At 43.2% G+C, this 71294-nt stretch overlaps 2 protein-coding genes across 4 annotated transcripts; one reads left to right on the plus strand and one right to left on the minus strand.

Moving 5' to 3' along the window:
• Positions 1 to 1613: 1613 nt before the first annotated feature.
• Positions 1614 to 22809, minus strand: TAF5L (TATA-box binding protein associated factor 5 like). Of its 2 annotated transcripts, XM_032683590.1 has the most exons (5): positions 22722 to 22809; positions 17763 to 17907; positions 12944 to 13048; positions 9437 to 10161; positions 1614 to 3565 (listed from the first exon to the last, which is right to left on the minus strand). In XM_032683590.1, exons 2-5 carry the CDS (start codon positions 17902 to 17904, stop codon positions 2768 to 2770), a joined length of 1770 nt encoding a protein of 589 aa, XP_032539481.1. In that variant the 5' UTR covers positions 17905 to 17907; positions 22722 to 22809; the 3' UTR covers positions 1614 to 2767. The 2 variants fall into 2 exon arrangements, with proteins under 2 accessions (XP_032539481.1, XP_032539480.1); XM_032683589.1 differs by lacking the exon at positions 22722 to 22809 and having other exon boundaries at positions 17763 to 22281.
• A 251-nt stretch (positions 22810 to 23060) lies between these two features.
• Positions 23061 to 42360, plus strand: URB2 (URB2 ribosome biogenesis homolog). 2 transcript variants are annotated; one of them, XM_032683586.1, is made up of 10 exons: positions 23061 to 23125; positions 23315 to 23480; positions 24663 to 24839; positions 26531 to 29915; positions 31734 to 31894; positions 33093 to 33203; positions 34266 to 34508; positions 36100 to 36190; positions 37805 to 37944; positions 41624 to 42360. In XM_032683586.1, exons 2-10 carry the CDS (start codon positions 23355 to 23357, stop codon positions 41819 to 41821), a joined length of 4632 nt encoding a protein of 1543 aa, XP_032539477.1. In that variant the 5' UTR covers positions 23061 to 23125; positions 23315 to 23354; the 3' UTR covers positions 41822 to 42360. The 2 variants fall into 2 exon arrangements, with proteins under 2 accessions (XP_032539477.1, XP_032539478.1); XM_032683587.1 differs by lacking the exon at positions 33093 to 33203.
• The last annotated feature ends 28934 nt before the right edge of the window (positions 42361 to 71294 follow it).

A 71294-nucleotide genomic window follows, 5' to 3' on the forward strand; every position in this document is an offset into this window, starting at 1 on the left:
TGATATACATTTAAAATAGAATAAGGAAGTGTTCCACACAATTGCGCTTACTACATAGTTAATAGAGGCTACAGTCTAAATTTTGCTAGACTTAATGGTATTCTTCCCAGTCATACTTTTCTCCCAGTTCTGCCTTAAAATTCAGCTTGTCAATCAATTGCAAACATTTCTTAATAGTCTAGATTATTTCCTGGCTTCCTTCCTTCAAACATTTATGTTTCACGAGCACCAAAAAACTCTCCACACTGTACACAGCAATTTACAGGCTTGAAGCTCATAATTAGTGATTTTTTTCCAACACCTCAGAAATTACTTTTACATCTTTCAGCTTATGTACATATAACAGGATTTTCTTCCCAAGTATCTTTACTCTTGTCATTTCTGTATGCAAAATACTTCACAGTAATCCAAGTAATAAAAAGCCCAATTCTACTGTAAAAGTAAGATGTTAAAGGGAAACTGTTCTCTGCCCATCTCACTCTTATTTCCGTCTCTTTCCACCCCTTCTCCCCTCCTTTTTACTCTACTACAGGTTTCTGTTTGCTCTACTTCAGGACTGAAAGTCTAGCTGCTCTAAATCTAAACACTGCTCGGGACATATGGCAACAAACAGCAAAATGACTTCCAGAGAGCATTCGTGAGCCACATCCTTCCTAGGTATTCACATGGGCATTCAACCAAGAGTAATTTCACAATAAAACCCTTTGGGATACAAAGTAAAACCACTCAAAACAACTGGAAAGATTACTGCAGGTTGAAGAATACCATGTGTCTGGTCTGGAGAGTAGTATTGGCTCAACAGAGCTGAAGATGAAGGTCTCTCTGGAGACGTGCATAGCACAAAGAACCAGAAATACAACCATGACCATTTTTTTTTTCTCAAAACTCCTGATCCTGGTCTGGGATTGTTAAGATGCTTGACACTTTTGATGTGCAGCTGTCAGGAGATTAGCAGTGCCATTTATCTCCAAGTGTACAGAGGGGTTTCTAGTACTCCCAGAGCTGTGCCACAGCCCATGCTGTTATTAATCTCAGAAAGGTCAAACACTTTTCGGATAAAATATTTTGGATTACCAATGTGTAAGTACACAATAAAAAGGCAACTGTGAGTTGTAGTCCAAACTCTTAGATTGTTTAGGTGTTCTCAAGAGAATTTTCTCATGAAAATCCAGAAGATCTGAGGGAAGCTGAAGGGAATTCTCATTTAATACTAAAAGCCTGTCTAGAAGACATTTGCTCAAAAGAGGCACTTGAAAACATCAAACCACAAAGTAAAGGTCATGCAGCACTACTGGTGCACAGTGTCAATCTCAGGGGGTACCTGGATCCTCCATGTGGATTTCAGCCAACCTACAACACTCTACTCTGTGATCTGTCACATCAGCTCTGTGGAAAGCCAGTAGGGGGACATCAAAACAACATGCACCAAGTGAGCGAGACCACCAGATTCAGCCTCCAAGTGCCAACTGGGTTCTGGCTCAAGCAGTGTAGAAACATGCTGCTGCCTTCTTCCCATGCAAGTTGGAGTGAACTTCCCAGAAAGGGACCAAACCATTTTTATTTTTCTTTTTAAACTAAATGCTTTTAATAGAAAACAAAATACAAAATAACTCTTTCCAGAAAGCAGAAATATTTAATCTCTCCAAATGACAAACTAGAACGTGCTTTTTCCGCAGATCCTTGTTGTAAATGCTGATGATTTATCTCACAAAGTGTTCATGAAACCGGTATTGCAACATTTGAGAAGAATCCAACACTGGCAGAGCTGCCTCTGTGTACACACAATAATTTAGTAATACTATTTTTTCCCATGTCACTTTGTGTGTCTGTCTTCATCCCCCTCTCCCTAGACTGCCAACTTCCATTTAAGGAAATATTTCTGTGAGGTGCAGTGGTGGATTGACATGCCCTGTTTCCAATGAGTCCAAACTTAGCCACTTTATTTCTACTGTGCCCTCCCTCCAGACAAGGCAAGTTGTTTATTACCCTTAAAGCCACCGCTCTGCCCCCACTGTCCTCCCATCCTCAAAACACAGTGCAACCAGAGTCAGAAAATTTCCTAATTAATGGAACATAAATACAAATATCACAGCTAGTATCAGGAATCAAACCCAAATGACAATGCAGAGATGGGCCCCAACTGAGGTCAGATTTTCATCCCCTTACAAAAAAGAACAATCGTATTTTCTACTTACTTAGTCCAAAATATTCCAGAAGTGCTATAAGGAGCTGTACTATTTAGGACCACTATCACTGTAGAATATACGCAATGTTCTTTTAATAAAAGGGTCTTAAAAATGCTGGTCCTCTGCAATACCAGGAAAACAAAAGCAAAACAAAACAAAAAACACTGGGCCAGTAGTTCTCCACACACTTGAGCCTCAGTTAACAGTAGGTAACGTGTGCCCATCAATCAATGCAGGATATTTAAGTGCAGGTCAGCAGCTTATCTGGTTGGCAGTTTCACTTGTCTGGACCAAGCTTTTGGTTTCCCCAAGCTACTGGATTTACTCCCCTTTTTCCCGTTCCTACAAGTACAAGATAAGAACGTATATGTATTTTCATCACTTCTCCTCTTTTCCTTATTCTGTTCAACAGCACAGGCCTTTTTGTGACATCTTAAAGCATCTGCATTACTCTGAACATGCCTTTCAAGGGGCAAAGGAAGAAAAGTGTTTCACAGTCAGTAATCTCAGCTTGCAATGGACTCTGACATTCAATACACCCACCCACTTCCCTAAAAAAAAAAAAAAAAAAAAAAAAAAAATTAATGTTCCTGATTTTCTTGTGCAATTCCAGTCACTAGAAGAAGATTACAGGCCATAAACTGTACGCTCAGTACATTATTCATTTGTCCGGTATATACACCAACCAGTTCACTGGAAGACCCATCCGCAGGGGCATTGCAATACGTGTTCCGAATGTCCCAGACCCGAACTGAATTGTCCATCGACGCTGAAGCAATCAAACTACTGTCAGGGCTAAAAGTAAGGCTGGTTATGTTGTCCGTGTGCCCCCTCAGTTCTTTGTAAAGAGTTCCTGACGCCAAATCCCACAGCTTTAGCCGCTGGTCTTCGCCTGCTGATGCCAGATACTTACCGTTGGGAGAGAACGCAAGCGCCAGCACAGGGCCGCGGTGCCCGGTGAAAAGACGCACTGAATTGCCCTGCTGAGTGCTCCACAAGCGCACAGTTTTGTCCGTGGAGCCCGTCGCCAAGTAGTTGGAATTGGGGTGGAACTTGACGCAGTCTACGTCTGCCAAATGGCCTGCATATATTCGCAGTGGGTACGTCCGATCAAACGACCAGAGCCTCGCAGTGCGATCGTGGGAACCGCTGGCAAAGTACAGGCTGCAGGGGCTAATATCCAAATCCCAGACAGGATAGGCATGCCCTTGGTACAACACAGTGTTTGTAAAACTCCCGAGGTCCCAGTATCTGATGGACATGTCCTCAGAACAAGATAAGAGTCCTGAACTGTCTGAAAGGAACCTCGTGCTATACACAGGTCCACAATGTCCTCTCAGGATCTTCATTTCTGTGCCTGTGCTGTCATCCTCTTCCTCCTGGTCATGGAGGAGAAAAAGGAACAAGAAAGGAAAGCATGTTTATCTGTTCAACAACTACAGGAATCACCATCAGGAAAACAGGTGGGTGTTAATACAGAAGGAGTTATTTTAGACATGGTACACACTGTTTGTGCAACTCTGAGACACAAACATTTCTGGTGCATTTGCTGTATCTAAGTGAAAGCTGGAAGAGATGGTGAGACAAGACTTTCTATAATGGCATTATCTTCATTTTGGGTGGTCTCATGCTCAATCCAGAAGGCATCTCACCTGGGACTGTATGCAAATAGGGAAAAAATAAATATATAATGACATTTTTCCTTTTGCTAAAAACATATGCATAGTCCCTATTCATGCTATACTAAACATTTGGCTAAGATGTTGAAACAGATCTTGGCATCTACTCTTTTGGTGCAGTCATTATTGGAAGTGAATCTCAGAGCAGAGGGAAATAATCACAGATGTCTTAAACAAAAGGCAGGATATGGCAACACAAAGCGTATTTGACAAGTTTGACATTCTTTTTTAAACCCACATGTGAATAGAAACCCAGCAAGGCTGTAACATTTATTTCCCCGTGCAAGCTCCATCAGGATACTTTCACATCCTCACCATTCAAGAACACCCTTCAAGAACTGCAAATGTGTGCAGCTTATTTAGGTCAACGTATCGATTTTGGGTTAGGAAAAGATGAATAATCACAAAAATGATGGCACTGGAAACCTTTTTATCCTGTTATTCTCTAATTCAAGTACCAGGGCAGGTAAGTAAAGGCTTTCATGCTTAAAGACTGTTCAGTGAGCTATGCTAAAAGAACCTCCACATGATGGGTAAGAGCCTCTGAAAGCCTACTCAGGTAGCACCTCTTGACACTCAAAGGCTACAGACTACAAAAGTTTCAACAAATCTCAAGAGAGTGTCCTTGCCTGACAGGCTGTGGTCTCACTGACAGTGCAAGATAACCATGGCTTGGGGTGTACCTGTGTGTAGTAGGTTGAGACCACCTTTCCTCAGGGCTGTCAGGCAGGCACTTTTTCTCAGTACTGAACCAGTAACCCTCATTCACAGACAATCTCTGCACATCAAATTCAACACAATGCCCTTTTGTTTGTGAGCAGCCCCTTTAAGTTTATCAGAGTGAACTGGCCTGTTTCCTGCAGAAGGAGCACTTCCTGCCCCAAGAGGAAACTCAATTCCCCAGGGCTGCTGGACTGCAGTTGACCAGCAGAAGTCAACATGTTGTGAGCAGCTCTCTCAGCCGACACGCCAGCTCCCATCCTTCTGACCTCAGGACCCACAGACAGTTTTGGCTTCAGACTTCACGTAAAAAGTGAACAAACTCTGACTGAGCTACCTCCTTGTCTTTCTCCATCTCAATGGCATGTTACATGGTAGGCAGCAAGCAGCATTTAGCAATACTAATTCTCTTCAGAGCAGTCAGTGCCCATGGGAGTTTTATGAGGTGGCTTGAAGCCAACTTCATCTCTGCTATGGAGGTGAGGTAGAGATAAACTGCAGGCTCTGGCATGCAAAGCCCCATTCATATTCAAAATGCTTTTTCTACCTCAGATAGAGCATTGCTTGCTGGAATCTACAGCATCTCTAGGCTATTAAAGGAGAACATTAAAGAAGAAAGTATAAAATGCTGCAGGTATCAGCCTATTTAATTATGACCATAAGATTCCGGACAAGTTACCGGTGGAAGCCCATTACCTATACTGCACTACAGTTTCTGTAAATTTTGCAAGTCCAGGTACTTAATTTTATGCATTTGAAGTAATACAAGGCTACTCAGGCTGTCTGCAAGCATATACTCTTTCTCTTACTTGCACTTCCTCTTCTTTCCTTGTATTACAGTAGCAGCTGATTTGACAACGCCTCCTGCAGCATTCAAACCCACATTCCTATATGGTCACAGGCAGCAAATCTTATCTTTGACTTCTGTTTGACACCCACTTAGCACAACAACTGCACACTGCTCACTGAAGACAGTACACCTATAGTGCTTCTGAGTCACTACATTTTTCTGTTTCCTCCCTATCCAAGTTAATCTGCTGACCCTATTAACAAAAGCAGCTGCAAGTGCAGCCACTAATTTACTTCCTTGCAAAACCAAGCTACATTTCCTTGTCAGATCAATCACGCTTGCATCCCACAGCTACTACCACCATTGTGGTGTGCATTTGCAGCAGCTATAGAAAGATTCCAATCTGTGTTATAAATCAACAGGGAGGTAGGGAATCCCTCTTCATAATATTTTTTCAGGATTTCAATTTCACACCTTGAATGTGTTTCCTGGATATAACATACAACTGGGCATACCCAGATCCCATCAGCTCCTTCTGAAGTGGTTGCTGCTGCAGGTTAGCATGAACTATTTGTATTTCCTTGGAATGGACAAGAAATTAAATTAAATGAGTCTATGTTAATCAATAACCTACACACACACACACACACACACACACACACACAAACAGCTACATTTTATTAGTTGAACTACCTATTTTGAAAAGAACTATCAAAACAGATTTTAAGGATATAACTGGAAAGCCTACCCACACTACTAAAGTGAGCTAAAAAATTTACTGTTTAAACACTGAACAGAAAACATTCCTGAGCAAGTACAAGACTCCAAAAAATTATATTAATAAGAAACTGAAAAGAGAAAAAATGTTGGCATGTTTTGTTACACAGGACACCTTCTAAATGACATACCTATGGACAGACTGCCCAAATCCTCAGCTATTGCTTAAATCAGTAATGGATTTTGCATGATAGTCACTTGGACCTAGAAAAATTTATAGTTAATACATTTAACCATGTAAGTAGCAAACATTATCTAGCTGACAAAAATTATCTTGGTCTTTCACCCAGCATAAGCCTCCAAGGAATGAGTAAGCCTCAAAAAGCAACAGTGACATCCTCAAAAAAAACCCAAACCAAAATCTCACACCCCTCCCTTTTTTTTTTTTTTAAGTAACTAGGAACAGGTTTCCCTGGGTGTCATCATCTTTCTCATCCTGCAGTGCTCTTAAGATGTCAAAAGGGAAGATTTCTTACCTGCCTACAGTGGAGATCTCCTAGCAGAGAAAGATGGCTCTCATTGCAAGACATTTCTTACTCCTCTACTCTTCCAGAATTCCCTCCCATCTGCCATTGAACAAGGTGTCAGCATCATCCCCGCTCATTACCACTTGAAGGACCACTGCCACTTAAAAGCAGAGCTAAAAAGGGTCAAGTCTTAAATATTCACAGGATTTAAAGGATGACACTCTTGCAGCTTGGAACCATGCATTATTTTCTGCTGTTGATTTATGTAGTACCAGCAATGAGCATGGCAAAACAGCAGACAGACAATAAATCCATTTGGACAGCTGCAAAACTACATTTTTATACTGGACCTTAAGTCAGAGACTAAAAAGTGCCATTTGTGAGATGCTACTATAAAGAAAACAGAATTACTGTATCCCAAAATAGTAAGCCTCACTTGTTTCCAAGAGGAAAGACCACACTGGTGAAGTACACTGCAGCATCACACTGAGCAAAATTCACTAAAACTATGCCTAGAAGATGATTTTGACCTCAGTGACACAAAGGCTCTACATGGACTAGGAAAAAATGTTGTTCTCTTAACACTTTTGCCAAGTCTCGACCTCACATATGCGTGTGTGTGTGTATACACACATACAGAAAAAGAGTTAATAAACTAAACCCAATGGTATAACTTTAGTGCCACCCTGAACAAGATCCACTGAAACTACCATAATTTTAGACCTTTATAATTTCATAAACAAAAGGACCTATTTCTTTGCAGCAAATCAGAAACCAAGATGAAGACTAATTATTTCATGCATTACTATTTAAATACAATATCCAAAGCTAATTACACAACACAGAAGTCAACCAAACCAAATTTTAACATCCTCACAAGTTGTTCTACGGAACTCACTGAAGTAATGTCAAAGCACATTCAAGATTTTTGTTCTTTGTCAAAGTTTTGATCAGATTTATCCCTCTCAATTGCTGCTAATCAGACTGCAGTGACAGTCCGAAACACAGCCCCTGCTCACACTGAGCTGCATGACTGATAACTGCAACCCAGTGGAGGTGGTCTGGTTTGGTCTTAGTATCTGTGTCTTGCACTCCCATGGCACCCAAGCAAGTGCTGGTCTGTCCCCACCTGCAATCCTATGGGTGCCTCTGTATTTTCATTTAGGGCTCCCAGACAATGGAATTTATTTCCTTTGTAGTCAAAGGGGTTTCATTTGCATTTGGTAACCAGCAGTGTGTTCAGGCTGGTATCCTTCCTTAACTTTCAACTCCTGCTCAGGTCACTATTTGTTTTGTTAGTGGTGGAAGTTATTCAGGGCAATGATGACTTTGACCCATGCTGGTCTTCGACCAGTTTTTGATTTTAGATCTGTGCACAAAAACTGCAGGATACACAAAATATCAAATAGCCAACAAAAGCCATTTGCACTCAAGCTTCCATGGCTGTTTCATAACACAGGTACAATACCCAAGTATGTGCCTACATGCCAAAAAAACCTAATACACACACTACTGATAACCTGGCATTATCTCACTTTTCTGTAGTCCAGAGCCAAAGAAGGTGACCCACTGATTTATCAGACAAATTCTCCTCTGTTGCAGGCTATTGACATTTGGCTTCCAAGATAGACAATAGCCACATGTCCTACGAACTCTTGGAGGTTATAATGAAAACAAATCCATAGTTCCACCTTGGTTTAGTCTGACCCACTTACCTGCTCACTCTGCAGAAAGGGTTAACCCGGGAAGCAGCAAACATGCTGCTGTGCTGTCTCACCTCAGTACCTGCCTCTTGTTCTCAAGCTGACTAACAAAGCCATCCCTAATCACATATCTCTGCATACAGGCATACACCAAGCTCTCTGCACTCTTCCAAAATAAACAGAACCCTGACACTAAGTATTTTTAGGAGAAGAAAAAACAGTGGAAAAAAAGCTGTTTCTACTGCTAAATGCTCAACACAAGAACAAATGAGGCTTTTCTTTTTTTCAAGAGGGGAGTGATTAAAAAACAGAAGAGTCACAAATTTTGATCTCTAACCAGATATAAGATGCTACTTAGGCAACTGTGTCAAGAGGGGAGGAAGGGCGTGACTAGAAGGCAAAAAAAAAAAGAAAACTAGAAGATGCTATCTGGCCTTGAAAGTGAAGGTATACACATCCCTGACCTTGTCTCCAGCACTCCAGAGTAGAAAGCCTCTCAAGTTTCTACACTTTGGATTCCTTAACAGAGACATTCTGCAAACTTTTTCCATGATAACTCTTCACCTCTGGTTAAGGTGATGCCTCAAATGCAGTTTTGCACTTAGGCATTGAAGCAGACTTTTGGCTCTTTCCTTACTTTGTCTTTATTTTCCTCTTTCCGTGTCTCCACCCTTCTGCCTGGTTGTTCTGAGCTATTTTCCTTCTAGTTTTCATTCAGTGCTGTGTTTTTATTGTCCATATCTCCTTGACTCGTCTTCCCACCCCTAAGAAGGCTCCATGCTCCTAATGAAAGGGAGCCTTCTCTAGTCACCTGTCCTTACTTAGGTGCTTGTCTACTGTCATCTGTTCAAGGACAGCTGGAGGAGGGAGATCAGCACCTAGGACTAGCAAACTATGACCCATGCACAAACTCACTGTACCTCAGTGCAGCATTTACAACCACTCCAGGAAAGAAGAGGGACAAGACTAGGCTATCAAATTTGTGCATCAGCAAGGCAGACAGGTTGTAGAACAGCCTCATAGTCCTCTAAGACATTACTAGATACTTCACAATGCACGTCCAAAATAGCCCAGCAAAAGGGGTAGAAGGGGAAAAAGAAAAGGGCATCCAGACCTCCTCATCCAGGATGTCACAAGCCAGACGGATGCGGGACACATCAACAAGGTGGGGCTCAGATTTTAACTTCCTGGAACGCAGGCTCCACAGCTTCACACATGAATTATCAAACCCAGCAGCAAGCAGCTTGCTGTTTGGTGAAATCTCTGCAGTGTTCAGCAACTGCTCTGTGTTATAGAAGGCGTAGAAGCAGATGGTCGTTAAGGAAGGGGGCCCGTCCTTGACACGTTTAATGCTGTCCTGCAATAAATCCAGCGCTGCCTCATTCTGCAGAATGGAAGCTGGCACATCGCTGGGTTCCAGGCCGTTGCTCTCACCGCGCGAGGAGCTCCCACCAGCATAGAGCTGGTAGTCAGTCCTCTTGGCAGGCTGCACATCCAGGTGAATGTGCAAGGTCAGAACTTTGCACAGGGCATTGTTGTTGTCACTTTGGAGGTAGCGAAGAAGGTAGTTGTAGCTGTCCTCTTGAAGGCGGATGACATACTTGTTGTCCAGAAAAGCCCGGAGCTTCAAGTTGGACAGGATATCTTGAATAGTCATGGTAGTCTGCAACTGTTCAATGATATCCTTCTGGCTGGCATTCTGCAAGAACATGCCATGGAAGCGGCTGTAAAAACTGTCCACTGTGCTTTTTAGGCCATTCTGGACCATGTTCAGATGGAGGTAGACGAAGAGGGGATATAGAAGAGGCATCACTTCATGGCTGTGCTGAGAATCTGAATCTATATAAAAAAACAGCAACAAACTTTGAATGATTTCTCAATCCTCTTTCTACTGGGAATAAAACATAGCAAGGATGATTACTGAGAAAGCCTTGAAAGTGGCATCAGAGAGCAAACAAAAGGAGACTTTTGTTGGCACATCTAAGTGAACCTTTTCTGTCACCTAAAGGCGGTACAGTACCTATTACAGACCTCAATAGAGATTGTCAAGTCAGTGAGGTACCTTGTCAGAACAAAATGCAGAGATTTCATAACTCTTTTTAGGTGTGGGATACTTAATAATATACCACCTCATAAAACACATGACAGTAGAATTTCCCCCATTTATTTAAGAGGAAAAACCATGCCCTTTGTTTATTGCGATAAAGGAACTGGAAAATTTATTCATTATATTTAAAATAGTATTTAAGTGTTTAAGTCAAAATTATTTACCTAGCTTGTTTAGGCCTCAGCTTTGTTGGCTTTTTTTCTCTTAGCTTCAATAAAACTTGCATGTGGTACTTTGGATGGAACTAATTTGTCCCCAGGGGAAAAGAAGCTACAGTTTCCAAAATGTACTGCAATATGCTATGCTCTTGTTTTATTTCTGTGTCTGCCCATGTACACGCTTTCTCTCTCTCTGCCAAGGCAAATCCCAGCAGTAATTCCCAGTACACAGCATAACAAACCCCTGACTAGGCTGTGCTGTACCTTGCAGAGATTGATCTGTGCAACAGCTCCACCCTTCCTTCACCAGCTTCTTGGGGCTGTTTGCCAGCTACAGGAAGCTGTGAGGAAGCAGAGCCGTGCTGCAGAACACCATGGCAACACACAGGGCCGCAATGAGTTACTACCAGAGGACCAAATGGTCCAAATTACTGGAAAACAAATAGGCACTGCTGATCCTTAAAACGGAAAAAGCATTGCTGCTTTTCAGCTTTTTCGTCTTTCCTGCCACTCACCAATGCATACCCTTTCTCCCCCGTTTCCATTAGGTTATTTTTCCTCTGTGCTGAGCACTCTTCCAGACTTACTCTGGTCCATACTGTGCCTCTCTCTCTCTCATTTCTATGAGTAAATATAGAGTAGATCTGGCATGCTTGTATACTTAAGCATCATTCTCCTTCCTGTCCCACTGAAACTGGGACAAAGCCAGTGAAAACAGTGGTCTGCATGTAGAAAAACCTCTAAGCAGCCAGCAGGTGGTCTTTTCTCTCTAGGTGCACTAGTCCAAAAATGCAAAAAGAGGAAGGACCTTATTCTGCAGTGGGGACAAAAGGGAAAAGATGGGAAGTTGGCAGAAAAAGGAATGAAGAAAACATTCCCTAGGAACATATGAAGAGATGTTACAGGAGCTGGGTCTGTCTAGCCTGGAGAAGACCAAGGGGGTATCCAACTGCTGCCTTCAGTACAGAATGGGACACTACACAGGAAAAGGAGCCTGCCTCTCCTCGGAGGTGCTCAGTGGAAGGACATTAGGCAAGTTGCTGCAAGGGAAATTCTCATCAAACTGCTCAGCCCTGCAGCCGGGTCCCAGAGGTGCAGAGCAATATGTACCTTCTTTTGATATTCTAAACCTGACTGGAAAAGGCTCTGAGCAACCTGATCAAACTCTTATCCTGCCCTTCTTTGAGCAGCTGGTTGATCTAGAGACTAGTTAGTTTAGTTCTTCAATGACCCTAATCCCCTGCCCACTCCTCGGTGGCGCAGGCATCACAGAAATGGGAAGTGTCCTGCTCTGCCTTGTGGCTGGCTGGCAAGTTACTCCCCTGAAGAAAGAAGTAGCTCATACATGTTAGATATCAAAACAGAGCAAGAGGAACAACAAAAAAGATGAAAACAGCCAACCTGAACACCAAAACCATGCCTAGCACTTCCTCAAGCAATTAAGTGACTGAACAGAGCCACCATACTTCTCAAAAAAATCTATTAAACCACAGGGATTTACCTCAAATATTCAAGTGTAAAGGTGTGTAACTGCTGCAGGCGGCAAGGCTCTAAGACTTCATTATTTTCTGCCTCTGCCTTCCTGCCTGCGTGCTTCTTTTCCCTTCAACAACTATCAGAAATATTAATCCTGATGTTATGCACAATGGGATCAAATCCCTACACTGGACAAATGTTGATGTGCCCAAAGGCAGGAGGAGTGACAACCTCACTTTCCTTGGTATTATTCTCCAAAAATTCTGTCTACTTTCTTCTTCCCACATTGGAGACTTGTAGAAGAATAAGGAGATTCCCAAGAGAACCTTTTCAAAAAAAAGAGTGAGTAATAATAAAAAATAAAAATTATTATTGTTTTGGGCATCACCACAGTGAGAATTTTTTTACTTTGTCATATCCCTCCAGTCTCAAAGCCAGTACAAATTGAAGGGAACAAATTCTCCCTTAAAAATCCAGACCACCATAAAAATAAGCTAATTATGGATAAAATTAAAACTTCTAAACTAGGAGACAGCAGAGAACTACACTCCTTTCTAAGTTACCTGCCTTTCACATAAAACACTAATCTTCCTTCTTGTCCTGTGTATGTATGCTGTTGTCTAGAAGATCTAAAAGACCAAATGCTTGAACAAGAAAGAGCAGACATCTACAAAATTCAAGGCTACTCAGCACACAGACAACAGCCAAAATAAGAAAAAAAATCAAATATTTCTATTTGTAGTAACTGAAATATCAAAACTAGAAGTCAGAACATTGTTAGAGACATGATTTTGAATTTTATTATATTGTGCTTTACTCATTGAAATGACAAAAAAAAAAAAGTCAGCTATTGTCCTCTTCCTTGCTTCCTGATATTTACCTGTGAGAAAATTGCGCAATCGTCCAAATTGTACTTCATATTGCTGTGGCTCTGCCAGGCAGGGAGCTGCAGACACAACGTTGGCACAACCAGACTCAGATTGGACTGTGAAATAAAATAAGTAAAAATTAAATGGGGATTTAAGGAGTTTTGTATGTGTGTCTGGAAACAAAGCTTCTCATAAAATTCAAGATATGCAGCCACTCAGATGACATTTTGTATTTGAAACCACCCAGGTATGACATAGTCCAAAGTATCTAAATGTGTTATTAACAACCTAGACAGATCATGAATGAGAAAGTATAATGAAAGCTAAATCCCACCTCCCAAAAATCTCAGCAACTCATGTGTTCCACCCAGAATACCTTGTAAACTTTTCAAATACAACCTTAAGTTCCCACAAAATTCAGACTAACACCATCACATCCTTTAACAGTTTTACAACTCAGTGGTTTTACTACTTTGCACTCAAAAAAGATGAGGAAAGCAATCTACAATCTATGTTTCTCCAAAACATAGTTTCTTAATCAGTGGGTCCCACCAACTGTCCTAAACAGAAGGTTTGCAGTGACACTACCTCAGATTCTCAAATTCCTTGTCCCAGTCATTATAGTTTACAACAAATTATAATCAGTATAATTTATTAAGTCTCATGGATATGGTTGTAAAAATGCACTGAATTTTTAAGCAAACACTTAGTAGTTTTTAATCAAAACCCTAAGGTTTTGATTAAATCCCTGAGGATTTTAGGTTAAAGGGTAGCTGGCTACTGACCACAAACCCAGTTGGTATGGTCTCCTGAGATGGTGCTAAACTGTTTTTCAGAACCAGTATTGACTCTGGTAAAAGTGGTTCTGAACTATTTAGAAATGGAATTGGCTTCTCCTTCTCTGGCAGTAAACCTTTGCTGTTCTGCTAACTGCCTGGAATCCAACAGGGGACTTTGTGCAAGTCTACAGACATGCACGAACATACCCCAAGCATATGGAAATACCGGTGATTAGAAACACAAGTTCCTCCCTTCTAGAGCACGAGAGGGTAAGCAGTTTCACTATTTTCCTTTCATATTTTTTTTTCAATTCATAACTGTTTTTCACTCCACAAACTATTTTTATTACTTTCACTTCAATTTCTTTCAGTTTCCCCTGGCCTGCACCACTTTCCATCCTCTCTTTGTCATTCTACTTCTGAGTGATTAGGTTTTTTTTTTGTTCCAGCATTTAGCTCATGCACACAGGCACAGCTCTGACATCTCTGGAAGTCTATAAACAACATAATCAAATGTTCACATGCTAAAGAGAGATAGGCCAGCCTCCAGCTCATCTCAATGCTTCTAATTAGAAAGACATCAGCACATGGTATACAGGGGCAGCCTGTTGCTATTCCCTTCCCCCTCTCTCTCTGGTAAGACACAGGTCTATCTTCCTTCAGCTTATGTAAATATAGGAAGTGTGTTTACCAACTCTCCAGGGCAAGTGGAGTTCAGCTTTTGAAACAGAGAGCTGGGTTGTACTCATCGTTCCCTCTTGGGAAAAAACTCCAAACAGATTCCAGCACCAATACTCTACTGTATCTTAAATTAGTTTGGAAATAAATAAATATAACTTGCTGAAAGATACAGCTACACTGAGCTTTCAACAGCCTGTCTGCTTCTGAAACTCAAAGTTGGTAAGAACTCCAGCCTCACATATTGGTAGTACTTAACAGCTAAAGTAAAAAGCTCTGTTATTTGGACTTAAAATTTAATGTAATTAATATTCAGCGTGAAAAAGTAAACAGTATGCACATGTAGTAACTCAAGAATGCTTAGTGTCAATTTTCAATTTCACCCATGCTATTCACTATAAAAGCAAAGAAAAACAGAAATATGACAGCCTGTCTTTTATGCTGTGTCACAGGATTATATACAAGGGTCAACTCCTCATAGAGTTCTAGTGGTCTCATTTCAGCAGGAATGGGAATGACTTGACACCCTGCTCACTCCATGAAAGCACAATTCATTGGCCTTGGCTTTATGAAGTGCTCCCTCCATGCCACAACTTTCTCTGCATAAGTAACTTCATTCCAAAATGAAGGGGTACTTGATGCTTCAGAAAGCAAAATATCATCTTTGGCTACCTATCCTGAAATACTCTGACTGGACAATCATTATGCCCTATTCTTTCAGTAACAATGCTAGAGTTCATTTCCATCCAGCAAATGGTAACTGAAGCCCTACATACCAGACAGTTGTAACAAGTTACATTCCAAGTCTTTGCCTTCCCAAAACTTTGCACCAACCAGAATTGCAAAAAGGATCAAGAGCTCAATTGATTCCAAAACAAGAGCATATTTTCTTCCTGGTAGAAATAAAACACTGGCTATATCCCTCTCATACATTAATAAACCTACCATAGCTTCTTTTTCATCTTCTCCAGTGGTCACAGGAACATCTGTTGGAAACATCTGCTCCTTCACTTCCAGTAAGTGGAGCCAGCTATGTGACCTGATAGCAGATTGAAAGGAACTCACTCCTAACTCAGGGATATGGACAGTACCCTCCTGGTTTTGTGTGTTTGCTACCAGATTTGCTTTCAGCTAACAAATGTGTGGCTACTGTAAATGCAGTTTAACACCAACTGATTCGTCTTTTGAGTGAGTGTGATGATGTATAATTTTATATTATTTCAGACAGTCCTATGGGCAATATTAGAGGAACCTGTTCCTTGTCACTCATTCTGTCCTCAAATATTATTCTACTTTTCTACAGAAATACAGGATAGTCACAAGGAAGCTCTGTGCTGCAGATGTGATTGGGCAGGGTCCTAGATAATCTCTTCTGGGCTACCTCTCCCACAAAAAAAGCTTGGGACAGATGATCTTCTGAGGTCCCTTCCGACCTGGGCTGCTCTGTGATTCTGTGAAAACAGCTGTACAGATATAGCAAACATATGAAGAACTGAAGAAGGGCTGAACTGAAGAGACTGTGGAAGAAATGTGGAAGTAAAATTGAAAAACAAAGCTACTTCAAAAACTGAGGACACTTTATACTGTGAAAGAGAAGTCACAGAACTGAAGCCTGAAGTGAGCAACTCTCCCATTTACACAGGTTAGTTAATTTAAAAGTCAAACAAAAGACCTGAACACAAAAAGCAAGGCGAGTTTTCTTATGGAAAAACCAAAAACATTTTCAGAAAAACATATTTGATCGCTCTCCCCAAAATAAAGCAGTGCAGGCTTTACAGTCTGCTCAGTTTTTAGTCAGTTTGCAAAACTAAGATGACTGCAGCAAAAAGTATTTTCAGCCTCTGTTGTCAGAATAAGAAGCTGGGTTTTGCTTTTTCAACAGTCATTCATGGAACTGCAGCATGCTCGCTGACAGCTAATTACGAGCATGTTTGACAAGAAGGAGTAAGCAGCTGAATACATGAGAGCAGACCATTTTCAGTTCTATTGAAAACTGATGACTAAATTCTGAATCACCATCCACAAAACCCGCACCCTGGCTAGAGGATACCGACTAATATGAAATCTAGTAATAACATTTGGTGGAAGATAGTAAAAAGACAAAACCCAAACACACACTCATTCACACTCTTTACGGAAACTTTTTTTCTGCATGATGCCACCTGGTATGGTTGGTATCACATTCTAAGCCCATTTCAACACTGACCTTTCTACCCACTTCTCACTTAAAATCTCCCACTAAAAAAACAATTCAGCATTTTACTTAGGTTTCATTCCTTCCCCATTTCCCCCAGTACTTTTTCATGGAGTTGCAACAAACTTCTGACAGGTACACTGAAAAAAGCGAGGAAATGAAAAGTATTAGTAAGACCTAAGTCACTTCTAAATAAGGAAATACTACCAAATTTCCTTCAGGTCCCTGAGAGAGTCAGCCTGAACGTTTACCCACAAGTCACTTATCTTTGGATTGTTAACTATGGTAAAATAGTCTAGAGGTGGGAAAAGCTATTTTGGCATCCAATCTTACGTAGCCACAAGAAGAGAGCTATACAGCAACTTATGTTTTGTCAAAACAAGTTGTACCACAAGTAACTAAGGTCTCCACCACTCTGTTTAGCCTAGGATACTGTCACAATCTAAGCAGTTTCATTAACAGAAAACATTTTCACTCAAAGGTTATCCCAGCATTTTCTATTACTTTTACTAGTAAATTTAATTTCTATAACCTCCACATTGCTTGCATCCTTCTGGTACTTGTACGTCCTCAAGCAGCAGAATTTCTTATAACAAAAATAATAACTACAACACAGACTGCCAGACACAATTTGAAAAGCAGGTAGTGTGGCAGGATTCAAAAGCCTTTAAGAAAGAGGAGAAAGGGCATGCAGGGAAATAAACTGTCTCTCCACTGAAGGTTTTAGATTTTTTTACCCCAAGTGACAGAGTAGTGCTTTCACCACTACAAAGCTGACTAGTTCAGAAAAAGACACAGCCTTATCTCTTCCACTTCACATGATATAACAAAGGTACAACAGATTTTCCTGCTTCTACTTAATTCTTCATCTAGGTTCTTCTCACCTCTGTCCCAAAGCACCACTACTCACCAGACTTCATGTTCTTTGGGACACAACATGTGTATTTTCCACTACCCTAACCTGATATTTCAGCCTGCTCTTTCACTGACTATGAATGTCACCTTGTTACACTTTCATCCACATTTTCATTATTCAAAAGTTCATAACTCAGGCCAACTTCACACTGAGAAATTTCTTTATTTCAAAAGGAGAGCTGTCCATATGTGCAGACAAATTCACACAGCTGCCAATATACATACAACTCCGCCAAGTACTCATGGAAGATTTGACAGAATTACCTGTGAGATTAGCTGCCATCTCTTCAGCAGTCTGACACAGCCTCAGCCCTTGTTTTAGGGGACCTTCTGAGTCCACATACTGACGGCGCTTGAGGTAGCAGGACACTGCCATCTGAATCTGTTCTGTGCGTACGCGTTTCATGACCTCAAAAGAAAAGGAAGAGATGATGAGGTTCTTACTGTGCAAGCATAAGCTAAGATCAACTTACACCACAGTTGTATTAATACTGAGAGAAAACAAACAGCTCAGTATTTTCATTGCTGAAGTCAAACAACTTCATTGCTGAAGTATGAAACAGAACCTTCGGGCATTTGCCTCTCAGTACTAAGGCGTACCTAGAGACTTTGTATCAGATCCCTGAAGATATTTTGCTGCCTAATTCTGCTAATATCACTGAGGAATCAAAAACGGGATTCTGGACTAAAACTGCAGTGGTGAGCTGAAGCATTTGTTTTTGTTAAAAACAGCTCATAAAAAGGGAATGTTTTTCCTCCTTGTGTTTTTATAGTAGCAGTTTAAGTATTCCTCAATCATTTTCTGGTTCCTTTGCTTGACCAATCAACAAAACAACTCCAGAAGATAGAGGGGAATGAGAAATTAATATATAAAGAAGGAAATTTCATAAACATAATGCTTTTAATACCAAACCTATTTGTGTAGTCCAGGAAGCAATAGCTTATCATCTGAACTTAAAGGTTACGGCCAGACTTTTGGCACTTTGCTCAGGTTAAGTCCCCAGAAAAAAACCCAGGGAAATAACAACAAAAGCAGAACCTTCTGCCTTTGTCACCTGGCTCCATCTATCTAGGCTTACCTCCTACAAAGGTTAAAAAGAAAAAAGAATCTTTTGAAGGTTTATCTTATATATATATTTTGAAAGCCATCCTCACAAACACCACTTTTAGTATTTGAAAAGTAAAAGGAGTTCACTGCTGGCTTTTAGCCCCTGGCTTGTAATAAAGGAACCTCAGTAAGATGAATGCAAGAGCTCCCTTGCCATTTGAGTAGTCCCTGACTGCCACCAATCCTTCACAACAGCCATCGATTTTACACAGAAGTTCAGATAACCTAAAAGGCTTCAAATAAAGCAGAACTAAGCAACAGGGATTTTTTTCTGTCACAATACTAGGTAAAGCCTGCCTTGAGAGAGTTCAACACCTTACAGTCTCGCTACCAATGACCTGCATGTGTTTCACAAGTGCACATGCTTTCTGGTTTAGGCAGCTAAATCTGATGAAACACAACCTTCTGAGAGAGATAGACAAAGATGCCCTTCCCTCCTTGTAAGAACCATATTCCTAACAAGAGGACAGCTTTAAAAATATGATCATAAATGAGGCTTTGCTAATACCCATGCACACTTTAGTGCTTATCCCAGTTGTTAGAACAATAAGCCTTCTGTGAAGTTAGTTCCAAGTGGATGGGGATGCAAGGTTTCAGCAAAAGTTACTTTCAACAGATACATGGAATTGCAAACCCATATGCTTTGGTGAAAACCTTAAAAAGGTTCCCATTTGTTCTCACAGGTTAAGTAACTGTTGAGGGTGGAGTCATCAACAAGTGTGGAGCTTTCAAAGCATTTCCAGATAGACCCAATAAAATAGAGTTTCAACCACACCTTTTTCCACTCCAAAAATAAATTTTGTTTTCATCTTCCCTGAAATTAAAGAAATTATATCTGAGACTTACACTGTCTCAAATATAACACCTTTTCTGCTGCACAAAACTATGACAAAGACAGAATTCTAATGAAGGCCACAAAGAAAGATGGAGACAAGGATGGACCATCTAAACTCACTCTTAACTAAAGTTCACAATGTATTATGTTACCATCCTGCATTTCAGCCAGCAGCACCAACTCAGTGCAAATGACTTGCCCAGGTGCAAGCAAATGCTTCCACATGCACTCTGGCATTCAGTTTAGAATTGGGTAGCAACTTAATTGTATTTGAGATGCTCTCCTAAACGTTTATTTTAAGTCTAGAAACTGTTTTGGAAAGTTTGCAACTAGACTGTTGTATTTAGCTTATAATCCAAAGGAAAATGGCACAGGGCAGAATCAACTTAATGTTTCTGAAGCAGTTTTGGCCAGTCAGAACTGTGCAAATAGCCTCAGGCCAGTGATTCAAATGCAAAGAGGGAGCATTTAGAAATATCCTTGCCCATACTTTTTTTGCTTCAGTTACAGGATCGATTTTACCCTAGGTTAGATTTGGTAAGAAAACCCTTATTCGTTATGGCACAGCATACGTGTACAGGTGATACCCCAAACTCATAATGGATTGGAGAAACCAAAAACTGGTGAAAGATGCAGAACTCCAGAAGACCCTTTGAAATGACAGTGACAAACAAAAAGAGCACCACGATCAGCATTTTCAAGCTGCTGAACGAGCAGATGACCAACAGAGAAAATGGTAGGCAAAAAAGCAGTAGGTTACCCAGTAGTCTCAAATTCTAACATCAGGATCAGACATTTTAGCAGCAACAGAGAAGAGCCTGGGAAAGGAGCAGCTGCTGGCAGCTGATTCAAATCCAAGCTTCTTCGGAGCTTTGGGAAAAACAGGGAAGCCCCAGTTTCCTCAGTCAAGACTAGCAAGGTGGTGTTTGCTACTGATTTATGCAATCTGTATAGTTTCTTGCCCTGCAGTCACGGTAGTGCATGTTACCAGCAGTATCTCATGGAGATCTCTTTCCCTATTCTCAGATGATAGCACAGGAACTACTTTACAAGAAATGCATCTTCACCAAGAAACACCCGTTGGCATCAGACACACTATCACCTCTAGTTTAATTTCAGTCTTGGCTTCTTCATTCACTTTGCCTTTATACCGCACCCTCAGCGTTACAAAGAACAATGTCACCCAAGCAGAAAAAGTATTAATGAAAAGTGCAAGAGCAAAATCAACATTCCTGCAAATATTCTTTATCAAGCCCTTCATCAAAAGTAGAATATATGATGAAGTAAATATATGCATGGCTTGCCAAAATGCCTTCAGCTGGGTTCAAGCTGAGCCAATTCACAACAGGTCAATGATGCAGAATTTATAGGCATAAAAGGACAAGCCTGCTGTTTTAACTTCCCATCAATTTTAAGATTCTTCCTCTCATCACTGAAGATAATCTCCAAAATACGAAAAGCACATGAAAATCGAAACTGTATAGAGTTCCATGTCCATGAAATGCAGAAAGCTTGAAACAACTGTTCGAAAGTCTCAGCTGCCTCATTTCTCTCAAACAGCCAGAGAGAACAACAAATACTAATCACATTAACTATTTTTACTGATAAGCAAAATACACAGGGAGAGAGAGGAAAGATCACATTGTGACTTTGCACAGCTACAAGGCAGCATCTTCTGCAATACTGCAAATTGGAGCGCAGAAAAAAAGGATATTAAGGTAATTTTTTTTGAGGAACCAAAACCACTGAAGCAGAGCAGAGGCTAATGATACAAAACACATCACAAGTTCCTCCTTCCTAAAAAAGCTGGAAATGAACTAAACATCGGGCCAAGGAAATTAACTTCCTGCCTATGCTACATTTCAGGTACACGTTTAGGCAGATTCCACGGCCTTGGAAAAATCCCAGTACGGACTCTACAAAAAGAGCTTGAAAAATAGCATTGGAAATGCTGCTTTTAAAGACTCTGTACTCCTGTTGTGAGTCTGGGACAGCAGTTTCTTTCTTCCAACAGACTGTGGAAAGACCTGTGAGCATCAGAGAGCCAAGGACAAGCAATCTTAAAAAAACCCAAACAAAACCCACAAAAAACCCCATCAAAACCCAAACGATAAAAAATAAAACAACAGAAGCAGCTTTTGAATATTCTTCAGTGAGAACTGTGTCTCAGGCCTCAGTTGTGGATGGAGAAGTACAATCTTTTATCCTTTATTGCTACAGGTGAAATTTGGGGCCTACCAACAATACTAACTCCAAATTTCTAACTTCGTGACATTAGGGTAAGCTGAGATTTACAAAATTTTCAGAATAAACACAATAAGGATAAACTAATATGAAGATAACCACAAACTTAGAGCCAAGGGATGTCGCACATGCAGTGGCTGCAATTCAGAAAAAACGGGCAAGTAAACATGACAAGTTAATTTGGAGACACAGCATAGGAATGGTGCAAAATAGGAAAACAGGATAGCAGGAACTACGGAGAAAGCTTTTGCCTGAGCAGTGGCACTGGTGAAGAGGCAGAGAAGGAATAGCTGTGATTTTAGAAGAATCCATTTGCATTTAGACGTAGATGTAGCTCGCCGTCCATGAATTTAGCTTTGCCCATTCCACTATTTTCCCCCCGCTTCAAAGACGGTGCCAAAGAACGCCTGGCTTCACCGGTCCGATCTCCTCTGCGCGACCTGGGCAGGGCGCTTTACTCCAGCCCACTTCACACCACCTTGGGCTCAGCTCCACCACCCAGCCCTTCCCCGGCCGAGCGGAGCTGCCGGACATGTGGGCCCCGCGGGCGGACACCGGGGCCGGGAGCCTGCCGGGCCCCTCGCCCGGTCCCGGGGCTGCTCCGCCGGCCGAAGTGCGCTCGCTGGAGGGACGCGAAAGTGAAAGCCTTCCCCTGTCAGGATGAAAAGAAAAAGAAAAAAAAAAAAGAGGAAAAAAAGAAAAGGGAAGAGAGACGGCGCGATAAGAAGCTGCTCATTAAACCCACGCACTCTCCAAGGGAAAGAAGAGCATGAGGAGCAGAGCCCCCCCAGCGACCTCCGGGCGCAGGGCAGGCGCCCGGCCCCGTCCGCACCGGGGACTGCCCCCAGGGCCGCGCCCGTGCCCGGGGTGCCCCCGTCGGCTTCCCGGGAGCCGCCGGCCGGGCCGGGCCGGGCCTGCGGGGCCTCCACCACGAGGCGGCCGCGGGACGCCCGGGCCCCGCTCCCGCCGTCGGCACCGCCTCCCGCGACCCCCCGCGCGGGCCCCGGGCCGCGGCCTCGGGCCGGTCCCCACTCACTGAGCATCGCAGGCGGCGGGAGGCGGCGGGAGGGAGGCGGGGGCCGGCGCGGCCGGGAGGGCGCTGTCACTGCGCCCAGCGGCGCCAGGCGCTGCCGATGGGCGCGCCGCCGCTGCCGCCTCCCCTGCGGGCCGGTGCCGGTGGCGCGGCCGGTGCTGCCCGGGGCCCGGCGGGCGGCGGCGGCCGCTCCATGGCCCGGCTGACACACGCCGGGGCGGGCGGGACCGGGGCCGGGGCCGCGCAGGCGCCCTCGAGCCGCCAATGGGCGCGGGCTCCCCCAGGACCGCCTCCCGCGCTCGGCGCTCGGCTGGCGCGGCTTGGCGGGAGCGGGGGGCGGCGGGACGGACCGGCCGGACCGGGAGGGCGCAGAGCGGCCGGCGAGGGCCCTGCGAGGAGAGGGAAAGGCGAGTGCCCCCGGGGGACTGGTGCGGGTGAAGTGGGCGCGGGGGAGCCGTGGCGGGCGGCGGGCTGGTGGTTGTGGCGGCGGCTGGGCCCCGAGCGGCGCCACGTGTGTGGGTGCGTGGGTGGGTGCCGGGGTGCGGGGCCGCCTCTGCCCGCCTTACCGCCTTCTCCTGGCTCCGCGTTTCTTCCAGTGGTGTGTCTGTCTGTCCGTCTGTCCCACGTGCCCCCGCCATGGCCGCGATCTATTCCGGGATTTACTTGAAGCTGAAAAGCGCCAAGACTTCTTGGGAAGACAAACTCAAGCTGGCTCGTTTCGCGTGGATTTCTCACCAGTGCTTCCTGCCTAATAAGGAGCAAGTGAGTACTTTTTAATGGTAGACAGTGAAAGAAGAAAACCCCGATAGCAAATCAATTCATAAAACCCAGATCTAGCTTTTGACCCTAGACAGTAGTGCAAATATAGCTCTGATTTGCGATTGTGTCAGCTCTTGATTTCTCTGTAGTTATATGAAATGTGTTTTATAACATCATCTTTCAAGAAGCCTCAGCAAAAAGACCTACATTAGTGCAGGATGAAAGAGGCTTTCGCATAGAGAGGGTGGTCTGTGTGTTCTGTCTCCCGGAAAGATAAGAAATCGTTGTGTTCAGAACTGTCATTGCCACTGGTTATTACATCCAGTACAGGACACTCCAAGGTCAGATGCTTCTGATCATAGTTAAGAACAAGAAGTTCAGAGTGGGAGAACTGACTGTAGTTAGATGTGTGGTCTCTGGTACTCTGAACTTGTGCGTGAGCAAAGAGCACACAGTGGATTCTTGGGGTTCACCTTGTAAGGTAATTTGTTGTTCTCTTCATGGAACCCACCCTCTCCCCTTAAGCCTTTTGTTTTGACTCTGTTTACCGAAGGTCTGTGCCATGTTTCCTCAAGTGAAGGATATCTTGTCCTGCTCTTCCAGCCCTGGTAGTATTGTGGGGTCTAGGGTTTGCACTGTCTGAGACCTGCGTTTTGGGTTCTTGTTATTTCAGTTACATAGAGTATTAAACCTAGCCACATACTATCCTTTTGTTTTTAAATCAGTAATTTAAATTAGTAGGTTTCAACCTTTTTCAGTTTGCACACATCTAAATTCCTAGGCCTGAATTTCTAGATGGTGAATTCAGACATATGAAGAGGAGGATGTGAACAGAATAGCAATTGTCAGGAAGTGAAAACCATCTGATTCTCTAAGCTTTGATTGAAAAGACTACGCTTGCTAACTGGTATCACTTGTCAGTATAATGCCCTGATGAAAGGACTGTAGGATGTTGACTCCTGAAAGTTATTTTGGAGTGGTGCAGGGGAGCACAGGATCAACATTAGGTTTAGAATGAAAGCTCTCAGGAATTGAAAGCTACAGGGGTAGTCTTCTCTGCTGGTTCAGAGCCTGTTCTGCTTGGAAGTAGCACAGTTCTCAAGACACAAACACTGTAGCTGTGAAAAGGTACTACTTTTGTTTTTGTATGGGGGTTATTAAAGGTTACTTCCCTTCTGTTAACAGGTATTACTCGATTGGGTAAGCCATACATTGGTTTCAAATTACAACAAAAAACTGGAACTGGACGATGAAGTTGTTGAGAAACTCTGGACATACCTAGACAATGTTATCCATAGTAGAAGACTACAGGATCTCCTAAAGAGTGGGAAAACAATTGGTCTCAGTTTTTCAATTGCACAGGTAACTAAAACTGTGGATATTTGGTAATATACTGGGTAACAGTGTGTATCTTCTACAGTACATGACTCTTCCTCACAGTTTCAGGTGTTACTTCAAATATATAATAGTTAATCTGATGGCTTGCAGGACCTCTACTAAAAGTTCCTCTATTTCTGTCCTACAGTACAGTTTTATATTAGTGCAGCACTAAGGCTAAAAATGGCAGAGCGTCCTAATGATAATCTTCCTCTCTGTCTTAACTTCTTCAGACTAGCAGAGTGAACTGCTTTAAGTATTTAAATAGATAAATAAAGGCTCAGTTTCATATGTTGTTCTCCTGTATTACTTACTGCTTGTAATACCATTTTGCTTGGGAGTTTAGGGAGAGACAGATTTTCTCTCACTGTAGGGCTCATCATGTGTTTGGCTTGAGTATTTGTGCACTATGATGTGTTGTTCAGCAGACCCTGCGCTTCTTATGATGACTCTGAATGGTGGTGGCACTAAATCATTATGCATCTTAATCATATAATTATTTTAGCCTCAGCTGAAAGTGAATGGGGGTGGCTTCAGTTACAGTTTAGAACTGAACCAAACACTTTCTTCTTTTTTGGCTTTTTGGTTAAAGAAATAGCAGAATTAGTGCTGCAAAAGCAGTGAAAACAACTGGAAAAGGACCCTTTTAATTATGATCAGGTTGAAATGAAACAAGAGAAGATTGTCTTTACCTGCAGAAATTGAATTGTGAAGTACAGAGAAATGGTTGGATGAAATCTCTGCTTCAGAGATGTTATGCAGAAAGTGTGCCAAATTTAAACATGGTCTGGGTATGAAAACCTGGTTTCTGGTTGAAGATTAGATCAGAGGTACAGGACAGGGTTCCCTAAAGACCAAAGACAGAGATGTTAGAGGGTCCAGTGGAAAGAATTTATTGATCTGTTCTAGTCCAGTGGAGTTTCAGCTGAGGAGATGAACCATCCACAATAAGGTCTAAGGAGGCAGGTGAGTTTTTTAACTGAAATAGACATAGATTTGTAAATTGCTACTGAATTGGTTCACAGACAAGATTATCTGGAGGTGAGGAAAGGGAGCAAATAAAAAGGGGATCAAAGGAGAAAACAATAGGGAAATCAACACAAACTTTGAAAAAAGGAAGAGAAATGCAAGTTTAAGTAAACATTATTTCTTTAGAACTCTGTATCCCTCAAAGGGAAAAGAGAACAGTCCTTTGCATTCCAGATATCAGGACAGGAAATTCTCTTTTTAAAATATAAAGATGATATTTAGTCATGGACATTCTTACTGAATAAGCTACCTGGATCAGAGGGGGGACCTGTATTGTGTGTGGGTTTGTTGTTTGTTTGGAGCATAATTTTCAGCACCATTCAAGGCGGCCAGAAATTTATCCTTACTCCATTTCTGCAGGATCAACTGTAAGAACCAGTATGGATAGTCTTATGCTGTTGCCAGTAGCAGACATACCGAGTGAGGGCTTCCTCCCTCATCTGGTGCTGCAAATAAATGCAGGGACAGCAGAGCTTCTGTTTTGGAACTTGTGATGTGAGAAGCACAGGAGCAGCTTGTGGCAAGTCCCTGGTGCTTCTTTGTTGCAGCCAGAGCTCATGGAAGGTGTTGTTGGTTCATTATGATCTTTGTATGCAAAATTGACTGGTTTTTTGGTTTTGTTTTTGTCTCTTTTTTCCCAACTTCAGGTCATAAACGAAAGGTTATCAGAGGCTTGTTCTCAAAAAACACAGCAGAACATTGGCACAGTGCTGAACTGCTCCAGTGGCATCCTTTCTACTCCTTCACTGTGCATCATTTACACAGCAAAGTGTGAGCTTTTGGTTGATCTCCTCAGCAAGCTGTGCAAGCTGGCATGTCAGCAGCTGTCTTCTGACGACGCTGTGGGCTGTCAGTTGTTCAGCGTCCTCCAGCTTACCTTTGCTCAGTACCTCCTGATACAGAGGCAGCAAACCAACCCAAATCGTGTGTTTGGGCAAGTGACAGGTCACTTACTCCAGCCATGTCTGCTCCTGAGGCACTTGCTGACTGTGAGGAGTTGGACACAAGCAGATGATAACCATGTGCGTCAGCACCTGAGCAGGGAAATCCGAAACCAAATAGAAACTTTGCTGCAGGCTGGGTTGTTCCAGGCTGAGCTTTTCTCATCCTACAAAGAGGAGCTGCTGCCAGAACAGGAAGTCCAGGAGAAGAAGAAAGGAGCTTTTAAAAGCCTTTTGCTACCAGTCAACACAGTGCAGACCAATCTGGGCAGTGACTTTTGTGAACCTGCTCTCCATGGAGCGGTTGTGGCTGGTTCTGTGTCCCTGCTATATAAACTCTTTCTGGACTCGTACTGTAAGGCAGAAAACCACCTTGTGTGTTTCCACATGTTCAGCAGGCTTTTTGGTTGTCTCAGGCTCTCTGACCTACAACAGGGAGGGAGGGAAGATATGCTCTCACCTGTGGACTGGAGCACAGAGCTGCTTGCTTTGGAGCAGCTTCTGAGCTTGGTGCTCAGCAGTGATATCTATAATGTCGCCAGTGACCGTATCCGGCACAAGGAGGTGCAGTTTGGGTTTTATCGCAAGCTGGCGCAGATGTTGCTGTCACACTCCCAAGCTTCCATCCCCGCTTGGTTCAGGTGTCTCAAACTCTTGATATCATTAAACCACCTTATAGTAGACCCAGACCTGGATGACTTAGTGTCATCAGCTTGGATTGATGCTGAGGCCTCTGAGCCACGTACGAAGAAGCCCCAGGAGACTCTCATCAACACCGTGTTTCAGACTTACTCCAAGCTGCGACAGTCCCCACGGCTCTTTGAGGAGGTGCTGACAGTCATTTGCCGCCCAGCTGTGGATGAACTGAGGCCACCCATCTTCTCTGCTGGCCTGACAGTAAAGCTTCGTGAGTGCCTCCTTGAACTTCCACCCAACCAGATTCTGGACATTTTGTGTCTCTTTGTGGAGAAATGCCAGACCCTTATCATTCCTGCAGTTGAAGGGTCAACTGACATGGCCTTGAAGCTGATGGCAGTGTGCTCGGTGCTGCATGCTTTTCTGTTCAACATGAGGAGCCTAGATGATGTCACTCCTTCCCCTGTGGTGCTTCGCACTCAGAATCTGCTGGCAAAGATACAGAAGGGAATAATTCAGCCACTGATGGAGCTGCTGCAGGCTCCTAGAAGAGAGGAAGAGAAGTCAGACCTTTGGCTAAGAAAGGCCAGTGACACTACTCTCCTCCTTGTTTACACTTGGGTTGAGGTAGACACTCTGTTTGGTGTTAGCTGCAGTAAATATGTGTCTCCAACAGCCGAAATTGCTGGTGCTGTTACTGAACCTGCTGCAAGGCAGGGGCATTTTAGCATTTCAGCTTTCCTCCCTGGTTTGAGGGAACAGTCTTGGGAGAGAGTTATGGAAATTGCAAATAGTTTTGCCTCCCCTAGTAAATATTGCTTAGAACTTCTCACACTTCAGAAAATGAAGATGATCTTAATGCAGGCCAAAGCTGACCTACAGACCTTGCAGCATGCTGCAGCTTTCATCCTGGAGTCTGGGAGATCCACCATGAGCAGAGGAGAATCTGAACCGTGGGATGGAGATATCAGTGTTATAAGTGATCTTACTTACCCCACAGCACACTGGCACCTCGTCGTGTCCAACCTGACTATCCTGTTGCCGTATATTTCCTTAGAAGATGTACAGTATGTTGCAAATGTGCTTCTGGAGACATTAATGCTGGCCAAAGCTCAGGAGGCTGCCATGGACCAGGAGCCTTCCATCAGCACTGAAAAGATATCTCTTGGCTTGATGCACAGCTCCTTTCTTCCAGAAATGAAGATCCTACACTGTGCTTTTCTGACCAGACTTATTATTAAGTTTTCTACGGTGCTGCCCACTGCTACTAGGGATCCGGTAGATCTGCCACTTCAGCAGCTGTTTGCAAGTAATATCCCTTGGCATGAAGAAATCCTGGCTCCTTGCAAAACTCTTGACCTGTTGGAAGTACCATCAGAAAACAAACTGTTGAAGGATGAGCTCAGCTTGTCTTGGAAAACTTTGGAGAAAGTTGCCCAATGTATAGTACTGTTAGCAAAAAGTGGCTGCCCTGTCACCCTGAAAGAAAGTCAGCTAGAAAGCTGCCTGGGTTTGCTAGACATTTTTTCTCTTCTGAAACTAGACAGTTTTCTTCCCTCTGACTGTACTCGGTGTTTTCTGGTGCTGCTGTCCCTGCTAGCCAATACCAGGGCTAGTGTCTCTTGCAGCAAATTGTTATTGCTGAAGTTTTTAAGTACTTGCCTCCACCTCCTGAGGTGCCTGCAAGCTGGCAGGAATGCCAACTCTGTTTTTAAGGTGTTACATGCCAGTGATGTTCTTGAGGCTGTCATGATCTCCCAGTTTACAGCGAGCAAATTCTTCTCTGATGTTTTGACCGTTCCTCTTTGGGCACAGTATCTCCAGGAATTCCATGCTTTTCTGGAAGACTTTCTTCAGATGGTAATTGAAAGACGACAAAGTGTGAGGCTCAACTTGGAAAAGTTCATATCTTTCCTGGTAAGCTGCAAGCCAGACACTGGTGCAGCCAAAAGCAAAGACCGGAAAAACTGGAATCCTGCAGCTGAGCAGTTACTGCTCATGACATTCACCACACTATGTCACGTTGTCACGCTCCACCTTCAGCAGCTACCAGAAAAGAAGCTACATTCTGCAGATGTGCTGTCTGCTCTGTTGGAGCCCGTAGTTCTGCAGATGGTCAGAACTGTTCAACATGGTCTTCAGAGTAACACACCAAACCAGCTTTTGCCTGTAGCATTCATACCATCTGTCACTACTCTCCTCAAAGCAGATCTGAGCCATCCTGTCAGGAGGGGCTGGCAGAAGGAGCCCAGTGGGTTTTTGGAGCAACCTCGTATTAAACTGTACCAAGAGTTTTACTCTCAGATACTGAGAGAGCTGCCATGTGCAGGACATAATCTGCAGTTCCTTCAGCCTGCATTGCAGTTCCTAACAGTCTTCTGCTCAGTGCCAGAGCTGTATCCTGGAAAAGAAGCTGCGGTCATGGTTGGTTTTGCCATAAAAAAGCTTCTCTCTGGTATGAAAACTCTCTTTCTCCAGTTCCTTTGCTAATTTTTGCAGTGCAGAGGCGAGTTAAAAGCCATTTAGCGAAGCATACAGCTTTTTGAAAAGTCTATATTTTTTAGTTGTGCTAAAGCAGCAGGCTGTCCTTTTATAAATGCATAACAGGAAGCTTTACAAGGAGACAATGTTGTGGTACATGGACCACAGCCACCATCTAATTTGATCATGATCTTCTGAAAGATGTAAACATCTTAATAAAGTTCAGGTCCTGAATTACTTATCTATGTAGAGCATTTTGACAGTAACTGGAACATGATAACGCTTCTGGATGTAGGGCTGAAGATGCAGTGTCCTACTTGTGTAGTCGATGTAGTAGACACTACTGAAGCAGCTGATGTGCCCCAGGTCAGATCAGAAATGTCTTATCTGGGGATCTTGGAGGATCTTACAGTAAAATACTCATCTACTTCGGTAGGTGAGGTTATAGAATAGTGAAAGTTACCTACCTTATGGATGTTGAATGCCCGTAATTCTGACAAAGTCTGTGGGAAATTGGCAGGTCTGTCCCTTTATCCTCATTAAATAAAGAGCCAGGGCTAGAAATTACATGAAAAACCTCTTCTGCCGGCTGTGGCAGAAGACTCCTAATGACTCCTTTATAGTGTCTCTTTCAGAAAGAGAGCTGAACACAGCACAGGTGTAACTGTTCTCTTTGACTTCTTCAAACTGTCGGAATTTGTCCGACTTGTTACTGACATGCTCTAGTGCAGTGGTCTCCAGACATTTTTGATTGTGCATACCTATCATTAAAATTAAAGATTGAGCATGCAGCCTCAATATATATTTACTTATAAATTATATACACATGCTGCTCTAGTGGTATAGTATGTACATTACAAAACATACACATAGAAGGAGTATAAAAAGCATGAGACAAAGATGAAATAAACACTATTTTTAATGCTTTATTAAAGATACTTTATTTATAATTCCCACATGCCAGTGAATTGTCTCATAGACACCCTGAGGGAGTGCACCCTACTGGGGAGGTTACTGTTCAAGTGAACTACAGTCGTGATCTCAGTGTTTATATTGGCATTAAGTAGTTAAGAACAGAGCACGGCTTTCCATGGAATGGAGATGAGGATGTGTTGACTCTTGTAATTTTTCTGCTGATTTTTCTCTGTCTCATTCTGTGCCTCATATTATTAGTGTAAGATTGGTAAAGTTCTTTAGCTTGGAGACATAATGAATCACTGCAAAAAGCTGTAATAATTTCCATTGAATAAGTAGAGTATTCAATAAAATGAAATATTAATTCCTGTTGAAGAAGATTTTTGGCGTTGCCACAGATCCTGTGGATACTTGCAGAACTCAAGAACCAAAATCAGTTGAATTATGAGCTAGTCTAAGACTGTCTATGTAGTAGTAATTGAGTAAGTGGGGAGTGTGAGTTAGGCTCAGCAGAGACCTAACTTTGTCAGCTTAATGTTTTTGTGGTTTGTGATGGATTTCTGGCCACCATCTAGTAAAGCCCTGCGGCTTGTTTAGCTTGCTCCCTTGGCTTGTGCACCTGCGTTAGTGTGGTATTTCTGTACTACTGAAGGCTTTTTTATTGGAATGATGGCTGCTCTGTGAACCTGAGGGTAGGAAATACTTGAGGTCAGCAAGTCATTGCACTAGTGGGGAAAGAGGTAAAGTGGGGAGCCCTCTGTGAATCTGAGTGTTAAAAAGGTACCCATAAGAGCTGTTTTATTTTCAATTTGCCCTATTCTTACCTGTGGAAGTCTATGTGTTGGGAATTGATTTCTTTTGTCTCTTGAATATGCAGGTCCTGCAATCACAACCCAGGTGATCCAAAGCATGGAGATGGAGTTGACAGAGGTGCTTGTCCAGCTGCTGGGAAACTGCTCTGTTGAGGAGTTTTATGCCATAATGCGGCTGGTGCTACAGGGACTCGAATTGAGGCATGTTTGGCAACAGAAGGCTAAAGTAAGGCACGAGCTTACTGTATTGTCAACTTCCTTCTTCAGTGTGCTGTACCTTGAAAAAAAATTGTTGGCTGAATGACATTTGATAAATATTTTTTCCTCTTCCTGCTTTATGTTCAGTGATCAGGACATATTAATTTGTATGGATAAGGGCTTGGTGACTGCTGAAATACATTATGGATATAAATTTAGGGAGGTGGAAAGATCATGGAAACCTACTTGAAAAATTTTCTGTCCAGTTTAAGGACTCTGCTGTCTTAATTCCATGTATTGTCAACAGAAATCACACAGCTGTGATGTTACAGGCTGAAAGCTCTTTTCTACTTTCTGCTCCAAGCTCTTTCACAACAGATACTAGCAGTCAGTGTTTGTCTGTGGATCTTCTTAACAAGATTAAAGGCACTTTTAGAAATGCTGGCGTTTTTAAGTAAAACCAAAACTACCCCTATGCTTTTGTTAGTTGTCTCTAAAGACTACTCAATAATAATCAGATGCCACTCAGTAGCTTTATAAACTCTGCCTTTCTTCAGAGCAGCTTAAGCAGCAGTGGTGACTTGTGAAACACTTTTGGCAAAAACACCAGCTGTATGCTCTGTAGAAAGCTCAGTGACTTGAGAATGAAACCTGAATTATGCTTGGGGGGTTATCTGGCTCTGTCTTATTTGTCAGAAAGAGACACAAATATGCTGCTTCAATTCTTGATATATCTTTTTCAAAGTGTATCTGGAATTTCTGTACTGTGCATATAATTCCTGCCACCTGAGTATAGCTTGCAATATGCTTCTTTTGTCAGTCTGTATAAACAACTAGCAAGTAAAAAAAGCCCTGCTGCCAAATGCAATGTTCTTAGTGTGTAGTAGACTGGTATCCCTGTATTCCCTCTGCCTCCCTCTGTTATCTAGTGGCAGTTGTATGAAAAGCCTTTCATTTCTTAAAAATCGTGTAAGCCTTTTTATACAGCAAGTTAATTCTGAAATAAATGTGCCATGAAGTACATTTGGGCCAGTGCTGCTCAGCATATTGAATTTTGTTGAACTGCTGCTTACTTCACAATTTTCTAAGAGATGTACTGGTGGGAGGACTTTCATGTGTCAAGGCTCTGGTAATGCTCAAAAGTGCCACTGGCCTTGAAAGGGCTCTTCTGTGCTTGAAAGGAGCCAGTGCACCTAGTACCAGTGACTGATCTCTGCTTTCTGCAGGAAGTATTGTCAGCTGTTACCCTAACTAAATTGTTGCTTAACTGCCCATTAAGTGGAGACAAAGTGAAAGCTTTCTGGTTTACCAGCCCACAGATAATCACAGCTTTAGCGGTAAGTATCTCTTCATTGTAACTTAATTACCCATCCCTTCGGTTACTTCTAGCGTGCACAGAGGCACACAGGAATAAAAACATTGTATGTATGGCCAGTCTTCGCGAATGAAGATTTGGGAAGGGTCTTTACCCTTCGAGCCTGCGCAGTGGATTTTTTAGGTGAGACACAGTGTGCGCTGAGCTGAGCCCACCCTTTAATCCTGAGGTTCATCTGCCGGGGCCGAGCAAGCTTGGACGGTGGCAGTGAGGTCCTCAGGACGAAAAAACATTGTGGATACTGAACAAATCCATACCTCCTCCTCCCTCAAGTAAATCTCCTCCTGTAAGTGCAGTGTGTAAGTCATTAACTTCTTATACATTGTAATTTTATGGAACTGCACCATGTAATATGGAGCTTGGGAGAAACTTGTTAGACTGCAGAGTAGACAGTCTGAGTGTCTTGAACTTCTTCCTGTACAAAGGAGAAGGTATCTGTCAGCCACGTGTTGCAGTAGAAGCCAACAGCAGCAAAACAAAATAAAGAAGTGCTCATACCAAAAAAATATTCACTGAATTATGAAAGGGAAACTTGATGGAAAGTAATCAAACCCAAGTTTCCTGTCTTTCATTTGTACAGCATATAAACCTAGTGATGCAGGTTTTTCTCCTCTTGTGGTGATGATGTTTCTAGACCAGAATTTATCAGAGGTTGGCTCTGCAATGCATGGAAATCATGAGCATGCAGTATCTGCCCTTTTTTGATAGGTCTGCATGCTTGTAAAGGACTGAACTGCATCAGTGCATTTGTTTAAGGAGGTGCAAAGAGGGAGGAGTTGTCAAGGGACTGGAGAATAGTTGCAATTCCAGTTACACAGCAGTGTTGGTTTGAAGTGCATCACAGGCATCCTTGCCCAGGGTGCAGTTGGACAAAAATGGCTCAGGTGCAGGAGTCTGCCTGCCAGTCCAGCTTGCACCAGTCTAGTTCCTTTGGCTCCAGTCAGAGCATTATGGTTCTCTGGTGTTCGAACCCCTATGATAGATGTCTAATGTTCTCCTCCTTATCTGTTTCTTCTGCTTGTAGATGCAAACCAAAGAGGCCTGTCAGGACCCATCACTGATTTCCATCGTAGTTGTACCTATTCTAGAGACTGTAGCAGCTCTGCTAAGGCAAGGAGAAGGGGTTCTTGTGAATCCACATCATGTGTCATTGGCATTCAATATTCTCTTAACAATCCCTCTGGATCATCTGAAGTTAGAAGACTATAGTGGTGTCTTCCTGGGAGTCCATGAAGTGCTCTTCTCTGTTGTGCAGTGTCATCCAAAGGTATGTCTGTGAGGGGATGGGAGGAGAGGAAAAAGGTATGGTATCAGTTTGACCTGGCTTTCTTGCCAAGTCCAAGATGTCCCCTCCCCCCTCTCGCTCTTTCAAGTGAGGAAAAAAACCCGAACCACAGAAAAACCGAAAGAAGCCCGAACAAAATGAGATTATATAAAAAATATATATTTACATGTATTTACAATTATATATACAATTTGAATATATTGCACACACAATAGGGAGCTCCTGAGGGGAAAAAAGGGAAAAGGGAGGGGGAAAACAGGGATTAAAAAAAACTAAAACAAATATCCTCCAAATATACACCGTTAATAGAGAGCTAGTGAATAAATTAAAAACCCCGAATTAAATACTTCCCTGAATAATGAGACAGCAGAACCCTGCGAAGCACCAACCAACTCCCCCACACCTCCCGGACGGACTGGAGATAACGGCAGGTCTAAGCAGGCAGGCCTTGGCCCTTGCAAGCAAAGACCATCTGCAGAGAGACCTGTCATCTTCAGCCACCAGAAGAGAGAAGAGCGCGAGCTCTCTTATCTCCACCTTGTTTATATATTGTGTTACGCTAAAGGATGATATGGAATGCTTCCTTAGATTTCTGACTCCCGTTGCTAAGGAAGGCCTAAAAAAATCCAAAAGCCAATCCACTACAGGTATAAAGAACAAACATAACAGTGATAAGAATTTTTTTAATAGTTGTTTTGAAATATTTTGTCCTGATAGTATAAAAGTACATTGTACCGCTTCTTATTTAAAAGGCTGGGAATCTCAAAATCACATAATTTCAGTCACTCTTCTGCTTTGCTTATGCCTGCGTTGTTCTTTGGCAGTGCATTTCTTATCAGCATCTAACAATGTATTAGAATAAAACTTCATTTTTCTATGATTGGTTTCTAGAAGCACAAATGGCTCAGGCTCTGGGACCTCATTCTCACTGAAGGTCAAGATTCTGCAGTCCTCTGAAAACAGGGCTTAGACACTGTTGAAGGTGGTGACCTTCAAGCATTGTACCATCCTGGTATTCTTGTCAGCCTTCTGGCATGGGAAAGGGAAGATGTGTCAGGAGTTGCATGGGGATGGAGGTACTCCTACATGGAATACATAGGCAGAGATGAAAAAAAAAGGAAAGGGACCTCATGCATTTGTATTAGGACCGAGAATGGGGAAAGTTAAAGATGGGGAAATGGCACATTCTAAAAGCAAGGCAGTATGCATTGCTAAAATGCCCTTACAAAAACCCTGTGGTAGAAAGCTGCCTATCCAGGCTGTTTTCACACAGTGATCTGTAGTGTCACTGGAACCCCTGTTCTGTCAATCTATCTGGCCATGCAGGTTCTCTGCCAGCAAGGACAAATGCCCTAGACATTAGGCTGTTAAATCAAGTGCTGCTTTGGAGAGATGAAGTAACTCTAATACGATGTTGCTATTTATATTTGATTATGGCTAGGAATGCGGTCCTACTCCTGAATTCTCATGTGCTAAACACTCTATGGATGCAGAATGAAAAGATAGTGTCTACCTCTACTCTCTCACTCCCTTTACTATGTAATCTGATGGTTTTATTTCATGTCTTTTGCAGGTGCTGTTGAAAGCAGCACCATCTTTTCTGAACAGTTTCCATCGTCTGGTTGTTTCTGTCATGCATGAGGGACGTCAGAAAGGAGACAGAGGTACTGTATTTTTTCCACCTTTATGATACATATATACACTGTAATTTTATGTGTTCTGGACTAGGAGATGCCAAACAAGGCACATCAGAATCAAAGTCCTCAAAGCCTAGCTGTGGCATTGAAACTGTTAGCCCTGTCTGTCCTTTTTTTTAAAATTGAGGATGAGCTTTGTGGTGTCACGGGCTTATGAAGAAAACTGGGGCTCTTGCGGAACTGCATGCCAGCAGTACTGCTTTTGGTGAATAAGTTATTCTTCACTGACTGGCTGGCAAGCAGACAGGAACCAGTAAGGCTTGCTGTGCCCAATTTCTGCTCTTCCGATCAACCCCTGTGCCTGAAAGCGTGGTGGCTGTGAACTCTGGTGATACATGCTAATATTTGTGAGTTATAACCCCAAATCGATCCTACTAAGTGGAGTTTCTTAAGACTGCAACTATGTTTACTCCAGACCTTAATTGTCACCATTCTGTGCTAAGTAAAAAGCCAGAACATTATGCATATCTGAAGCATCAGTTGGGGTTAGATGATATATCTGTATGGTTAAGGATTTGGAATTATTGTAGTTAAATATCCCAAAAGGAAGGCAAAAAAAAGAAAAGACTTATTACTGAAAGTTATTAAAGTAACCAAGTCAAAGATGTTCACAGTGATTTAGATAATCATTATGTGCTTTATACTGGTCAAGACACAAATACCCTGCCATTAATAGTGGTGAATTGTTGAGACAAATTGACTTTATGGCCTGCAACTGATTGCATCCTGGCTTTCCACTGGTGTCCCACAGCCTATGCCATATTCAGATTTATCTCAGCTGATATGTTGCCCACAGTTGTGGACAAATGTAAGTGTATGTATTTGTCATGGAGGAATATAGTAGCAAAGGCTCAGTGATAAAGGAAAGGGTATGTTAAACTGGTGCCAAACTTTGAGAATTTGCTTGCTTCTGCGATATGTTTGCATAAGGCAAGGATCACAGGAAATTTACAGATATGCAGCATTGTCAAGTTGAAAAATGTGCTGTTTATCTTTGCAGGATTTTTCTGTTTTTGTAAGAGATAACATGAAAGTAATTTCTGGATTTCCCTTCTCCCTTATTTGTGTTGGCTCTCTTCATTCACTACCTACGGAGTAAATTCTCAGCTGATCTCACCAGTCTCACTTTAAATATCTCCAGTGGTGTGGCTTCTGCTGCTATATACCACGTAATAGATTTCATCAGAAAGCTTTCTTAATATGCTCTTTCTAAGACATGTCTTCTGATTTTCTGTAGGTAGAGAATATAATTTTCCTGTCTCCTTTTCTCTCCTCCGCAGTGCTAGTTGGGACTGAATCATGGATGGGACCATAACTGCTGCTTTTAGCACTTTAACATCTATAACAAATAGTTTTTGCCTTGCAGTGCACATAGAGTTAAAATCAGTGTGCTCTTACAAAATAGCCATTTTGAGAGATGTGTATTGCAACTGTGGCTTCATAAGAAAAGAGGATAAAATGGCAAGCTGTCCTTGGCCTCATGTATTTCAAGAATCATGGAAGAGTGGGTGATTCTTCAAGGGTTTTTTTCTAGTGTTTTTAAGCCTCAAATGCCAGGCTGCATCTCACTTTCTGTTTTAGGCAACACAGATGAGTTTGAAGTTATACTGCAATGTGCACACTTGGTGGAACGGATGTATACTCATATTGCTGCAGAAATGGAGGACTTTACTGTGTTTTCTGCTTTCATGGTGGCTCAGTATGTGACTGAACTGCAGAAGGTATGTTCTCATCCATCTTGAAAGTGCCATGGTGTTGTGCTGGCTTTGGCGTTCCTATTCCAAAGGCAACCGTGTTAAATTTTGTAAAATTTGTGAAGTTACAAAAGTTGCTATTGTTCATGGAGATATGGGTTTGATCCAGACTGTTATTTTGAGCACGAGTTCCTGAGAATCTTTCTTACCAAACTCCTGAAAACTTTCTAAAGGTGTGGACTGTGGGGTTTTAAGGTTAAACAATGCAGTGCCTAGTTACAGAACTGCTTTGGATGTTGCTCTTTCTTCATAGAATCGTAGAATGGCTTGCGTTGAAAGGCTGAAAGATGACCTTTAAAGGTCATCTAGTCTAAACCTCCTACAATGAGCAGGGACATCTTCAACTAGATCAGGTTGCTCAGAGCCCCATCCGATTTGGCCTTGAATGTTTCCAGGGATGAGGTATCCACTACCTCTCTGGGCCACCTGTTCCAGAATTTAACCGTGGCTTCTTTATACATCTGGTAGTTAAATTCATTTCCCAGTTAGTCTTATTTGTGCAGGATTGATAGCAGTTAGGGGCCCATCTGGTAAAGTAATGGTGGAAAATTCTCATGGAAAATATCTTTTAATCTGATCTAAATGATTAAGTGAATGGAAAAAATGTTACCAAGCCAAGAATTGTTAGCTTTTCAGTAATTCTTCTTCTATACCAAAGCTGTCACTGCAATTCTTACTGAAAGCAACTACTACTGCTACTATGGATGCCAGAGCCAGGTCAGTAGTTTCTCACATCCAGACCTAAGTTCAGCTTGTAATTTTCTTCAGCCTGGTGGATTTAGATTTCACCAGGGTTTGAATGCTGCTTGTGGCACAAGTACCTGCAAATTGATTATTTGTGGCTTCAGCCTGGGCATGGGCTGAAATACAGAAAGGAATATTAGTCTTTGTTTTTACACCCTCTTGCAAAAAATATTTTCCAACTGGTGCTATGTTTCTGAAGGATTATGGTGTAACCGGTGTAACTAACCATAAAGGTTATTACAGAAGTTAAACTTGTTTGCCTTTTTTATTGCTTATCTTTTTTCCAAGGTTTGGGAGCAAAACAATAGGAGATGTCAGTTTTTAGCTATGTTATTTAGTGTTCCTGATAAGTTGGTTATTGTTTACGTAGTGAACATGGTAGTTTAGCAAAGGGGGAGATTGCTGTTAAGACTACTAATGCTCTCCTTTACCATCTCTGAACTATGTAATCTGTTCATCACTGAGTGTACGTCAAATGACCTTTTTAAGTTGAAAGGACACTTGCCTCAGTATTAACAGGAGTACAAAGTCTCATGAGAGTTCTAGGAAAGTTCTGTGCAATACTTTCATTGGGAAATGGAAAGTGATGGATGATAGGTGAAACCACAGATCAGTAATGTATGCAGTGGAACCTTTGGGTGTATAAAGGGGAATTGGTGTAGTGAGCCATCAGATGCTGTGACAAAGGAGTGTTTTCTGTCTGACAGAGCAGATAGATCACAAGTAGGTGATGATTTATTGATGATATATATTATTTGCTCGTTAGACTGGTGAGAACTGATGAATATCAGAGGAAGGGGAAGCCTCAGCATGCCTGTCTTAAGTGGGGCATGTACACATCTTTCATGTTGCTCTGCAGAGGGAGAAAAAAACTCCTTCAACTATTCATGTCTTCTGAGACCGGATCTGTGACTTTCTGCCTGTGATCTGAAGACCCTGGGGAGTCTATCAAAGATAACTGAGAAAACATGTTTGTAGATTTAAGTCTCTGTATGGGCATCTTCACACTTACTGGAACCCTTTTAAGGGTCTGCAAACTAGAACTGATGAAAGCTACTGGCCTAAATAGTCACTTACTCCTAAAGTGGTTGTGTAACGGCTCCCTCAGTGCTTCCTCTTTATACCATGAATTATTTTGTATTAATCTAGAAAGATTCCTTGCTGGAGTGGGTGGCATCTCTTTCATACTGTTGACAGTGCTTTTCGCTTGTTGCCTATGAGCTGTAGCTTAATTCAGCAATAGTGAAATACCTCTTCACACATTTAATGTCTCACATCAAGAGCTCTGTAATGCTTGACAAATTGGTTGTGCTAACTATATAGACCATAAACCTCTTACAAGTATAATTAACTGCCAGCCAGTAGTGGCAGCTGTTTAAATCTTTAGCTCTGCTTCCCATGGTGTTATTGGTGTTTATAGGAAACTACAAAGTGAGAATGGCCCAAATAAGGCATGGATCCAGATGAATTTGTGATCTGAGGGATGCAGTTCCATTAACTGCAGCTCTGAGGTAGCTCTGTATCCCAAGGGGGCCATCTGGTCCATATTGTCAATAGCTGTGGATTTTCATGTCCTTTTTCACTGCAGTCGTTTCTCTACCCTGGGAGAGGAGAGCCCAGCCTAGTGCATTCACTGAGAGCTGTGATGCTCAACTGTTCCCTTACTTTAATGCATGGTGTAGGGAGAAATAACATCTATTATAAACCAACCAATTGATCAACTGACAGAGAGGCAAAAAAAATTACAGCCTTTTAGATTGCAAACTCTTCAGGGTCACAGATTCAAAGAAAGGCTTATATGCCTTAATGCCTGCTATATGTTTTTCCTAGCCATGTTAGTGGGCCTAATAAAATATATTAGCTGTTCCACATTTAGGGCAGAAAGAGAGCAGGAGCCTGTCACAGTGATTAGGAGTGCACTTCATTAGCAGAAAGTTTATTAGTTGCCTAAGGAAGAAAGAACCCTGAATTTTAATGACAGCTTTTTATGTAATTTTCATTAGGCCTGGAGTGAAGAGGCTTACATCTGGAGGCATAAAGCTAATTTTGGGATTCAGCAAAGATAAGACGTGGTTCTGCAGCAAAAATAACGTGATTATGCCAGAGGCCAGCACTGTCTCAGGCAGTGAAGTATTTAGGAAGTGATTTGTGAGCACAGGACAAATTTCAATTAGCCTGGAGCACCAGAGGACTCCAGAGTCAGCACTGATGTTCCTGGTTTTAGTGGCAGTTCTGCTGGTTGTGGGGTTGAGCAGGGGTAATGTCAGGAGCAGGGCACGGAATCTTGAGTCATTTTTTGTATTCCTTCAACTTTCTGCATGACTTCAGACAAGATGCCTGATTCCCAGTGTTAAAACAGATTAAGGAAATGTACATCTCCTGAGCTTTCTGAAAGCTTCTTTTATTAAGGCGTGTACGTTGAAGTCTTCAGATAAAAATTGTTAGATAAGTATCAAATTATTAAGTGATAAGTTAAAATTGTTTGACTACCCAATGTAAATGATAGGGCAGCCTAAAGGAAGTGCTCATTTGAAACTGAGACTTAGTAGCGTACAGCCTGTATGAGACATACAGGATCTACTGAAATGTGTAATCCGGGGCAAGTATTGCAGGGTTTTTTAATTTTAATTCCAGGATGATTAGTGTCTTTACCTCTGGCAATGTGTATAGTAGTACTCTTGTAGATTTTATTGCAAGGGCTGTGCTTGTTCTGCAAAACATGTTTGCAAAAATCAGGACAATACTACACAAGTCAAAATCTTGGATTTTATCTAAGGCGGTGTTCCAGATGGTCTGATGCACTGAATAAATTGTTGTCAGCATTTAGTATATACTGACTGTGGAAATGGTGTTTTCTTGCCTTTTTTGTCTTCAAGTTTAATGCAATTTGTTTTTCTTATAGGTGACTTTGCACCCAGCTGTGAAGACACATCTCACAGAAGGAATATATCACATTCTTGACCTTTGCATTGAACGGGACATCAAATTCTTAAATGCATCATTACCAGCAGGTGTAAGGGAGGTCTTTAAGGATCTGTATAATGATTACAACCACTACCACAAAGCAAAAAAGCAGGGGGAGGAAAAGTACACTGCATGATGAATCCTGTCTGGTGCTGCGTGACCAGTTATGAATTGACCTTGCAGCGCTCAGAACATCCTCAGCCGCTGTTTGGTTTGGGATGACTAGTAAGACCGAATCTGAAGAGGGTCATAAACATTGCCTTTATCTGTATACAGCCAGGCTTCATAATGAGGAAGAGAGTATGAGGAGGGAGGATGTGCTGTTTGGTCTGGTCCTGCTGTGTGCCACAAGTGGCGGAACTGCTGTGCCTGTGCTGGCCCCCGATGAACTCTCTGGGAGCGTTGGGGAGCTCACTGCTCTTTGGCAGCAGATGGCAGGCTTCAGCCTTTGGCACATCACGGTGGAAGCAATAGTCTGGTGTAAAAGCCAGCGAGGGATAGTAAAAGCCCTGCTTTCACTTACATGGTAAGCAGAATTAAAGCAGTTAAAGTGCTTATTTTTGTACTCTATTATTTTACATTTTGTTACTGAAGAAATCTGTGAGTGTTACACAGCTGTGCAGTAGGTTACTGTGCAAAACTGTGGAAATAACAGTAAAAAATATGAAAGTTTGTGTCTCTTTGCATCATTGGTTTTACTGATCTGACCTATTGAATTTCCTTCCCAAATGTATTATCCTGTGATCTCATGATAATCAAAAAGACTGACCACTTAGAGGTCTGGTTGATTTACTGTTATTAAGCAATTACACTTAGTCATCTGAGCTGTGGTCCCTGTGAATGTACATTTTTAGTTTGTGACAAATGCTAATTACTACTGTTACTATCTGAGACCTTTTTGGTCTAAGCTGAGCCTTGTTGCTTTGCATTCACTCTAGGTTAAGAGCAAGCCCTAGACTTATTGCAGCTCAGCTGACAATAATTTAATAAGCTGTAGTAAACTAATCACATTTGAGCCTTTAAGAAGCTTTATCAAATAGCTCCCTTTCATTAGCTAAACTACAGAAATTTATTTGCATGAAAATGATAGAGACTGAAGATCTAAATTTCTGTATAAGTGGTAAAACAGTCTTCACACATACATGGAGTTAGTAGAAAGAGCTCAGTACTCTCACATGATTATCTGCTTTAATCCATAGATAGGGGGTGGGCAGGGGAAGACTGGAATGTGGCTTACCACTTTTACTGGGTCCATCTGCCTCATGGCAAGGTCCAAAGGATGAAGTTTGTCTGGGGCAGGAAATTCCACATGGCTCAGATGAGGGAGGTGAGGAAGGCTGGCTAAACTTCATCCTTTGGACTGAAGATGACTCTCCTCATCCTGAAAAAGCATCTTGGGGAGTTTGATACTGTGCAAGCACTACTCAGAAGTAGTAATAGTGGTATGTTATCAACACTGTTCTAGCCACAAATGCAAACCACAGCACCTTCTGGGCTGTCACAAAGCAAGTTAACTCCATCCAAACTGGACCCTGTGCACCACTGTGCCACTTCTGTATTTTATTTCAGAGCTGAAAAGCTCATGTGGGCCAGTGATGGGAGGGGCAGTTACTGCTGCCCCACCAGGCAGTGGGACAGTGACATAGGTCCCAAAAAGGAAACATGTATGAGCTGGGGGCAGCCAAATGAGCACCAAAGTGGGGAGTTCTGCAGGGTGAAGACAATTAATGCGTCAGTTAAGTGAAGGAAGGTTATAAACCCTGGGGGAGGATATGGAAAGAACAGTAAGAACAGGGAAAAAATGAGCTAGGTTTGGAGTGGGGGAGGAAGGAAGTGAGGAAGCATCTCTGGTGTGTAAGTGTCAAGGCTCCCCTGATGTAGCCATATGGTTGCAAGCCACACACATAGCTCAGAAGCTTCCAAGTGCAGACCACAGAGTAAATAACATCTTAGCTATCGCTTTAAAGAAAGTAAACTAGTTGAGTTGAGTTTTATTGCATTAATGCTGATTTTTTAAGTGTTACCAAATTTAACTTCTTGGTTTGGAAATGAAAACCTGTAACCGACTTACATAGGCAGGGGTGATGGAAATAACAAATTCCTACTATAAAAAGAATGCAGTACTTGAGTGAATGAAAACTTGAAACCCTGTCACGGTTAAACCTTTACTTCAAACGTGCTGTGTGACTGCCACTTATTCCACAGCCCTCCTCCTTCTCCAGGCAAAGCAGCAGAGTTCTGAAGCACAAAGCAGCTTTTCTGTGTAGAAGTGACAAAGGGGTTAAAAAGAAGGCTGTATTTCATTTGCTAATCCCAGGTCTTTGTCCGAGAACTGCTCCGGAGGTTTTTTTAGCAAGAATAAATTAAGTCACTGGCAGAGGACCACCTGCTGAGAAAGCCGGCTTTGTGTTCCTGAGTACACTCCCAGTGAGTGCAGTGTTCCTCTGCTGTCACACGATGGGGCCATCCTGCAAGGGTACAAAGCACCATCTGAAATGAGTTTTGGAGCCCTTCCTCATATGCTGGGTTAGTCCATGAGCTTTGAACATCAGGAAGGTAAAGGGTTTGGAAGAAGCACTGTCTCAGGGATAAAGGACAGGATTGTGACCTTTGTTTAGTTTGAGCATTAGCTTTGTGTAAGTGAACCTAAAAGCCTTACAGGCTTCTGCAACAGTTACTCTTGGCCAGATTTCCAACTGTTGATGCAGCGCCTCTCTTGTGAGGGCTTTTCTTGCTGCTGCACGAACAGAAATGCCTCTTGTAGGCAGAGCTAACAGGCTGGGATTATCAGGATCCTGCTGGCTGTGCCACTGGCTCAGCCTGTGACTCTGTGTGTGGTGTCTGTTACTCGTGCATGGGCAGTGCCCAAGTCTGCTGTGCCAAAACTATCTCAAATATCAAGTAAGAAACAGGAAGGGCAAGAAGGACAGTCAAGATCAAAAAAGATCACTCTGGGTTTATTTACTCCTTATTTTGGGTAACTGCTGTGAAAATCAGCTGATTTTTCTACTTACCTTAAATGCTTGATATATCTTCTTGTTGTGATAGAAATGTCAAAAAACATGATGGTGTAATATGGTAGAAATCATTTTGCTAGTTTAGAAAGTTATTTTTCCTGTTCATACCTGCTAGGAGGAGACAATGTACTGAGTACTTTCCTTTGCATTTGAAATGAATCAGAAAGTTCCTATTTGTTAACTTCTTGATGCAGCTCTGGGGCTTCTGGATAAGGGAAGGCTCCTTCCAAAGCTTCCTTTATGGGTTAAAACATAATAGTATGGATAATGGAGTACTTTGAGGGATTTCTTTACCATTATTTACTGTTCCATTAAATGTCTACAGTGATAATAGTTTGCTGATAAATACCAAACTGAATGAGGAAGTGAACACTTGCCAACCTGTAAGAAGACCTGGATAGGCTGGAAGAGTGGACTAACAAAAACCTTGTGAAGTTCAATAAGGACAAGCATGAGATCTTGCACCTGGGAAAACATAATCCAGGAGTGCAGCACAGGCTGGGATGTGCCCGTCTGGGGTGCAGCTCTGTGGAAAGGGACCTGGGAGTTGCAATGAACAACAAGCTCAGTATGAGTGAACAGAAGTGCTGCTGTGGCAAAGAAAGCCAATGGGATACACCATCCCATCAAGGCCATCACTAGCAGAGATACAGAAGTCATTATCCCACTCTACTCGGTGCTTCTCAGGCCACACCTGGAATACTGTGTTCAGTTTTGGTCCCCACTATGCAAAAAAGATGTGGGCAGGCTGGAAAGGGTCCAAGGAAGGGCCACAACGATGATCAAAGGACTGGGAAGCTTTCCAAGGGAGGAAAGGCTGAGAGAACTTAGCTTGTTCAGCTTTGAGAAAGGAAGCTTTGGGGGGAGACCTTATCACTGTGTTCTTGAATTTAAAGGGGGGTTGCAAAGAAGATGAAACTCCCTTTTTACAAGGATTCACATAAAAAAGACAAAGAGTAATGGTAGAAGTTACTCCTAGGGACATTCCAATTGGACACGAGGAAAATTTTTCACAGTGAGAACAATTGGCCATTGGAATAATCTCCCTGGGGAAGCAATGGCTTTTTCAACAGTGGACAATTTTTTAATATTTTTTTTTCCCAGCAAAATGACTGCTTGAGTTTTTTCAGTGAGAAACATACAAAAGTGCCATTGTATCATTGCTGGCAGTGCTGACATTTGCTGCTGAATGATCAGTGACATATTCTGCAAGTGGTTAAAGTTTCCAAAAAGGAAGATGCTCCTTTTTTCTTATTGTACCTATCGTGTAATGTTTATGTCGCAGGCAAGTGGAAGTGAAACCTGACTTGCTATGGAGCAGTACTGATTTGTGGTCACATATGTTGTTTTGGTTTTTTAAATATGAAAGGAGGTTTTTTGTTCTTTAATTGACTTTGAAGTCTGGAAAATTTGTGAAAGAAAGTGTGTCCCTGTGACCTTCTCAAAGCTTTTAGTCTAGGACAGCCCTCTGGCAAACTCATTGACTGTTCTTTGAGAGAATTTGGGAAGAATAAATAAATGCACCCCAAGTGTCCAAGCTGTATTGTTAACCTGTCCTTCCAAAGAAGGATGCTGACATTTTGTACCTATTTCTAAAGATGGTAACAAACGAAAATGACAAAATCCATTTTGTCTTTTTAGCCATCTTTTAATGCAAGCATAGAGTGGCAAGAGGCACAGGCCTGCAATGACTTTCCACTGGTGGCTGCTTGGTCCTTTCTAGGTGTACAGTTGTTTATGTCAGGAGAGTCTTGTTTTGACATGTGGTTCTGAGGCTTCTCTCTTAGGATTGATGTAGACCAATGTCTGCCCCAAAGCAATTGTCATTATTTTGATTACTTTTTGTAGATGTTGGATTTAGAATTGCTTCTTGAAAGAAGTTCCACAGATGATCTCCTCTGAGCTAGACATCTTCTTTTGGAGGCTCCTGCAGAGCCTGGGCCCAGCTAGGAAGTCATTGTAATGCCTTTTCAATTCTTCCCCACAATGAGAGGACAGGAGTGTTTCTGCTGATAGGTGGAAGAGAGGATTTGGAAAGCAAGTAAAGAGTAAAAGGAGAGAAAAACTGGGGACAGGTCCCCTGTTAATTCATCCGAGTCTGCTGTTAGGTTCAGGAACCCCTACTTTTATTTTTACAGCTGCCACTTGAGGGATTGGTTCTCCATGCTTTTACAGAGATGTGCTGGGGCTGCTCAGGAGTATGCACAAAGCTGACACATCGCTGTCCTAAGGATGATGATGATGGACTGCTTCTGCTGTAGGAAGGGAGAGAAGAAAAAGAGCAGGAATGGAGGTCTGGGATGCAGCCAGACTATTTCCAGGGCTCGTTGCTGGTGAGATGACTTTGTTAATTATTTGATTTTGGGCATCAGCAGCTTACTGAAAGCAAAGCAGTTTGGAAAACCAGGCCGTCCCTGATTTTCAGTGCATCTTAAACACACATTACTTTATCTAATGTGCTGCAAGCACCTAGAAACCTCTCTGGGCGATGGGCCACCATGTGTGCAGCAGAGTGAACTGTGAGCAGGCACTCGCTGTCCTAACACACTGCCAGGTGTGAGAGACGGTGGGTGGGAGAAGAAACAACATTGTAGGAAGAAGTGATTGATTTGTGTTTAGTTTTTCACGCCAGTTTTAGAGCAGGACGTGGGAGTTCCCTCCAGTAACCTCAGGGAAAAGTATTCTTGGGTTTAGGGTTTGTTAATGTCCCAGGAAAAGAAAGGAAGAGTAAAGGACCATGTTACAAAAGAAATATCAAACTTTCTTGTTGGGTCACAAGCAGACAAATCCATAATAGACAATTTGGTCAATACTGCCACCAGTAAATTATGTGGTCAGCGCAAACAAAGCCTCAGCTCTATCAGAGAGTGTATTAGCTCATGGAGGGAAGGCTGATTTATTGTTCTTCATCCAGTAATTGTCAGCCCATAATCCCCTGGAGGGAAAGTAGCTATCCTTGCTTATCACTTGAGGAGAGACACTAGAACAAACATATGCTGATTTTAGACTGGAAAAAAAACACTGCCACTTGAGCACAGCTGGTCTGTCCATGTGCAAGTGGCTGCTGCTTGTTCCTATTCTCAAGGCTCAGGAGTGCAGCTGATTTTAAGCACCCAATGGCTGGGAGTAAAGCTTGGGGCTTTGGTCTTGCATCTGCTGTGGGTCACCTGTGGCTTTGTTTGCTGAGCACTTACATTTTTTGGCCTTTGATGCCGACAGGAGTCTTCCTTGAAAGGGATCTGTGCAGTTTGCAGAATGTTTAATGCTCTACGGGTACCTGAGTGAACTGAGATTTTTTTTTTAACAGCTACAGAGGTGAGTGATACAACATTGCTTAGTTGATTCACAGTATCCCCAGTGATAACCAGAAAATACAGACTGACAGCATAATTTCTGTTCCTTTTGTCTTCTCACCAGATATACGTGAAACTTGCTATTGTTTAATGTGCATTTTACTTTCTTTTCTAGGATTTATTGAGATTGTTCAATGTTTTTAGGAGACAGCTATGCAAATGTGAGCTGCTAGTACTTGATTTCTTCAGACTGAAATCTAAAATATGTTCCTGAAAGTTTTCATAACCTAAGCCCATAATACTGAGAGCCTACAGTATGTGCCTCCTGGTACCATATGCAAAGGAAGTGGGACTAAGATGCCTGTTATTAGCAGCTTGTATTTTGTTTGTGCAGTGACATCTAAGAGACTTTCTAAGTAACTTATTTTCCCTTGCTGTAAAGGAAGATTTCTTACTGCAGCAAGAGGTAAATCTATTCTTCACATCTCAGCCTGTGCTGTATTGTCTTGACAAGGAGAAACCTGGGGAGGTGAAATACTTTTGTTCCTGAGCCATGGAAACTTCACCATCTGGAAACTTCTTTTGACCCACATGCCCTTTCCCTGCAATAGTACTACTCCTCTGTTCCTGGTTTTGGAGGACAATATGTAGCTGTCTGGTCTGAACACAGGCAGTATCTGGAAGGTAAGTTAACCTCTGCATCCAGACTAGGGTGTTGAGGAGTAGTTGTGGTATGGGCATCTTTTTGCCTGCCACACTGTAGCAGTGGTAATGTTTAGAATTAGCTTCTGCACATGATTTCTAGGGACTTTGGAGGGCAGAAACTTGTCCTTAGAGCTCCCAGCACTTTTCATCTTCAAAGTGGATTATAATTATTAATACATTAATTAGGCATTCTCCCCTTCTATCCTGCTAACAAGGTTTATTAAGCTGAATGTATTTATCTTCTACAAGCAATTGAATGAATAATTTTCCTAATAACTTTAATAGCAAAGACGTGAAAGGGAACAGGGATGATGAGAACAGAAGACCAAGGCAAATAAAGCTTTGCTATGAAAGGTGCGAAACAATTTCATTCTAGGTGTAACTCCACCTACCCCTGCAATTCCCGGCTGAAAGCTGTGCAGCCTTTCTTGCTTCCTTGTCTCCCCTAACCTACATGGAATTGCACATCCATGTAACATTTATGCTAGCACACACACACATGCAAAAAAGGAGGTCATGGATGACTTGGAACTGCAGGAAAGGAGGACATGAAAATAGCTTGCAGTTGCAAGGTGGAAAAAGCCTATATGAATGTTTGACTTTTACATATGCTTATGTCTTAGGTGTTTTTATGAGAACCAATATAATCTAGCAGATTGTTTCACAGTGGGTAAGTTGCAGAGGTGGAGGAAGGTCATGGAAGACTATGTCAGGGAGTTTAAGCTGTTGAAAACTGTCATCTAGAGCAAATGAAATCTTGCTTTCCTTCTCCATCTTTACCCTTCAACCGTTACCCGTCGTTCCCTCAAAGTACACACAAATACACCATACAGATGCAGTTTTGATCGTACTCTCACAGTTAATGTTGGTGGGAGGACATAAAAGATTTTCTCTGAACAAGGACATGCCCCCAAAACAGTTCTGAGACTTGGTGACTTAGTGGCTGGGATGCTGCACCATGAATTTAGTGATTTTTGCAGTGCTCTGCCATTTGCCAAGTGATTTCACCTCTGTCTTCTTCCTATCTTGTTTATTTAGATTCACGAGCTTAAGACCAGGAGGGACTACTAGATCATCTTGCCAGACCTCTAGTGTATCACATGACAGTCCATTGAGTGTGATATACTTACTGCTGTAGAGAACCCAATAACCTGTGGGTAGTTGCAACAAAGCCAAATTTTTGACATTAAGCTCTTCAGGGCAGGAGTTGTATTTTGTCCATGCTTTAAGTGGAGCTTCTCAGCAGTGTTATTAAACCAATTTCAACAGCAAAAAAACCAACAACAAGGGAAAGACCTGTAATGTTTCTTATAATAAAATCTATTAATATTTTATAGGTTAAGCTTGCAAAGTTGTTTTCATTTTCCTTTTTCTTTTTTGACTGTGAAGCCAGCCACTATATGAACTGTAACCTTCAGAAAGGAGACTAAGTCATGGCTTTTCAATTCTGGTATGCACTTTTTCAGGGCATTCACACAGCTTTGTTCAAACTCTGTCAGACCAGGGAGATGTTTGTCAGCATCCTCTTTTACTGGGAGAGCTAACCCAGTCTGAAGTCTAGAAGGAATAAAACCTTGACTTAAAATAGAAGTGTTTGTGACAGGACAGGGTGATAGGAATGCAAGGATCCTTCCTAACCACCTGCCCGGTTGTCAGAGGAGCTCATCTCTTCCCCTTGCTCCCTTTGGCTGTCTAGAATTTGCCATGGACTGCCTGTAGGCTGTGAAGGGACAGGGTGAGATGAACACATGCACTGAGAAGTGACCAGAGTTTATTTGCTTTGACAGGAATGGTGCCCCCCCCTTCCCTCCACTGGCAGTTGGAGGAGCTTCAGCTGGTTTAACCCAAGCAGTGCTGGGCTGTATCAATCTCACTGTACCCTATTGAAGGCTACTTTCCCCACAGCAGCATCAGTGGAGCAGAGATGTGGTCTTGCCTCAGACCCTGCAGCTCCAAGCCTGAGCCATTACCCCAAACCCGTGGGGACAATGGTTAAAAATAAAATGCTGAGTTGCAGAGAATGTAACACGCTTCTGCTCTCTCTGGTCCCTGCTGTGGGGCAGTGGTTTTTGGCACATAGGCAGGACAACCATGGCTGATGAAACTTAAGGGGGTATCTGAAAGGCATGCAGCTAGGGCAATGCAACTAAGAGGAGGTGCCTCAGAAATCCCAGATCCTGCACACTCAGAGTGGAGCTCAGCCCTGTCACAAACCTCCCACTCTGCCCTATATCATGTCTGTGCTGCAGATGGAGACACTCACAGCACCAGCAGTCAAACTATCTCTCAACTGGTTTCCCAAGGCTGCCAAAGCTCAAAAGTGATATTTCAATCCTGGTCACTAATTGCCTTGAAGGTGTGGGGGGTGCTGTCTTCCCTTTAGCCCTTGTTACCCTGGCACCACAGATGCTGCCATCACAAATACCTTCTTTAAAGGTGGCCAAAGCATAGCCAGAAGCACTGCAGTTATGCCTCTAGTGGTAAAGCAAAAATGCGTTCCTTGGCTTCAAAGCCTTGCCTTGAACTTCAGCACAAGAATGGATTCTCTTTCTTAGAGCAGCATGGGAATTGTTCAGACTCTGCTGCAGGAGAGAAAGGAGGGAGTGAAACTGGGCTGGAGCAAAATTAAGTTTATGGTTGCAGGGCTTGTGACGCAGTTTCCTCTCCATAGCTAGAACTGAGCTTTAAGCCCGGTTCATTGAATGAGATGAGCTACTAAGGCTTCATTACTTTAAGGTACAGTGATAACAACCCTGTTGTCTCAAACCAAGCAGCTTGGGAGTCCATCCTTTTTGGACAATCTTAAAAGGAAACATTCACAAGTTCAGATGCAAGTCTGCTTCAGCATTTTGTTTCAAAGCTAATAGGAATTGTTCAAGTCAAAAGACCAATTCGCAAAAAAAATCTTCAGTGCAGCTCAGTTCAAAGCAAGGTCTGCCCCGCTGCTTCTATTTATATTACTTCAAGAATGTGTTTATTTTGTTTTTCCAAGAGACAGCTGGGATAGAAATTGCAGTATGGAATGGGATGGGTTAAGGCAAAAAAGCTATAGTAGCCCTGTCATCTTTTAATTTTGGAGCCAATGTAGGCTGCAGGTGAGCAAGGCCACAATGAAACTAACTTCTTGCAGCTGATGTTAGCTGGAGTGGTGGATTTCCAGAGCTTTGAAAAGCAGGTCTTGAAGATTTTGTGGCATGTGTTACAGTGTGGGTGGTTCCATTCTTCTTGCTTTGAATTCCTACAGGATGTGCTACTTTTCCCTGTTGAGGTGTTTAGCACTGAATGTGAGCCCCATGCAACTGTGGCAGCATAAGTTGGAATGTTAAGTGTGTGCTCCTTGTGTTGTAGACTTTATTAAAGGTGATGTCTTCCACTGCTCTTTGACTGATCAAAGGCTGAGGTGGATTTGTGCTCAGCTTTTGTGGATACCTCGGCTCATGAGCCTTCATCTTGCCTAGGTTCTAATCTTTGGTGCTGGACCGGGTCATCTCTGTCAGACATCTTATCCTCCTTGCTAAGTGCTCTGTCCCAGCATGTACAGTATTTTGCCCCTTCATGCACTTCCTCTGTTTGCATAGTGATGACCGAAATAATCTTTGCCTGCATGACAGCATTCCTTGGGTTCCAGAAAGGCAGGCTGTTATTGTGATTGTTAGATAAAAGCAAAGCTGCAGCTCAATACTGAGCATGTAATATTCCCCTAGCCAGATGTGGTACCTATGTCCATGACTCTCAGGCTTCTGAGAGCTTAAACTGGTCTGAAAAATGAATGTAAGACCACTTGAGGGGAAGCCAGCCTCTATAGCAGACCACTGAGCAGCTTCACCTTCTCTCTTTTCAGCTCTTGTTTTCAATGTGCACCTTCCAAAATGCCTTCTCTTTCTCTTATTCTGCTGACAACAGCTTCTGGGGGTCTTCTGCAACAGCATGAAAATTATAAGCCCTGCCATTTGCCAGTCTAATGGTATGCCATCTGCATTAAGCCATGCTACTGTGTTCATCCTTTTGCTTCTTCTGTCTTGGACTGGGTATTTCCACAACTAAGAATTAATCAAATGTACTAATCTGCATTTTGGTAGCTCTGGATCTCTTTCCCCCCATGGCGTGGGGCGGCCCAGTTCTCGTTCCGTTTCCATCTGAGGAACCATTTCCGACGGCTTAATGTGGATAGGGAGGGGGAACTCCAGGCCAGGGGTTTCTTCAGGTCCTGAGCCTGGAGGGGAGAGGTGCTCTCCCCTCTCCCCACCCACGTGGTCCCATGGTAGCCACAGATACAGCACAGTGGCGTGGAGAGGAGGCAAGAGAGAGTTTATTGTTGGGGGGGTTACATTTATAGGGTTAGGAGGATTCACAGAGTAACCAATTACCAGTTGCAGGAAGGGGTTAACAACCAATAGGAAGGGGTTAACAAGGTCCAATGAGAAGTCCTCAGGACATCTTCCCAGGACACTCCTGCATGAGAGATAAGAGTTGCTTGGGGGGGTGTTGGGAAGAAGAAGCATGTGTTTGCAAAGAAACTACAAAAAGCCATTTTGAAACATGTTTAAACCACAGTTTCTCATATGATGCAGATTTACTGCCATAGGTAGCCAAGGAAAGATTCTCAATGTCTGCAAGAACTCTGCCCTGCCCTTATGAGGAGGGAGGGGAACCCCAACGTTTTGTCACTGTATGGTTTTGCCTGATTTTTGCTTTAATCATTTCCTCTTGGCAGAAGACTATCCAGCTTTCTGTGCTCTCTACCAGGAGCTGACTCATGGAAAAGGAGTTTTCCCTTGATGCACTGTGAGAGAAAATATCTGTGTGTGTTTAAAGAAGCCAGTGAGCTAATGTGCAGGTGATGAAGATTTCTGAATGTGAGGGGAAAACTCATATTTGGCTGTTTTAAATAAAGCTTCCCATTTTATGCATCAGCCATTTGGACGTTCATCTATTCTAAACTAGAGATTTGTCTGCCTTATTGCTCACAAATTGCAAAGCTGGTGACCTGAATGTTGTTCCTATACAGAGGTGATAGTTGGTAGTATATAGAGCTGATCAGATACCATGGTGATAAGCCTGATATGAAATCCAAACCTCAGTCTTGCTGTCAGCTCTGTGCAGATCTTGTGTTCACTGTTATAACATCATGGCCTTAGGCCTAATCATCATCATCATCATCACCCAGGCTTGAACCTGTGATTTGTGGATCTAAAAGCACAACCTGCTATGAGCTGGAGGCTCAGGCAGGCAAGAGCACTGTGACCAAACATGAGGTAAAGCATGCTTGTGTTAGCCACAATGAAAAAGATTTAAGCAAATACATTTTTATCTCACTTTTGTGGTAGGCTAAGTGTGTGTGCAGTCTGTTGCTGCAGCTTGGCAGATAAGCAGCATCTTCTTGAGCTGTAGCAACTAATCAAGTATCTGAACTGTGAGAGGAGGGGCACATTGTTGTTATCATGAGACTGAACTGTCTCAATAGTATTTGGGATCCAGTCCCAAGGAGACAGAGCTGCAGTAGGCAGGGGTTTAGACTGTGTCTGCCAGAAATCCAGTTGTTTATAGTGGGGATCCAGGGATTTGTGTATTCAGGGGTCTCACAGGATGAGTGCCTCTGTTATGTTAGAAGTGTCTTGGCAAACCAAACTCTTTAGATTGTATGGTGTGTCACCTGTTCTGTCAAAAGTTGGGGTTTTTTGCATGCTGTTTGTTTTCTTCTGTCATAGGATTAAGCACTGCAAAACCAGGGCTTTCTCAGTGTCCTCGGGAAGTTATTTCCTACCTTTAAAGATTAATGTCATGGGAATTTTTCTTTGATCTCAAACCTGACTTTCATTGGCTCAATTTTATCCTCTTATTGCTGGATACAAGGGACAATGGCAGGAGAAGTATGATTTCTTGCATCAAGGTTTGGAGGCATGATACTGCTGTTGCCCCAGCTGTGGACTTGTGGATGGCCAGTTTTCGAAACAGTGATGCTTTTCCTCTACGAGCAGGAAACCTGCTGCCTTTTAGATGTGTTGCTTGCTGACCCCTGTCTAACCTTTGATGTTTTTATTTTGAGACACATCCCACCATGCAAGATATATGCGCAGCTACAGCCCTAGAAGATTATCTGTATGCTGTTGCACATGAGCAGGCTGTGCCCAAGGCTAAATCCTGCAGCCTAACTGGGTATTAGCTGACAAGCAGGTGATACGCAGGGAAAAAATGGGGAGCACAGAGGGTGTTTGTTTGGCTGCTGGGGCTGAAGAAATGGGTGTCTGTGCTCGGGAACAAAGACAATTTGCATTTAATTTCTCTGGGCTGCAGTGCTGGCAACAATGGTAGATGTTCATCTGTAGCACTAAGCCATTGCGCAGTCTGGACTGAATGGCTGTCTTTGTTCAGGGCTGGAGCAGCAGGAGCACTGCACATCAAGGCCAAAGCACTGTGTTGTACAGTGTGACCACAAGCAGGAGGGAGGGAAAGAGAAAAACTGGATGCTGATAAGGCCTATCCTATCTCTCCCCCTCTTCCAGGGGAGGTGGGAAGCCCTAAAGCGAAAACAGCACCATCCTCCAGTGGCTTTCCTGTAAGGTTATGGTCAGTGCCTGTCCATGCTGGTGCTCACCTCTGCTCTGCACTGAGAAGGAGAGAAGGGGTTGGCTGCGGCTCTTCCCAGAGGACTGTTGTGTCGTGTCACTCAGTAGTAAACCAGGACATGCACAAGGCACATCCTGCTGCTGCAGCTAATTGGGCTCCACACAACAGATTGAACAGCCCTAAACCTTATTTGGCTGGGACATGGTCTCCTCCCTAGATGAGGTCTTCAGAAGGTGGTGAAGGGGGGTAGGCATGGAGCTGGTGTAAAGTGTGATGCAGAACCTTGTTCCTCTAGCAGACACCTGAGGTCAGCCAGGTTTTATGTGGTAGATGCCTCTCCAAATTCTGTTGGGGCAGGTTTGGTGCTGTATTCACAGACTGTTAACTTGTCATGCAGCTTGGAAAGCCCCTCCCAGGGACTCCAGGCACTCAGTGGACTATGAAAATCATATCCCTTCAGACTGGTGGCTAGCAGCCACAGAACACGTTGCTGCATCCACCAGCAGTGTTATCTTTCACACAGTCCCAGACGTCCTCACAGTAGCCATCTTTCTGATGCAAGTACCCAGCCAGCACGGTTTAGGAAGGGCAGGTCCTGTCTGACCAACCTGATCTCCTTTTATGATCAGGTGACCCGCCTGGTGGATGAAGGGAAGGCTGTGGATGTGTCTACCTGGACTTCAGCAAAGTCTTTGACACCATCTCCCACAGCATACTTCAGGAAAAGCTGGCAGCCCACGGCTTGGACAGGGGCACTCTGGTGCTGGGTTAGGAACTGGCTGGAGGGCCAGGCTCAGAGAGTGGTGATGAATGGTGCTGCATCCAGTTGGTGTCTGGTCACTAGTGGTGTCCCCCAGGGATCAGTGTGGGGCCCAGTTCTGCTTAATACCTTTATTGATGATTTAGATGAGGGGATTGAGTCCACCATCAGCAAATTTGCAGATGACACTAAGCTGGGGGGAGTGTTGATCTGCTGGAAGGCAGGAGGGCTCTGCAGAGGGACCTGGACAGGCTGGGGAATTGGGCTGATTCCAACGGGATGAGGTTCAACAAGGCCAAGTGCCGGGTCCTCCACTTTGGCCACAACAACCCCAGGCAGTGCTACAGGCTGGGAACAGAGTGGCTGGAGAGCAGCCAGGCAGAAAGGGACCTGGGAGTTTGAATTGACAGGAAGCTGAACATGACCCAGCAGTATGCCCAGGTGGCCAAGAAAGCCAATGGCATCCTGGTCTGTATCAGGCACAGTGTGGCCAGCAGGACCAGGGAAGTGATTCTTCCCCTGGACTCAGCGCTGGTGGGGCCACACCTGGAGTACTGTGTCCAGTTCTGGGCCCCTCATTTCAGGAAGGACATTGAGGTGCTGGATCAGGTCCAGAGAAGAGCAACAAGGCTGGTGAAGGGACTCGAGCACAAGTCCTGTGAGGAGAGGCTGAGGGAGCTGGGGTTGTTCAGCCTGGAGAAGAGGAGGCTCAGGTGAGACCTCATTACTCTCTACAACTCCCTGAAAGGAGGTTGTAGCCAGGTGGGAGTTGGTCTCTTCTCCCAGGCTGCTATCAGTAAGACAAGAGGACATGGTCTTAAGCTGTGCCGAGGAGGTTTAGGTTAGATATTAGGAAGAAATTCTTTACAGAGAGGGTAATCAGACATTGGAATGGGCTGCCCAGGGAAGTGGTGGATTCTCCGTCCCTGGAGGTTTTTAAGATGAGACTGGACGTGGCACTCAGTGCCATGGTCTAGTAACCACGTTGGTAGTGGATCAAGGATTGGACTTGATGATCTCAGAGATCCCTTCCAACCCAGCTGATTCTATGATTCTAGGTGGTGGTAGTTTGTCTGAAACCACCACTAGGCAGCAGGTGAGGGTCTTCTACTGGTCTTTTACCAGGAGTGATTGGAAGTCTGCTGTTTTCTGCGATAGGTGGGAGGAAAGTGTGGGATGTAGGATCCTATTCTCTAGCTCCACAGGGAAATGGTGTTTGGCTCAGGGATTGACTGTGCCAAACACTGACTTAGAAACCTGAGCTTCTCCTGCCTCACCTACCCTATTGTGCAGTGCTCACCATGCCAACTAAAAAAGACGTAGTGTTAATTGCACTGTGTGCTCCTAAGCTTCTTTCCATGGCTTTTGGGAAGCTGATTAAGAAAGAGAAAGTAAAGTGGGGATTAATGGGATCCTGGTGGAGGCTTTGGGGAAAAAAAAAGGAAATTCCTTGGAGAGGAAAAAGAGAGATTTGAACAGCTGACAGCAAGCCTCTGCAAACAAACCGGGAGAGTTAGGCAGCAGATGGACTAACACTGTCTGGGCTTGTGCCAATGCATCAGATTGATTTTAAAGATGAAGCACCCACTGCCTGGGAAAGCAAGCCCTTCGAGTAGGAGCGCTTCCTGGCAGCTGTTCAAACACTAGCTGCTTTACAGTTCACTTTCGGTGCACCAGGAGTCAGTGAGAAACACTGGGGACTTGGTATATGAAATATGACCACTGGGGACTATGGACCAATAAAGGGGTTATTTTTGTAGGGAGGATTGCATGGAAAATAACGTCCAGTTGCTCAGAAATTCAGTGTGCAATTAAAGAACCAGAAGAGATCAAAGGGCCATCAAGTCAAACTCTGCCTCCCAGCATGGTGAGTGCTAAACCTTTCAAGCAAAGGTGAAGACTTCTCTGGAGTTCAGTTCCAGAGGGGAATTATTTTGCTGGACCTCAGCTGTAGACCTTGCTGTAGATCAGCCTCCGTGTCATGAGGTATGACTGCTGTCCTGAACTAGCCATGTTACTGACATCTACCCTAATGTGCCTGAACTGAACTCAGAGGCTACTTTAGGGATGGATTTGGATACATACACTGATGAATGCCTCCTTCTCCCCCACCATCCTTTTCCTTCTACAGAAATGTTATGAGCTGGAGTGGTTTATTTTTCTCTCCTGTCCTTTTCTCAAAATGAAATTAAAACCTTCCTGTTGATGAAATAAAACTACTGAATAATAAAACACATGAAGACTCCTCAGCAAAATAAACATTTTCACAGCAGTTCATTCCATCAGATTATATATACCTGTATATGTAATATAGCCCAATAGTCCACCTAATTTATAATGGCTGTTCCATGGTTCTCCTTCGTAATTTCCTATTATATATAATATGGTTCTCTTTTAAGTACACCAAACACAATTTTTATGGTATGCATGGCAAAGAGACAGTCTCAGAACTTAAGCTGGTACCAGCTCCCACATCTTGAATTGCCCCCTGAACATAAGCTTATACAAAAGTTAATCAGTTTTTAGGCTGATTGTACAGCATGTGCAGTTGTGATCAGAGTCTATATTTAAGACTTGGCTGCCAAAAAGACTTTGGCAATGACAAGCTTATAAGTATTTCAGCAAAAGGCTGACACAAAATGTGGGGTGCGTTGGGAGTGCCACACAATTTACGCTCTGCTCTGAGGAAATGCCACCCCCCACCCTGGCACAGCACCTTCCTCCGCCTCTGTTGGTGTTGCAGCAAAGGGTACTAGAGTTTGTCATCCTGTGTCCTCCTCCTCCTGTTGCATTTCTGATGCAATAGAATCAGACCAAGAAAACAAGGATGATGCAGGCCTGGTGAAACACAGATGTGACAAAAGGAGAAAGTGCCTGGAGGCTGGCAGCAGGTCTGATATCAGTGATTTCAGGGGTGCAGAGATGTGGAAAGGTAGACAGAGAGCATCAGCTGCTAATTCCCATCGATGAAGAATTCCCTGTTCCCTTCACTGTGCTGCAGGTTGTTTGCAGCCAGAGTAGTTTGGAGAAAACCAATATCCAGCTGTCGTTCAGAGCTTGGATGGGTTAGCGTGTCTTGACTTTTGAGTAGCTGGGGTCTTGCTGAAGCAAGAGAACCTGACTGGGGAGGATTTTCAGTCAGATTTTCAGCTGCAAGTTAAGACAAACTCTTATCTGTTCGCTTAGCTGTGAATCTGGGAGGCAGTGGCTTGGCCTTTCGTTCCTGGTGTATTTGTTCATATGTACTCCACACGAATAGCATGACAGGCTCTGACAGGGTCTACCAGCTGCTTGGTCATTTATGACATTGTGTAAAATAGACATGGTGGTCCCTGGAAAGCCAATAGGAATTTGGCACAAGAAGCACTAGTTTCAGATGAATATTCACTAAATGGGCATATATCCAGATTTGTGCAGTTCAAGGAGAGGTCTGAGGATTCCCAAAAATAGCATTCCATCAGCCAAAGCCCTCTCTTGGTCTGCTTTACTACAAGACTGTTGACAAATATTAAAACAAAAGTTATTTCTCCCAGTAGAGTCTTCTGTTGTAACCTGCCGGTTTTACACCCCTGACTTCAGTGAAGCATCACTGATGTGAAGCTGAGAGAGTTTGATGGTGAATCTGGTCCTGCATTTGCTTTAGCAAAGTCATTGAATGGATTTCTGGAAATGGGAATGTCATAGTAACTGATGGGAAATGCATCAGGTAAGAAATGACAGGTTTCTGACTGATAGCCAGGCATGTTAAAGATACAGATGTTTACTAGTCGGGATAGTTACTGGAACAAAGCATTTTATGATTTGTGGAAAATAAATGGAAGCATAAAATCATTTTGTTTTACTTTCTTCTCCTGGTCACCAAGGACACTTGATTTTAAATGTTACCTTCCTGCTTGGAGAATAAAAATGTTCTCTGGGCAGACTCTGGGGCTGGTAACACCGAACCCAACCTGGAGTCATGCCCCAGCACGGTCCATGTAGCATCTTTGCATTTACACCAGCATTGTGGACAAGCTTGTGGCTCATGAAAGCAACCAGAGCTAATTGACGTGGCTAGAACCTGAAATTTCAAATGCTTCTGCTGAATGGTTCATGAGCAATCTACAGGCTAGGAGTTATTTGCGGAAAGTATCCAGCAGTTAATTTCAAATCCCATATACATTTGAGATGTTCATAAGCTACTTGCAGACAATTTGCAAACAGAAAAAGAGGATAAAATTCATCAAAATAAATGATCTTCCATGAATTATTCATTTGGTTCCCATCAATCATGCCAAATCTCTCCCTTGTTGTTAGTCTCTGCAAAGAGATCAGGGATTGGATTTAGCTTAGAGACAGAAGTATGCATTCACCCCTAGAGGTGCTTCAGCAGAGCAAACTAGCTGCATGTAGGTAATGAGAATAAGAAAGCTTCAGTGGCACAAGGCATTCCTGTTCTGTGGATAATCAGCAGATTTTAGCCAGCAGGGCTGTCAGGCAAGCTGCTTCCACAAGGACTGTTTTTAAACACAAAACCCGAACCACCAAAAAAAACCCTGAACTTGAAGGGAAGAAGAAAAGAGAGAATTGGGAGTGTTTGATGCTAACAAGAAAGGTGTCTTTCAGCCCATCCTAGCAGCAGGCTGAGGGTAAGGTGGGAGGGAAGAGTATAGGTGAAGTGAAATCTGGATCACTGAGAAACAGAAGCAGGTATTATGAACTGAGAATGTTTCAGGCCCCACCATGGCTTCCATTCCTTGAATATGTAGTGTATTTATAGTCATGGGCACTCTCCTGTAACTAGCAGGAAAGGGATAGCCAGAACTAAAGAACTAGTGTCTGTGCAACATCGTGGAGAGAGGAGCTGCAGTGGGAAGGCTCTATACCCCTTGATTAGTATAGTGGAAACTATATCCAGATACACCTTTTTGGGGGGAACAAAGACAACTAATTAAAAGGAAAGGGCCTCATTTGCTGCTGTTTTGCTCAGATTGACAGCAGAGAAATATAGCTGACACCAACTGTATTTTGATAAATGGCAGTGGCATAGTGAAAATAAGAGCACTAAGAGTAAAAAGGTTGACTTAAGTTAAAAAAAAAAAAGATTGAGTTTAATTCAAAGGCAATACATGTAACAGCATAAGCCCTCAGCACTGAGTGGGCCCTCATATGAGGCTCTTACAACCTGGATTTAGTTGCAGCATGGATGTATTATCCCCGTGCTTTCAATAAAGGCATTGCCATGCTGCATGCACAGCCACAAGCCAGATCCAGCTCTCCAAAGCCTCAGCCCAGTGCCTGAGGTGCTAGGTTACAGCTCTTACTATTCAGAAAATGGAAATAAATAAGGCATAATAGAATTTAGGGAACTGAAGTGTCACATAGCTGAATGAGGGGCATCTAGCAGCATAACGGATAAGAATGCCTGTTGAAGCACTCTCTCTGCACTTCAATTTACATCTTACACTCTTCCTGTGAGCCCTTTACTTAAGAACCACTCGGCAACATTTAATTTAGACAAGTGTATCTATCATCTTTTGCCTGTTGCTTCTGATGCTGATGTATAGCACAGACAGCTTGCTGGGGCTGGTCTCTCAGGCTAGGAGAGCCAGGGCTCTGGCAGCTGACCACCTGCCTCCCAGTGCATGGAGGTAAGTACCTGGATGGTTTCTTGTTTGAGTCCTGGTTTTGGAAAGGAAGGTCTCTTATGTCTCCGGAAAAGAGCAGCAAGGGTCTCAGAGAAAGGTCATCTGGAGGAAAGGCTGATTTAATTTGTTAATAATCTTGCATTCCTTGCAGCAGATTAGGAACAGGCTCATACAGCCTGGTAGCTGTATTTGAGTTTATTTCCCTCGTTTTAAACTTTTATTTGTCTATTTGACCTAAAAATTAATTCTAATTTATCACATACAAAGTAACATTTTATTTTACAGTGTGCACAGTTTCAAGGTCTTAGCAAACTCTTGTCACTGATCCAAGGCAAGGATCAGTTGAAAGGCTTAACAGGAGAAGGCTTAACACGGTGCTGGTGAGCTGATGGCACTGGGGATGTGAGAAGGGAGGCAGCTCATGTTTGTAATAGGGCTACCTTGAGTACCTGTCCCTGCCTGCCTGGCCTGCCACCCCTTTCCAGAAAGGCTCCCTGGCCTCAGAGGAAGGGTGCAGGCAGCCGTGTGGCCAAGAAAGCAGCAGCAAGAGAGAGAAGAGCAAATTCCTTTACAGAGCTCAACTAGGGATTCAGCATGAGTCTAAAATGCTAAATTTTTGAGAATGCCAAAGACTGTACAGGAAAGGATTATTCAAGTCAGCGAGGCTGGATCAAGCCACAAGCCTGATCTATGTGTGAGGAGACTTGTTTCCCTTGCTGCCCTTGCAGACCAGTGCTGCCATGAAGACATTGATGGAGGAGGTGCCATTACATGACATGCACAGGACCTATTGTGAGCTGAGCCCAGACCTCACTCATGTCCATTTACAAAGTCACCTCAGTGGCTCACCTGCCTGAGAAACTCCACAAGCATCATTGCCTGTCCATGACATCCCTATTTCAGCGCAGGCAAATCCTGTGCTGTCTTGTCTTAAGATCTGTGCTTCAAAAGGTTTCTGAAAGGAAATACAGCAGCTCTTCCCCTCTCCTTGGTCCAGCTGACCCCTTTTCAGCTCCCCTCCCCAGACTGAAAGCTCTCTGCCAAAAATCTGTCATCAGCTGGGAGTCCACTGGTGGGCCCTGAGAGGAACCCAGGTCCCACTTGGAAGCTCACTCTGTCACCAGCGGATGAAGCTGGTGGGGACAGAGAGTAGACGGGCCTGGCTGAAGCTGATACCCCTGATACCCCTGCATGGCTGGGGACCATGGACACCTCCAGGGCAGTGCTGGGGGGAAGTGGGAGCAGAACAGGGTGGCTTTTCTCAGCAAGGATTGGCTGCGGTGTTGGCCAGGACCTCCTCTACTGGAAGGTTGTGTGCTGTGGGGGAGGGACAGCCCTGCGACCCAAATGGTGCTCCCTGACCATGGCCACCAGGACAAGGTTCCCAGTGCTGAAATCCGGGCAGTGCTGTCACATTGCAGCTGGTGGTGAAGGGGTGGGGGATGCTGAAGACTTGATGCTGCTAAATTGCTTTGCCATTAGTGACATAGACTCCGTTACCTCAGTTACCTCATGTTTCATTTTAAATACATTTGCTTGCAGGCGGCAGTTTCACAGTCTTACTTACATTGCCATAGAAACAATCTTTTGCATTCCTCTATTTGTTGTGCATTTTTGTTAAAGGCTCCTTCTTCTCTACTTATCCACTTCATCTTTTCACTTGCCAATGCTTTCTTCGTTATGTCCTTCCAATTCTCTCATCTTCTAGCTTGCCACACTACAGCTAAGTATTTTTCTTAGTAAAGATACCCAGCTCACAGCCTTCACCTGTATAACTGTCAAAATCCGCTAGCGATAAGCCACACGGATAAGGAAACTGGGCTAAGTGTGTGCAAGTGCACGCGTGCCTATGCCCACAAGTGTTGGGAGGAGGAGGAGAAGGAAGTGGGAAGAAGTGTGATATTCTGATATCAGACCGGTTGCCCTTGACAGTAATGAAACCAATTTTAACTTCTGCTTTGTGACCAGGAATGAGGTTGCCCATCAAATAAGGGGCTGTGGGACTCCAAGGGATTTCTCACTCAGTTAATTTACGCTGCTAAAACTTCTGTGCTCCACATAATTATAAGAAGACAAAAATCTTTTTGGGCATGCTGATTAGACAGAGAGATTTTATGATCAATCACACTCCCCGGTGGACTGTGTTTGATTGTTTGCTTCAGAAGAGAAAAGGAAGAGAAAGGAAAAGGAATATGTTTAGGGCTTTTCTGACTGCAAAGGGTGAGTTTTGCTAAGACCTAGATTACACCTTGTTTCCCTTCTCCTCTGTTCTCATTGGCAGGAAGTGCCCAAGAAAAAATAAGGGCTATTCATGAGAAAAAAAAAAAGCAAATATATTCAGTGACTGATCACACATAAACAAATACGTCTTTTTTTCCCCGCCATTCCTCATGGGAGGCTGCTCTACTGCTGGCAAAGAGACAGGCAGTCATGCATCCAGGATCACCTTGCAAGTGCTGAGTAGGGCCAAGGACAGCGTCTCATCTCCTTGGACACAGGGCAGGGTTTTTGTGAACCAGGCTGGACATTTGTCCTGAGATGCTGGAGCATCTCCCAGTAGTGAGCCATGTCACCAGCTGCAGAACCTGTGGAATCCTTTGTCCAGCCTTTGCTGTGGCATGCAGCAGGTGAGGGAAAGGAGGTGGTCACCCGGGCCTCTGTGTTACCACTGACTATTTTATTTATTTATTTTTTTTAATTTTGTATTTGAGATATGGGTTAACTGCCTTGCATTACTCTTTAGTAATACCCCTTTAAAGGAATTTAAATTCCTCTTCCTGAAGCCATTCTGTATGTCCAGGCAATGAAACTGTGACAAGTGGGTGAAATATATAGGAAAAGCCCTAAAGCCCTGCTTGTCTTGCATGAGAAGATAAACAAAACCCAGAATTTCTCCTCTTAACAGGGCATGAGAAGAAGAACTCAAAGCTGTAAGAGTGTTTGATTTCAACATCAGGAAGCCACATGCAGCACAGATCCTTCCTTCCCTGGCATTTAGCAAAGCCTTTAGGAGCACCAAATGCAGTGATGATAGGGGGGACAAAAGGAGGAAAGCAGGACAAGATTTAACTTAATTCTTCTCACCCTTCAAAATGCTCAGGGTGTTCAAAGGGGAACATACTCAGGAAAGTTTTTTGATTCTTGCTGGGCTTCTACTCAATTTTTCCCTTGGAAGCAGTCATGCACCAAAATCTGTTTATAGTACATAGTTATTAAGATCAAATGTAGCAGTAATAGCATGTGACAGTCTTCTCTTTTCTGAATCAATTTGTACCATATATGAATCTTAGTTCTGTCAGATGAAGTGAACTGTGACAATGTCTATCCATCCATCAGGACAAATCAAGCTATTCATACATTTACTCTGAGAACATCTTAGTGCATTTAACATTTTTTCCTGCGGCGGAGTTTCTCAGTTTTGTAACGCTGAATGTAAGAACTGTGGGGTCACGAAATCCTTCAAAATAGTGAAAACTACATTGGCCATGTTGGTGTCATGTAATCACTTGTGTTTCTTGTATTTGGCTTCCCTCCCATGTCGTTTACTTCTTTACTTTTTTTTTCTTTTCTTAATTTTCTGTGCAGGGAACTTCTTTCCTTGTGTCACGTATGGATGTCATGCACAAACTCACAGCTGACCCATAAAGATGCTCCAAGTGCTATCAGCTAATGGCAGCTATTAGTGTTCCTGGCCTATTGGTGTGGAAGAGCCAGGGCTTTTAGAATAGAAATGCACACTTTTTCTGTCTAATGATGATGGAGTTCAAGTTCATTACTAGAATTGAGTTCCAGTAGTGGGAAACTACTAAAAAGGGAGGCCACAGAACTTTTGCTTAGAGTCTGAAGCATGTATCAGTGCTAGGGCAGAACACCTTTGCCCTACCAGGGAGAGCTGGACCAGCCATGGGCTGCTGTATCCAATATATCCTCAGCAGAACTTGCTATTTATAAAAATATGTCCAAAAGCCAAACTCTGGGGTACAAATTCCTCCCTTTTATAACTCCATTTGAAGTGGCAGTGACCATAATTTGACTTCCACGTGGTTTTTTATGTAAAAACATAATTTCTCTACTAGGGAAGCTCATCGTGCTTGTTCCATCACCCTGAATCCATAAAACTCTTCAGAACCTCAGGCACAGCTATTGATACTTTTCCTTTCCAAAGTTATTTTTCTCCCTTATGCTCTCTAGAGACTTAATTACACACGAAGCAGTTATACGAAGAATCAATAACTGACTTAGAGCAAGTGATGCTTCCACTTGGCAGCTGGTGGCTATCAATGCTGTCTGATACTCAGACCATTAGGGGAGCATCCTGACCAACTCTGACCTCCATTTCCATTTGCAGTGGGCTTCTCTAGAGCATGCTGGCTTGTCAACAGGTTTATCGATATGATGAACTACAAATTCCTCCTGCTTTATGCATCCTTCCCTACAATTAGCGCAGTCACACCTGATAAGATGACTGCTGGTGCTGTAGGAGACAGTTTTTTCCAGGTATCACATTGACCCAAAAAATGCTAAGAGCTATCTTTACTCAGCAGCCAAACAGGCTTGGCTGGGCAGAAGAGAGCACAATAAATCCCTTTGATGAGTTCCCAGGTGATGGGTGACATTCAAGTCTTACATCAGAGTTTTGTTTTCATACCACTTTGGCCACATTAGGACAGCTGTAGGGAGTTATTGCTCCATCAGAGGTAAACATGTTTTGGTTGCAGAGTAAATGGATAGTCCTTTCGCACCTCCCTGCTGCAGAAGTGGCTCTGCTGGAGAGGGAAGAAATTACCTCAGTTTTTAGCTGAACATTTGTTGTTTTTTTAGTAAAAGGCGTTCCATTGCTCAGGCCAAAGGTTCTACATGACATATAGCAATGATGCCTTCACCAACACAGACACTGCTGCCCTTGAAGGACCTAGCCCTGTAACTAGAGACTGCTGAGTGAAGCCTTTCCTTCCCTGAGCAGACTTAGTGCGGCTGTCGTGGACCTCATGGAAATAGTGACTATGGTCTGGGTAATAACGCAGGGAAGATGGTATGTGCTGTTAAGTATTGGGATGTGTAGAAAGAGACTATAGGCTCGATCTCTTACACTTACATAAAATGTTCTCTTCTAACTAAGCAATAAGCTGTGGCAAATCACCCTTTAATACCCTGATGCTTTAGTTATAATGTTTCATTAAACAGCTCTAATTGAATGTCTGGAAAAGCTTACATCTCCCACAAATTCTCCTCTGCTAATGGAAAAGTCATGTAAACAAGCATCGCTTTATTACATCCATTGTTCCAATAATGCCCCTTCCAAATGGGAAAGACTTGAATCAGAGCAATTTAGTCCTTGTCTCAGTGTATTTGCTCTTCTGGTCAGTTTTACTGGGGAGAAAAATAAACGACACACTGAAAATATGTTAGCGTGAAAAATGGTTTCAGCTTGCGTACTGCATAGTCTCATGAAGCCATTTTGAATGGCATATTTAAAAACCAGTTGCAGAGCACACATCACCTCCTGGGGCTGGCAGAGCCACTGAACTTTCTGCCTCAGTGCCTGCTGTGCCAGAGTGTGGTTGGTGTGCTGGCAGTGCAGGGGTCGATCAATACCCCAAAGCGATGCAAGGCAAACAGAGTCTGAATTGCCTTCCAGCAGTCGAGGCACTGTGGCCACCAGCAGGGTTGTTCCCAATTTGCCCTGACTCATAAGTTGTTTCAGGTCTGTAGTTTGAGTCCATGTATTCAGGGAGAACCAAAGTTAACCCCATAAGGTAAAAAATAAGGGAGATTTTCATTTCATGAAAACTTATAAGGAAGGTAATTTATAATCACAAAGAAACCTGTGTCCTCATTACATTCCTTCTTTCCTGTCATTTCTGGTAGATTTGTGCAGTGATTCTTCTCTGTTCCTAGATAGTGGGCAAGGCCAGGTGGATTCTCCTTGGACTTGGGACACATTGGTGCACAGGTTTTGACCGTACAGAACTCGAATCCTCTCTGATGACTGGTCTGAACTTTTCACAGCATAACTCTCAGGTCCTTCGGTCCAAATGGTGCTGTTTCTCTGATGCTTTTATTCCAGGCTTCACTTTAGGGTAGGCCTTTTACCAGCTTACACTTCCAGTGGGGGATGCTTTAGCACAGCTTCTTTAAAGATACGCTGGGACAGCAGGACCTCTGCCTGGACCAAATATATGGGTCCTTCATTGCATATGAAGACAGGTTAAAAGGCTTCAGTAAGCATTACTTTCTCTTCAGTCATCTGAGCTGTAAAACTTGCAGGCAACTCCCTGGTGGGGCCTTGTACTCAGAGCTTTAAAACTCCATCCTCAGCTCTTCTATTTGTTTTTCTCAACGACCTTGTATGAATCATTCAGCTACCTTGGTCCTCAAGTAAACTGTGCTTGCTGTAAGAGCAGCAACTATATGCCCCTGCAAAAATGGTGTCCTGGTACCACAGCTGCATCTTGTTTTCTATAGATCACGAGGCAAAACTCTTCCAAAAGATAGCGTGAGCACCCCTTTCTGTGTCTTTGATCATCAGGTGCTGTTATTACATGGGATACTTTGAATTCCCTAGTCTATTTTGGGGAGGGAAGGAGGAAAATGAGATCAAGGCAGTTACTGAAGGCAAGTCAGTCTCAGATTATAACTGTGCTATGTTTAAAATATTTAATTCCATAGTATGAGTCACTATGACTTGGCTGCTATTGACCTGCATAACCTGAGTCAATACTGCATAAAAGGCTCTCTCGTTTTGTCACTATAAATAAAATCTGTGATTATTCATAGCGAATGCTGAGTTTCTATTGCCATAAGCAGCCTTACAAGAGCATTACGCTTCAAGATGGGGCTGTGTCAGTTCTCGTGGGCCATCTGAAGCTGCCTTCGTGGGTGACCGGCTTCTGCCCTCGAGCATTTCTACCTCTGCCTGGCAGAAGGAGAAGCCTGCATCCATCAAGAACCAAAACCACTGAAAAAACTGTGCAGTGATTGCAAAAACAAGAAAAGAAGCTGAGGGAGAAGTAGTGAAAGGAGCTAAACATAGGGGAAGGAAAAAAAGAAAAGGAAGAGTTAAGGTCTCTCCATCCCTGCCTCCCACGGGGCTAATTTTCATTATTGACTGCTGTTTTATGGCACCATCCCTTCCAGCTCCATGTGTTGTAATTGGGCTGGCACATGCTATGCACATTCTAAAGGGACATGGTAATTATTTGTTGGATAACCAGCGCCTATACAGGGATCTCTGTTTGTGATGAGTCCTGCAGAGCCATCTGGCCCTGCCTGTGACCAGTTCCATGCTAAACCCACCTGTGATCCCAGCCCATCCTACAGAGCCTTCTCCCTCCTCTGAAGGGTATATAAATGCTCAGCAGATAGCACTGGGTGCCTCTGAAGGGGTATGAGTTAACCGAGCTGCACTCATCATGTGCTTGAGGGGGAGATTGCAGTGAGTCCAGCAGAGTTGTGGGCTGTTGCCTGTGTTGATGCCTGGGTGGACCAGGATCAGGAGCAGCTCTAGACAGTGGAGGATGAGGATGCATGAGGTCCTGTGCTCTAAAAGAAGGGGTGATGCCTTGAACAAGGCGAGAGAAGAGCAAAGGAACTGGTGTACTATTTAGATAAGTCAAAGCTGTCCTTTCTAAAGTTTTCTTCCTTTATTTACTGATGGTTAAGCATCGTGGAAGAAAAAGATGATTAGATACTTAGAGTGAAGTGTGGCCTCTTGATTTTGCCTGAGTTGTGGCACTGAAAGACAGTCCTTAATTGGCTCTGTGATCATCAAGAGAACAGCACTGATCTGCTTCCTGCCCTTACTCTGCAAGACACAGGAGAGAGACTTCCCTGTCCTGCAAGAGGCATCAACTGAGAGCAGCCACGTGTAGAAAGATGCTTAGGGGTTAGGTTATGGTGCTTGCATTGCAACTTTACCAGGGAGCCTGTGATGGAGACGTTTTCATGTTAGTGTAAGTTTTAATAATGTTGAAAGAGGACAGGGACTCATCCTTCAACTCAAACTTCTGGTCTGCTTGCACGGTCCCAGATAAGCTTTGTTGAATTAGCCTCTTCCCCTGGATTGTTCATCTGATGTATTTCTGATTCACCTTTGGACTCAAATATTTTTACACCAAATGGTCCACTGTACTCAGCAAGTATTTACATAGCACTCTCATGATTGATACTTCAGTGTACACAGAGGCATGGGGAGACGTGCTTTCAGAAAGTCTGCGTTGAGTATATGCTTAAAGATAGAAGAAATGCCATAAAATTAGGAGCGGTTTCAGAACTGAGAGGGGCAGCAAGCCCATGGCAGTGCTTAGACTGGAGGAGGAGGGATTTGGGAGGGCAGGTTGCTGACCCCAGCACTGGCAGCGTCTGACTGAGAAGTTTTGTCAAGGCAAGTCCTTCAGTGGTGGTTGTTTCCCCTGTCTTGTGAAACAGTGCTAACACCTATCACCTGAGTCGCTGTCCTATGGAGGTCTTTCTCAGGAAGCTACAAGTGCTCTCTGAGATACCATATGCAGCTGGAAAGACTCGTGTTAAATGCTGCACCCCTCCACTGAAAACCCTCCAGTGGCCCATGTTAGTGTCATACTCTAAATCAACAGTCCTTGGTATCCGCTAACTTAAACACTTCCACCAAATTGTGCTTGCATTTGCAGTAGGTAAGCTGCAGCTAACATTTTTTTTCATCTTTGTAGCAAATTTTTTAACAAACAGAAACTCTATCAGTAAGGAGGAGCTTTTTCCAAATGAAAATTGAAGGGTTTCTTTTCCCCTTTCCCTTCACTCTTGATTTCTAATATTTATTTTAGAAGTATTCAGTCTTCATAGAGAGACCAAAAGCAAACTCCATCCCTGAGTAAACAAATTCATATTCGTGTGTATGTACACTCTTGATTTCTAATATTTATTTTAGAAGTATTCAGTCTTCATAGAGAGACCAAAAGCAAACTCCATCCCTGAGTAAACAAATTCATATTCGTGTGTATGTACATACATATGTACATATATATTCCTAAAGACATAAAAAACCAAGCACGTGGCATTGCTTGGAGTTATGTAGATGGTTGTGGATACCTATTTTATTTACTGCACTTCTATTTGAGAAGAAAATTGGATTTGAGGCTGTATCTATCTCTGAGAGTCCATTATTTGACTTTTAATCTGCATTAGACTGTAACAAAGCACGTGCCATATCACAGCTTCTGTTGCTTCTGATACAAATTCTGTGTTTCAAGAATATTTATGCACACAGGAGTATTTAGTTTGGTGGCAGAGGTGTTGCATTCTGCATTTTTTTTGGCGGGGGGAAGAGTATTACTGGTTGTTACTGTTTGCATAGCAGTTTAAAAAATTCAACCTATGGAATGAGTGGATATACATATGGGCTTGTGAGTAATGAATGTCCCCAGTAAACAAGGGGTTAAATTGTGTCTCTTTTCCTCTGATAGGGGAAGGCTGTCAGGGATGGAAAGAAGAAATGGTGGCTCCCTCTCCACTTTTGAGGAGGGGATGAGCACCAGCAAGGAGGGGATCTCAGGTGGTTTGTTTCTGACAGACCATGCTAGTTTCTGCTATGACATGATTGAGAGGAAGGACAACAAAATCTGTTTTGCATAATTTATTACATTTTTATATACCTGCAGTGGAC

Source organism: Chiroxiphia lanceolata, chromosome 3 (assembly GCF_009829145.1).
Source record: "Chiroxiphia lanceolata isolate bChiLan1 chromosome 3, bChiLan1.pri, whole genome shotgun sequence".
Taxonomy (NCBI): Eukaryota; Metazoa; Chordata; class Aves; order Passeriformes; family Pipridae; genus Chiroxiphia; species Chiroxiphia lanceolata.

Coding starts and splice junctions, on each gene's coding strand:
- TAF5L (XM_032683590.1), bottom strand. CDS start 17,904: ATGAAACGCGTACGCACAGAACAGATTCAGATGGCAGTGTCCTGCTAC. Junction 10,162..12,943: donor ATTGCGCAATTTTCTCACAG/GTAAATATCAGG, acceptor TTTTTTATATAG/ATTCAGATTCTCAGCACAGC. Junction 3,566..9,436: donor GTGACATCCTGGATGAGGAG/GTCTGGATGCCC, acceptor CTCCATGACCAG/GAGGAAGAGGATGACAGCAC.
- URB2 (XM_032683586.1), top strand. CDS start 23,355: ATGGCCGCGATCTATTCCGGGATTTACTTGAAGCTGAAAAGCGCCAAG. Junction 34,509..36,099: donor TTGTGCAGTGTCATCCAAAG/GTATGTCTGTGA, acceptor TGTCTTTTGCAG/GTGCTGTTGAAAGCAGCACC. Junction 36,191..37,804: donor ACGTCAGAAAGGAGACAGAG/GTACTGTATTTT, acceptor TTTCTGTTTTAG/GCAACACAGATGAGTTTGAA.